Below are 72089 nucleotides of genomic sequence, written 5' to 3' on the forward strand. Positions count from 1 at the left end.
AGCCTTTAATTACAACTAACACCTGGGAAGTACTAGATTAAGCTGTGAGAAGCCCTAATGTGAATATCTTCAGCTCAGGGACTGCTTGATTACAAAAGGGAAAAGTTCTTTATAGAATCATTCATCTTCTTTTTGGCCTACTGATGTTGTAATTGCCAGAGATGTTTTAGCCAAGTAGCCAGAAAGTTATGATATTGTCTGACAGGGTTTTACTACTAGAGCTAAGAAGCTTGATAAGGGGTAATTTGTTGTCATTTGGAAACTTAGTAGATTTGCATTCTGGTCAGAACATAATCTTAAATCTTGTATCTCTCAAGTAGATATTGCTGGGTATCCCTTACAAGCAGATTCCACTAAAGTCAGTCACAGAATCCTGCTAGACTGACTCTAACCTTAAACAACTACAACAGTGGCTAATACTGATGAGACATATCACAAGTCTGCATGCATGTGCCTAGCTACTATTAAAAGTATTGCTGTTCAGATGGACACTAACAGAAGTATGGGTAAATGATTACCTAATGACAACTGAATCTCTTCAGCCTGTTTTCTGCATAAGGAACAGAATGCAAATTATGTCAGAAAGTTTATTCCCCATCCTTACAGCATGAGCAAGGAACATAGTGTAGTGCAAATGACTTGCACATTTTTGTGCACTCTGTTGGAAGAATGAATGGGGCTTTCTATGGAAGAGGTTGAGTCGGAGCCAAATTTCTTACTGTTCTCCCCTCTAAAAACTATATACCAAAAGGAGCACAAAGAGCAAGTTAAACTTCCTGAGCCTGCTTCACCGTGGATCTTTTGTATTGTGCAGGTAGGATTGCAGGAAATAATGGTGTCTGTGGCGTAGTCATCTGCCACCCTTTTCAAGGCAAATGGCTTTAACTTGGAAGCGAAGGTGCGATTCACCTGATGACTTGGCTACCCACTTGTGGACCCAATTCACAACAGAATGCCTGAAAATCCAGACATCAACCTTCCTCCTGATGTCTCCTGCAGTCGTAAATGCCAAGGTTAGTGCAAACTCAGGCATGCCTAGTGATGGCAAAGGCTGGGAATGCCCACTAGCCTGCTACAGTTAAGCCTAAAGTTAAGCCTATGAGGCACCCCTGGATCATGGATGAAGCCAATACCTGGTGCATCAGGGACTCTGTATATAACACTCCTGATGCTCAGGGATGGACCACATGCACTGAAGTCCTTCTTGAACTCTAAATTCTGTACATTTTTACCACACCAGCTATTAAACCAGAAAGTCAGGGGACCCATGGATGGGGGGAGGGGGGAAGCTGGTTTGTTGCCAGTCCTAAAGTTGTCATAAGCTGAGGCTCCACAACTAGTGAGCCATTGCCTGTGGATCATGACTAGCAAACAGCACGAGCTCCCAGAATCTGTCCTCTTGAAATCAAGACAGAATCGGCAATGTTATTATCTATTCTTGGAATGTGAAATGCACAGAAAAGGATGTTAGATGAAAGGCAATGTGAAACAAATGCCCTCACCATCTTCATTACCCATGCTGTCTGATATGAATCACTGCCTGGTTGTCAGATCAGAAACAAAACCTGCTTATTTCTGAATTCCTCACCCTGATAATGGCTATCACCAATATAAGGGAAAAACCCCCCGATAAGTATTATCCTTTGTTGTACCACATGCTGTCCAATCTGCTGGCCACTTCTGCTCACCCCATTTCCCTTGGAAATATACTCCAAAACCAATTTCATGTGGAGGCATCAGGTTGTACCAGAACCTCTGTTCTCACTGTCCAATTGCTCGCCAGATAGATGCCCCATTAAATTGATTAAGGAATGTCTCCCATACTCTCAAATCAGCTTTCATTTCCCTTGTTCTTCTGATAAAGGATGCTCCCTGACCCTGGTGGTGGAGGATACATGCCAGGCACAAAAGGTTCTGCCTGGAGCAACCACCTACAAGCAAAATTCAGGCACCCTGAGATCACCTGAGACTGCTAGAGTGTGGTTTCCCTATGACCCTGAATTGCCTGTACCAATCCCCTTGGAAGATTATCCAGCTTCTCCTAGGATATCTCTGATAGACCCTGCATTGTGTATAACTCAATTGGCAAATATGTCAACTTCAGTGTTGGGCCTTCTGTCTTTCCAAAGGCCAACGAAACACCTAAGTGTGTGGCCAACCTCTGAAAAGCACTTAATAGGTGGGCACATTTAACTGTACCCTACTGTCCTTCAAAGAGGAGATCATGGAGTTAATGAACCACCTTTTCAAAGACAGTTTCCCTCACAGCCACCCATTCTAGTGTCATAATAAACTTTTCAAAAGATGAGCAGGAAATGGAACAGTCAACTGGCAAGATTGACATAGTACTAAATTTCAAATTGGAAACCCAACAACTTAATCTTTGTGATGGACAGCAACTGAAATGCAGACTTAATGTCACATTTTGCTAACTGCAATAGTTTAATTATGTATTATAGACTTATAGAAAGAGACCTAAAAACGTTAAAATGTATTACTGGCACGCAAAACCTTAAATTAGAGTGAATAAATGAAGACTTGGCACACCACTTCTGAAAGGTTGCTGACCCCTGGTATAGCAAATGGTGAATAATTCTGTACTCTTTTTCAACTTTTTTAGGAATCAAACCAGGGGTGAAAGCTACAGGTCCAGTACTGGTTAACTCCTCAAGGGACCAGCCACCCTTTTAGCTGCTACTTCTATCTCTCTCTCTCTCTTTGAACTATATGTTCAAAACCTTCAATGGATTTTAAATACTTTGCCTGTACATGAAATTTCTCTCCTTCATATCGGATCTGAAGAATTGGCTAAAAATCCATTTCAAATATAATCCTTATCTTTTTTGTTGAGAGAGTGCAACAACATGGCCCTTGATACTTCTAATTTAATTGCAATTAGTGCTTTTGTCTACATTTCCACTTCTACCTGCTGTTCCAGCTGAAGCCCTCGGCCCCTAGTAACCACCTCTCCTTCCTCTGGTTTATCCTTTGTTTTGTAACAAGTGGTGCTTTGTGTTGCCCGCCCCAAACATCCTATGTGCATGCTCATCTCTACAATAAGAGTGAAAACATTTTCCTTAACTAAAATCAAAACATATATTAGACTTAACGTCCCCTCATTAGCTGAAGTTTCAGGACTGGTTACACACCATCTATAAAAAAACCCTATGGGGTCAGACACGATGGGGTCTTAAATTCAAGCCACAAATCCTGGTCCTTTCTACCCCACAATTCAATCTCATCTGCTGCTCTTTTTACATTCCTTGTATCTCAACAATGCGATGCCCACATACAAGGCATATTCGTGTGCTATCAGGTCCATGTATTTGAGAAGGGGAATACATTGCTCTAGGCTTCATTTGCATATCACACTTGAGAATATGAGAAAAGCTAGGGTGTAATTATCTATAGACTAAAACAGCTTTCACTTTTTCTTTATTATTCTTTTTCTCATCATCATGCTTGTTGTCATCTCTAAATGGGAGGGTGAAAATGTTAATGTATCCTCCTTTCCAAATCTTTTCTTTAATCCCCTTTGACAAATGCACCCCCAGTGACTTGTCAAGTTCCACCTATGACTGGGCATTGCTATCTGGGGCTGGTGGTGTCACTATACTCTGGTCCACCTGGTGCTTCTGGGGCCTACTGTGGAATATTGTCTTTACCTCACAACCATGTTAAAAGTGCTCTTGCCTCTGATGGGGGAAATACGTGATCCATAGCCTTTCAGCCATGAGAAGAACCAGAGAGTCAGTTAACTCTGCCATGCCATCCCAGAACTGTATGGTAGCAGTTACAGATCCACTCAGAACAGCAGCACAGGAGCGGGAGGAGGAGTGGGAACACTGATGCTCCCAGGCATAGAGATGCCCTGTCTCCTTGTCCAGCCCCTGGCTCCAACCAGATCCTTAATGGTACACTGCAGTTTTATACCCTGCAGCCCGACTCAGCTGACACAGACCCGCTATTAATTTTTTTTGTACCTTAGAGGCTTCTGAGAAGCCCAGTCTTAGCTTAAATAGGGAAGGTGGGGCAAGGGGAGAGGGCACACAGCAGTCATTCACCTGGTAATATACTCCTTTGTCCATCCAATGGCTAATCAGAGAACCACAGGGGGCCGGGAGGTGGAGGGGGGATAGGGAGCAGCAGCCCCCTCCCCTTTCTGTCATACATGTGTTTGGGGTTCTCTTCTTCCCTGCTATACAAAGACCCTCCCCTGCTAAAGGCAGGGACAGGATAATATAACCACGTGCTACAGTGTGCACATGTGTTGCAATGAAAAATACATCCCAAAGCTGACAGGCATGTACTCCTGTAATAGAACTGATAGTGTAGGCACAGGCAAGTGTTTCTTATAATTTACCTCTGACGTATCTCAGTTGTTATGGGTTATTTCTCCTGGGATGATGGACTGCATTTCCATTCTTCACTTAGCTATACTTGCTTCAACTGATGCCATCAGTTCCCACTAACTCTATGCTATACATAGCACAGATTGCACACCTGAGGCTATTTCTATAGTTATGGTCAACATACAGGGATCATCAATGGGTATGCTTTTGTTACACAATGCCTCTACTTTATACAGTGGTACCAACTCACAATTTTATTTTGAGTATCCTAATACTTGGGGTGTGTTTGTTTTGTCTTGTTTTTTATTTAAAGTCCCAAGTCCTGAAGTCAAGGGTAAAATGAGAATCTCAACTTTCATTTTTTAAAAAAATAAGTTTATAGTGCTCATGATTGCAAAGAAAAATTTGAAGATGTGACCCAAAGGCTCAAACTAAAAGAATTAACCCCCTCCCACACACACACCCAATTTATTGTTTTGTTTTTTTTTTAAATCATGATTTCATAATTTGTAAGATGATCTCAAGATTTCTTGAAGGCCTGGGTAATACTGTTTATTGCTGGAACACAACTGTCTGCAGAACCAAATCCAATAGCTGCTGCTCATGTTGTAAATTTACATGGAGTTGATTAAATGAAAGAGCACAGTTAACACTTACTTTGGAGTAAATTTTGGAGCATCTTTTCCATGCATTTGTACTTCAAAGGGCATGAGTAGGCCCTCTGTTTGAAAACTACCAATTATAGACTACTGTGATTGTCTCCACCCACTGCTCAAATGTTACATAAAGATCTTTGCCTTTGTGTCTGATATTTAGCTCTGCATATGAGGAAGAGAGACAGAGAGAGGGAGAGACTTTACATTTCACAGTAAGAGGATTCATTTGGCCAGTCACGGAATGGCAAAATCAACATAATCTCTCTCAATAGGGGTTTGTACAGTATACAAAGCTTTCCAGTGTATCAGTACTACTTGTAATGTTATGGAAGTGAACAGTGGTTACCAGAGGAGGAGTAATGGAAATGCTATACCATCATGGGAATGAAGGGCTACAAAATCTATTGTGTTTACAATACACCACAGATTTCTGAAATGCTGGAATGACAGCTATAGTAGGAAGTAGCACTAAATGTAATGTCTTGTCAGCAAGATAGCCATAAAATACGAGATGCTGTGGCCTGTCTCATGCAGCACTAATCATACATTATCTTCAGGGAATTCAACACACACTTATATTTAACAAAAATCATAGGCTAGGTTTTATCTTTATAATCTGCTGCCCAAGGAGCAGCCTGAGGAGGGAATTTTTATTCTGAGAATCACAATTCTTTCCCTGGCAGTCCCTTTGCTCTGTAGGAGAAGTAATCTGCTACTTGTATAATGGTGACTTGTGTGTGTGTCTGTGGGGGGGGCGGGGGGCGGATGCTTCTCATTGATAGTTATTTTTTTTTAAGGCCATAGAACCTCATCCAGTATTTTCCAGGTTAAGCCCATAACTCCTGTTTGAGCTACAACGTATCTTTTAGAAAGACAGCTAGTCTTGTTTTAAAGATTTCAAATGATAGAGTAGCCACCATGTCCCTTCCAGTGGTTCATTAGCCTCACTAAACCTTGCATATTATTTCTAGTAAGAATTTGTTTAGCATCAGCTTCCAACCATTGGATTTCATTTTTTCCCCACACCTTTCAGTGGAAAAACACTGGTATTCCAAGATGGAGTCCAGTACCAGGTGATCTGGACACATGCCCCACTAAGGCCACAGCAGCCATGACTTTGAGGCTGTTTGTAGCATCCTCAGGAAGGCTCCCTGGTGGGAGATTAGCTTCTTCTAAGACCCATTGTTCTCCCTCATGGCCCTTCCCAGACAGCCATATAGACTGACAATTTTCTGTCCAGTGGTCATTCCCCAGATGTAAACACATTTGTAATAGATACATAGACAATATTTCTAACTTCAGATACCAAAGTGATACATGCATATAAGTAGGACAATCGTATTCAGTGAATCATAACCTTCTCAATGATCTCTTACATGACTTGTCTTGCATAAATACATCTTAATTATGCCATAATCATATCATAATCAATCTTGATGAAGAACATGGGGTGTGGTGTCATACATGCCATATAAGGTATCAGGTGAATGGTTATGATCTGCTGAAAGCCATTGTTCTATCTAAATATATATATCATTAGTGCACATGAAGTTATGAGCTTGTGTTGTATGGTTGTCACTAAAATATGCTGTGATTTGAGGAATCATCCAGATATTAGATCCCCAGAGACAAGAACAAGGGAGCTAACCAACGCGCACCTGGGTGTTGAACAACCATCAACAGCCATTGTCCATCAAGCATTGTACAATCCAATGACTCACTTGGACCAGGCCACATCAGGGGAATTGCTCAACCTTGACTGGTGACTCGTTGCCTGGACTTATGTTCTCCACGCACATGGACCAAGGGTATAAAACAAAACACACTGACCCCATGCTTCATTCTTTCTCTTCTCCCTCATTTACACTGAAGACAAAGAGAATGCTGGAACTGAACAGACTAGTCCCGAGGCTAAGAGGGAAAGCCTACATATGAAAGACTGTGACCAACCTCCAATATCCAACAGGGTGAGAAACATTGCTTAATCTAGATGTTGCCCAGTCTATAGGTTGAGAGTTTAGACTGTATGCTTATATTCTCTTTTCTTTTGGTAACCACTCTGACTTTTTGCCAATTACTTATAATCACTTAAAATCTATCTTTTGTAATCAATAAATTCATTTTACTGTTTATCTTTAGCAGCGAGTTTGCCTGAAGTGTTTGGTAAATCTGCTTAAGTCACAAAGGCTGGTGCATGTCCACTTTCCATTGATGAAGTGGTGAACCAATGAATAAACTTGCATTACTCAAGAAAGGGTCTTGAGCAGTGCAACAAGGCATATTTCTAAGGTACAAGGCTGGCAGTTGTGGGGATTTGGCTGGTGCTTTTCTCTGTCTGATTCATGGGAGCATTCATGCTCTCTAGCTGGGTGTGGGGCTCCACATGCAATTGTACTGAGTGGTAATGGCACTTGGAGGGGTTTGCTGCTTGCCACCAATAAGGCACTGTGAGAGACAACCCAGATTAGTGAGTTAAGGGGCACAGTGGTCCCACAGTTTCAGGTTGCACCCCAAGAATCCTGTCACACCCACCTATAAAACAAGGATAATAATACTTACCTACTACAGTGGATATTGTAAGGTTTTAATTAATTAATGTTTGCAAAGTGCTTTGTGACCTTTGCATTGAAAATGGTATAGAAATTGTAGCTAATAAGCAGTTAACAAATACCATGAAAACAGGAGTAATTCCGGTATTGACAAAATCAGAGTATTCACTGACCCATAAATAGTTTGTTTTGCATCCGTATCAGTCATTCCTTGCATTATAGAACTCAGTGTTTGCTTCCTTTTGCACTGTTTCTCAGAAAGCATGTTGTCATTGGCTAGTCATTATGAACAACTTGTTGTCTTCAGTAACAGAATGAAATTGCTCTGCACTATGGGAAGGCATGTGTAATCATTCAAGGGCAACTGTATGAGATATTACAAAAATGTTTCTACATATAGAAGAAATGTTTCTACATTTTTGTATGAGGAAAAGTGTACTAGCAAACTCTAATATCTTGTGAGATCTCATTTTTAGAATCACAAATGTTTAGTGCACTCAGAGGAGAGGCTGCTGGGAGCTACTACAGCTTGGCACTTCTCCAGCTTAGGGAGCCCCTGATGCACAAGATACTTGTCAGAGGCCGTTTCCACACACTTTACAGAGTTTTGTTGGTATAAAGACTGAGGAATATTGAAGTAAGTATTTCAGCACTGAACTGAATGGTGTTCTTCCCCCTGTTTTTGTGCTTTGCAATAAGGTGAATTTCATTCCAAATTAACTACAAAATATGTAAAAACCTTAAATATATAGATTAGATAATTGGAGAACAAAGACTACTGCTCAGTCATAGGCTATACAGTGTTTGGATATATGACATTAATGGATGTGGATGATTAAAGGTCTAAAAAACATGACCTGTGAGGGAAGATAGAAAAAAAATCAGTTTGTTTAGTCTGGAGAAGAGAAGACTGAGAGGAGACATGATAATAGTTTTCAAGTACATAAAGGTCATTACAAAAAGGAGGGAGAAAAATTGTTCTCTCTAACTTCTGAAGATGGGACAAAAAGCAATGGGCTTAAATTGCAGCAAGAGCAATTTAGGTAGGACATTAGAAAAAATGTTCCCCTTGTAACCTCAGATACATTTGCTTTCACTTCAGCAAGTTTATGTGACTGGAGATTCCTTACTGAGAAGTATTGACTGGCCTGTCACCAGAAAACTGAAGCGTGCATTGTCTGCTAGGAAGAAGGTTACAAGATGTGGACCTGAGGCTGAAAAGGATCCTGATGAGATTCGGGGGGAAAAATCCAGTGATTGTTCTTCACGTCAGGTCAAATAACATTGCTAGTTTCCTGCTGGAACAGTTCACAGATGATTGCACCAGGCTGGGGAAGATGCTTAAAGAAGTGGAGGCTCAAGTGGAATTCTTCCATTCCATAGAGAAGGAAATGAAAATCAACAGATTACTCAAGGATTGGTGCTACCAGGAAGGTTTTGGATGTTCAACCATTGGGAGGCATTCATGGAAAGAGGATTCTTCTCGACTGATGGACTCCACTAAGTACCTGGGGTTCTAAAACTTCTGGGATCAAGGCTGCCTGGAAAGACAAGCTTTAAACCAGGAAAAGTGCAGGGAGAAAGCTGGGGAAGACTTGTGTAAGGGTACGTATATCTTATGCAGTGTTAGAAAGAATAATGAATCTTCTTTGTTTACTGCTATGGTAAAGGAAATTATGCACATGCTTAACAATATATGGATTGTATAGCAATACAGATTCACAGAGTACCTAAACCAAGTAATTATTCAGAGTACTAGAAATTATTTCTAACCAATTTTAGAGTCCTAATCTCTGCTTTGAAATTGACATATCTGAGGTTGAAACGTTAAAATTGATTTTTAAAAAGCCCTTTTTGGACACTTTCCTTATAACCAGAAAGACATTCCATTGCTTCATGGACAGGATATCAATACAACATGATAATTCTCTTATGTCTCTGATATTACATCTTAAACAATGGTATTACATAGAACTGTATGAATGCCACTAACTTGAGCTGAAATAACAGTGAGTCACACTGCCAATTAATTAGAAGTTATATTCTAAGAATAACAGAATGATGTGACTCAGATCTAGTGAGCATTCTGAAATACTTGAAGTAAGTTTACAAAATAAATGTGCAGAAAATAACTGAAACACCTATTAGAAAGATGCAGAGATTAACACATTTCAAGTTTAGAACCCTGAAGATATATAAAAAGATCTCTAATGGGATTTGTTCAATTCCAGGCAGCTGTAGGTTACTTTATACCTTATTCTGCTTATTCTAACTGATGGAAATTAGTCAAAGTTTCACATTTACTCTTTGGGAAGTAGTACTTTTTCTATCATTTCAGTGAAGAAATTTCTTGTCATGACCCATATGGCTGGCTGTACATATTCCCTGCAGCTTTAATGACCAGAAAGTTATTTGCAAAGGAGTAGCTTGAAACTAAAAGCTTTTTCCCCTTGTAACCTCAGATACATTTGCTTTCACTTCAGCAATATGTTTCTTGAGTTTTTAGTTCAAGTATGTGTTACCAATTGCTACAAATCAAAGAGCAGCTTTTTCAATTCCTGTTCATACCTGTAAATCTCAGGGGATAAGAGCAACAATTTCTGGCTTTTTCTCTCCTCTGCCTCCTTGATTATACCATATAGTTGAGGAATAACATTTGGCAGGTGATGCAGTTGCTGAGAGAGAGCTGCATGTCTTTGGCATGCAGTCAGCTGTACAATGAGATCAAAGGTGCAGAGCCTCCAGGTGCCTAAAAGGCCTTATTGATAAGCTCACAACAATCACACACTCTAGGTTATTCTACCTATAAAATAAAAATTAAAAAAATGTCATAGGATCAGAAGCTTGCTAGATCAGCCCCTTGTCCATCAACCTTGCTATCCCATTTCTGTAGTCACTAATATCTGATTCTTCAAAAAGAGGTAATTTCTGTCACTCCAGTCCCCTTTCTGCAATATCATATGGATCTGGAGTCAATGGGAGGCTTTCTGTTCACTTCAATGGGTTTTGCATCAGGCAGTGAGTGGAAAGTATAGGGAGTCTTCTAGACTGATGCAGCAATCAGCTGATACCCAGTCTGAAGTCTGAGATGAAACTACCTTTACTTTAGCAGTGAAATGACTACATAAAAATCATACATTTTAGGATGTAGTTTAACCATTATTTTTAATCCTTGGTGTTTTCTAGAAGACATGGGATTGATGGAACAGGCAGAATTTAAACTCAGCATTGTTCAAGAAAATAAGTTTTTCTAATGACTGAAGACAATTATCTTAATCCTTAAATTTAAAAAACCTTCCATCTTTGCTTAACATTGCAGTTCCCATTTCAGCTTCTGCCTGACTATGGTGTGGGTATCTGAAGCCTTGGAAGTATCTGGGACTCAGGCTGAAGTTGCTCTCAACTAAGAGGAGAAATAACAAAACATATTTTCATTACTATTTTTGGAAAAAAATCCACTGGAAATAAGGGATCTAATTTTACTTCAGAGAATACATATAGCTCCCATTACTATCAATAATGTTAGCTTCTTCATGTCAAGAGGATAATACACCCTGCATTTTTTGTTTGTTGATCTTAAGAGGTGTATGTTCTATTTAAACAGTAGGCCAGGTTTCTCTGCTCTTTGGTTGGTATCCTTCCTCCTCAGCCATTGCCAGATCATGGTGAAGCTCACACATTCCAGTGTATAGACCCTACAGGTGGTAAATGCTGCTGTGATATACTTTACACTTCATTTGGACCAAAAATAGCATTATACTAAAGTTAAATAACTTGATTGTCCAGTTTTATACCAGCTTAATTCCATTAACATGTATGGTGCCATAAGGTGTAAAAATGCTTGACTGAGTGGAGAACAGGCTTTTTACTGTTTACTCTAATCCCTGCTGAGATCACCCAGACTCCTGACATGAAAGCTTTGGCCAAAAGCTTTCAGTCTAGCTGGCTCTGCTACCTCTCAAAGAAGAACGCTCTGAGGAACAGGTTTACTGCCACTGAGATGTTGAGGGGGTTTTATGTTGGGGAGATCACAAGCAGATTCAGATTGATTGGGTACAACATTTGAATATTAATTTTTCATAACAGCAGCTGTTCTTTTAAAATTCTTTTAAAAGGCTTTAACCCTAGTGTAACAGTCATAAGGTATTTTACACCTTCAGGACAGGCAAATTTTCAGAGACACCAGTGGGCAATAAAGGGTACAGTGAAGGAAAGGACAGATTTGTATTGCTAGATGGAGCAACTGATGTTTAAACCCCTGTCCTCTTTGCTAGCCCCCAACCCTTTCCCCCTGGCCTGCATGGGAAGCTTGCCCCGTCTCTTCTTGCTGTGGGATCCTGCCTTCTGCTGCAGAAGAGGCAGTAGGGCATGTCACCAGCAGGAGGCAGGACAATCAACATGGAACTCCAAAACAGCTCCCAGCATGAAGGACAGCTGGCAGGAAAAACATGGCAAACCGGAAGGCTCTTCAACAATTGTGGTGTGTTAGGGGGCTTATCAAAAGGGAAATATGGATGGACCATGCAGGTGCTCTCCTGTGACAATGGTGAAGATCACAGAAATGTGCTTTTCATCAAACAGTGAATAAAAGACTTTATTTGCTAAAGAAAACAGTATTACTAAAGTCATTCTCTATTTCTCTGAAGAGATTCTGCCTAGTAGATTCCCTATTCCCTTCTGCCTGACTTCCTGACATAGATTTAAAGATTAATACACATATCTGCCACATGGAACTATTTTTAATTAATTCACTTACTTTATGACTGCCATTGAAGAGAAAATGCATTAATATCCATAATACCAATATCTGTGGCAAAACAAAATCAAGTTGATGCAGAAAAAATAATCAATCTACATTAGGGTATGAATTCCTTGCCACACATTGGTTATGCTGCCCACAGTCGTCAACCACCCAAGATGTGCACCAGTGGTCCAAGAATGCTTACCCTGATGTAGATTATTGCTATTATAAAAATATCAGTGTGGTGATTTGAGATGGAGGCTGGTTATGCCATATGCATGCTCTATGGGGGATTTAACTTGGCTGTGATATCACCAGAAAGATTCAGCCTGCTACTGTATGGGGGAATGATGAGGAAATTGTGATGGGTTGGGTCACAGAAACTCCCTCAAGACTGTCACTAGATGTGCTGGGATACCACTGAGAGCAAACCCCCCCTGCCATAGAAGTCTTCTCTCTACTTCCGTCATGCTGAGTTAGACACTGCACAGACCAAGAGGTTGGGCCACACCCCCCTGCAGTGCACAGAAACTAAGATTTACTTAACCCAGGGGTTTCTCAGTTAACAGGTACTTTCCCAGCACCCAGTGTCCAGTCTTTCTGGGAGCCTAAACCCCAAATAAATCCATTTTACTCTGTAAAAAAAGCGTATACAGGGTAAACTCCGAAATTGTCCACCCTCTAGAACACTGATAGAGGGATATGCACAGTCTATTTGCTCCCCCAGGTATTAATTACTTACTCTGGGTTAATTAATAAGCAAAAGTGATTTTATTAAAAATAAAAAGTAGGATTTAAGTGGTTCCAAGTAATAACAGACAGAACAAAGTAAGTTACCAAGCAAAATAAAACAAGACACGTAAGTCTAAGCCTAATACAATAGGAAACTGAATACGGATGGAATCTCACCCTCAGAGATGTCCCAATATGCTTCTTTCACAGACTAGAGTCCTTCCTAGTCTGGGCCCAATCCTTTTCAGACCAACCTTGTGGCTTATGGCTTGGGTCCAGCAATCACTCACACCCCCGTAGTTACAGTCCTTTGTCCCAGTTTCTTCCAGGCATCTCTTTGGAGTGGAGAGGCAATCTCTTGAGCCAGCTGAAGACAAAATGGAGAGGCTTCCAGGGCCTTTTATATTCTATCTCTTGTGGGCAAAAACCACTTTGTTCTTCTGTGCAAAATCACAGCAACAAGATGGAGTTTGTAGCCACCTGGGCAAGTCACATGTCCATTAATGATTCAGCTTTTTGCAGGCTGACACCATTGTTCACGTTAGTTTGTACATTCCCAGGAAAGCTCAAATGTGGATTTGCGTCTCCCAAAGTCCATTGTTAGTTAAGTGTTTCTTGATTGGGCACTTACTCAAAATAGTCCTTTCTCAAGAAGCTGACCATATGTTTCACTGATGCTACTTAACATCAAACACATTGAGATACAAGTACATAACCAATATTCATAACTTCAAATACAAAAATGATACAAACATACAGACAGCATAATCATAACTAGCAAATTAAAACCTTTCCATAGACACCTTACTTGACTTCCTTTGTTCAAGATTTGGTGCAACTGTAGGACCTTGGTTGCAACAATGATCTATATGGTCACAGTTCGTGTCAGTAATGTCACAGCAATATTAAACTATATTACACTCCTGTCTTCCTGCACCTCAGATCAACTGTTTGCCAAAGCACAGGCCAGAGGTCTGTCTTTTCAGGACTTTTCAGAAAGCATTACACAGTGTTAAACCTCAGGGCTACTGTATGTCAAACCATCACTAGGTGCTAATAGTTCCCAGTCAACTTCAGAGAGAGAGAACCATACAGTTTAATAAACAAATATAGAAAGCACACAAAAGCTTTGTAAATAGTATATAACTTTTTAAATAGTATTTGTAACACTGTGAATAACTTTTAAACAAGAGCGATTGGGCAGAAAATCTGGTGTCCCTTGTAGAGCTGGCTGAAACTTTTCCAAAATTACCTGTAAACTTGGAATTCCAAAAAAATTCAATTTGGAAATACAATCACATAGTGTTTCTGAAATGAAATATGCTCCTGGGGACCTCAGCTGCCCCTGTCTGAAATTGACATGCTTCTTATCAGTTTCACCAGTGCTATTTAGCAATGAAACTGACAAGAACCATGTCAGTTTCAGTGAGCAGCTGCTCCAGCTTCTGCAGCTCTGAAGCAGGATAGCCATGAGGGCTGCTATGGGACTGGTGACCCCAGGGCTTCCAGACTCCTGGGCCAGCTATCTCTCTGTATTGCTTGTGGCAGGGAGCTGGCATCCATGGCAAAGTGGGGCTGTCCCACAGCTTTGGACACTGGCAGCCTGTTTTCCCCAATAGCCCACCAGAGCTGGTAGGAAGCCAGGCAGGTTTCCAATGGAAACATGAATATATTCATCTTCTTTCAGAGATGATTTCTTAGACCTGAGAGTTTGACTGTAATATGTATTGTGGGTCACTTAGCTTTTTCAGAGCTTGAAAAGAATGGCAGCGTCTCAGTTAGTTACAAAACACTTCAGCACATTGTTAACAAAACCTAAGTCTGAGGATCTTTACAGCTAGCAGCTTTCCAGCGCTTGGGTTCACAGTTGACTGGTCTCCTCAGTTGCCGGCGCAACAGAAAGCTGTAGCCTGTATCAAAAGTGATACAGGTACTAGGATCAACATATAAAAATATACATTCCATGGATTTCATAAGACTCTCATGCTACAGGCACTATATTTCCCCACAGCAGAACCCAGCTAAGTCAGTAAAGAATGTACAAACCCTGAACTTCATTCAGCTTGGCCCTTGGTCTCTCTTTAGCTTAAAGCAAATAGCTAAATGTAAATGTAAGTGTAGCCTCAAAGGGTGCCAGATGTTCCACTTCCGTATCTCCCTCTAGGTCCATAAAATGCACTGGGATGGACCTCCTGAGGTCTCCTCCAACCCTATGATTCTATGAAATGTTATTCTACAAGGAAAGGCTTCTCTAGTAAGTAAAGCTGGACTATCCCTTGCCTGTAGCCAAAGTGGTATAGGCATAGGGAACGACCCCTCATAGTAGCCACATCTCTTGGTCCTATGTCAATCAACCACTGAGACCACAGAGCTCTATTTAAGTCCTGTATTTATAAACTTCCTCACCAAACCCCCATGAATTCTGATTGGCTCAGTTCTTAACTGGGGGACACGTGCGGGACTTGCAAGCTTCCTTACCCACAATGAAAAATCCCTATTTTTTGAGCATGTCTAGAAACGACCACACTCTACTTTCTGGATGTTTGAGTTTTTCCAGTTGAGTTGCCCTGACCTGTACTCTGCAAATGTGCAGAGACAGTATTCCAAATTAAAATCCATATCTCTTACCCACTGCTGCTTTCCCCTTCCTGGGGCCAAACATGTGAAATGCTGAAGTAAAAAGCATGTGGACTGCTCTCACAGACTGACTGCACCACACCTTTGTGTGTGTGTGGAGGGGGGGGAGAAATTTGTCTTGCTGGTCAAATAATGGAAACAGTGCTTTATGCCTGGGGGCAAGGGGAGAGGAAAACTGCTGCAAGAGGGGACAAGGCGTCAGCCTGGCAGCGCTGACTCATCCCCTGGGAAGCGGATGGGCGGAAGGACTTAAAAGGGGCGCTCTGTGCATGAAGCCCTCTTTTACATAGACCAGGCTGAGGCAGCACCCACCCTCTCTCCCTTTTAGGTGGTGAAACACCAGGTTTGGTCAAGACCTGCTGTGGGCATTGCGCTAGCCACCACTTGTTTCAGGGGGGCTGGCTGAGCAGGAATTTTTGTCTTGCCAGCAGATTGGCCTACATGAAGTTGGGGTGGGATTTTTTTTTGCCTTCCCCACAGTTGGTTCAGCAAGGGCTCTGTTCATGAATGACATGAAGGGCGATAGGCTGTATGTCGCAACTCGTATGTGGTGGATGTCCAGTGCTGCTACTCCATAGGGAAGGTATACAGTGATGCTACTGTGGGAATTCTGCAAATTTTATTTGTCAACTAAATGTGGCTCCAGCATGGCAGTGGGGAGCACAGGCCACTGGTTGCATTGAGGTGGGAGATCACCTGAAGCCCCCACCTCCCCTGCTACAGGGACTCAGCAGTGAGGCTGTACCTGACACAGTGCAAGTGTGTGGGTGTGCTCTTCAGTCTCAGCCCAGCAGGATCCAAGTATGGAGGGGCTTAGTGTGTGGGGATCCAGGTGTGGGGTGAGAGGTTTCTGTGGGGGTCAATCTGGGTGCAGGCAGATCAGTGGGAGATCCGGATGCATAGGGACTTGTTAGAGGGGTCTGGGTGCAGGGGCAATGGGACTCTGCAAGGGGTCCAGATGCAGCTGGTTGGGGATCAGTGGGGTGGGGGTGGGTGCGGGGGACTCATCAGGAGGGTCCAGGTGTAGGGGGGGTAAGGCTTGTCAGGGTGAGGGTTCAATGAACCTGTTAATGAGGGAGCCCCAGCTGCTGCCGAGGGAATGCCGCATGCCAAGTTCCCACTTCCCACCACGATTCCTCTATCCCCTTTTCTTTTCCATCCCTCTCCCTCATCCTCACATTTTCCCTCCCTGCCCTATTCCACTGCCCCTTCGTTCCCCAATGCCTCTTTCCCCCCACTCCCCTTACTCAGCCCCACCACAGGCACTCACTGTTGCACAGAAAACAGGAAGACTCCCAACACACACTAGGGGAGCATTAGAGAGTGGCACTGGGACCCAGGAGGCGGCATTCAGCTGCAGAATCAGCAGAGCCCAGGTTCAGCCTCTTTCAGCTGGGCAGCTCTGCACTTGTAGAAATGAGGGGGACAGTGGCACGTAACCCCATGTGCCCCCCGTGCTTCACCTCTGTTTGGGGGCAAGCAATCCGCCCTTCAAAACTGCACCCATGGTCGTCCCTCCCACCAGCATGGCTTCCCTTTGCTTCCCTGCCATTTTCTGCATGGAAGTACAGGAATTCGGGGGGGGGATGTGTATATTTTCTGCAGGTGCAGAGTCACACAGAATCCCCCCAGGAGTAACAGTGACCAGATAAATGGAGAGGAAATGGACTTTAACAGGAAATGTTTGTTAAAGAAATGGAACAAGGGTGGGTGTGGGGGGAGGTTGAGGACTCCTGTGATTGTCAACCCCCCTTCCTTATAGCCCACCTTAACTCTCCAATGAGGGAAGGTGGATGGTAAGGTCCAGGTAATGGGTGGCTGGGGAGACCTGAATGGAAAAAGAGGGAGACCTGACAGAAATCCCACAGGTAATTATGGAATCAACATGGGGTTACCTGCGCTGTATATTTTTATCTGTTGAGTAGTCCCAGACATTTAATAATAAAGTTGTGGCCTGATTAAATCCATATCAAATGTCTCCAGTCCCTGTCCTTCTTTCAGTATAGCTGAACAATGTGAGTTTGGGGCTAATTTCTAACAGGCATCTAAACTTGTACAGTCAGAGTTAACATATCCAGCATTTTACAAAGGCTAACCTGCATTTAGGCATGCAATGCAGGTAATTACATATCTAAATATCCAAATGGTGCTTGTCATTGCAGGATTTAAGCATGTACCTATTTGAGTGAACCACCCTGAAGACCAGTTTGAAGATGTATCTGCTGTGACACACACGAGTGCTCAGAATAGAATGATCTATATTGCCTGGCCCCAGTCATATGACATGGATTAGGGTTACAAAAGGTTAATACCAGGGCATATGGCAAGGGTGAGGATCCACTGAGCTAAGTGGCCACAGTTGTAATATTTCCCTCTATTCTCAAAATGCTATGTGGAATTTTAGCTGTGGTCATTTTTTACTCTAATGGGAGACATTAAACCAGAACCTTGTAGAACACTTGGAAAATTAATGGACTCCAGTTTTGAATTTAAATCCCTTGAAATCAGGTTTGTGATTATTTAAAAAAATTTTAGGCGGAATAGATCTATTTTGGAGAGTTTAGTTTTTCATTTTTCACAGTTTTTCCAGATTCCAGTGACCCATTTACCAAGTGTAGAATAATTTGAGAACTGCAGGCAGTTTGAATCATTTTTCCAGAGAGCTTTTCATTTGTTTCAGTGAAAGTATAATTAAACAGATCCATATTTGTTTCTGATTTTGGCAGCAACAGTCAAAATAAACAGAACCATTTTGTTTCCTTTAAGGACTGTGGACTAGGAAGACTTTACATCCTTAAAGTTAAAATAATGCCTTATTTTTTATAATTTAAATTCTGCTTTTGCTACGATTTAAGTATATATTAAATATTTAAGAAAGCTGCTTGCATTTTGTTAGTAAAATTTCTCCATCAAATTAGTATTGATGTAACTAGCTGATCATTACAGTACCTTAGGCATGCAATGACATTGGATTCTGTGGTAGTCAAGTTACATCTCCGTTTATCAGACTCCAGGGGGCAATACCTAATCAGGTCAGATTTTGTAACCCATTCATCTTCACGTCAGTTAGTATTTGACACATTTTTACATTACTGGCTGGGCAAAGGTTGAAGTTGTTTAGCTGCCCTTTCCACATATATTTCCAACCACTTCAGAAACACTTGATAGGAATAAAGACAACCCTGTGGGTTGTTTGGTTTGTCGAAAGTAGCTCTCAGACATGCAGTGGCTGTACACACAATTTATTCGTAGTTCCTGGAAGAAGTTTGATATTTCCTCTTCTCCATACAGTTTACCTGTGGGATTCGGTTTGAGTTGGCTGGCGCACGCTGTTAAACAACTCAGTGCTGATTCCATTGTTATTTTAATCATTGACCCTTTTAATGATTCAAACTTTTGTTATTCCCCTCCGCCCCTCCAAGAGTTGTTGTTATTTCTAAACTTAAAATGTGAAAATGTTGGATGAGTCTTGTTTTATCAGCTCCCTGGGGAGAAGCTAGTGGAACCATTTGTGTGAGTGGGACAAGTAAAATTTGTCCTCATGAAACAATTTGGCATTCCTTTGTGGAGGGAAGCCAAGCTACAGCCTCCATGTTCATGGGCAGGCTGCTGATTTGCCTCCACTGTGTATAAATAGGTCTCTGGGGCCACTAAAATGAATTCTTAGATTGTTTAATCTGCACCTAGGATGAAATTCACCCCATATACAGAGCCAACTCAAGGACTGTCTAATACTTCACTGGGATTTAGAGTTTCTTCTGGCTCTCTGCACTGGGGTGAATTTTACACCCCTGAGATTAAATTCCATTCTACCTTTCTGTTCCCGAAGTGGCAATAAATATTAGCCTAGACATGTCAGGAGAGATTTCTTGTAAGATTTCCATTGCTCCCCAGTGCTGGCCAGCTGAGATATACATTATATTCCACTATTTCCTGTCTCAGGTGAAAAAAGCAAGTTAAAAAAAAAACATTCCTGTCTCTCAGAAATGTTATGGATTCAGTTAAGTTAAGAACATGGATTTTGTCATACCAGATCAAAGAAATGGTACTTCAGTACTATATTTTCTCAACTTCCTGTACTAGATTCTTCATGGGAAGGTGACTCTTATGCAAAAACACATCTAAGATGAAAGTTCTAAGGACGGTTTAAAGATGGATATCAGTTTAACTTTCCCTGTTTGAGTCTCCTATAAGATGTGCACTATATAATCGAGAGAGAATCTCCCTTATTATCTCTATTCATGCATGTCAGATATCTTTTAATTCGCTATTAAATAAAAAATAAACTATTTTCCAGTTTTAATTAAAATACTTTTAGAGATGGCTCCCTTCCACAACTATGAGACCTGCCAAAATGACAACAGATCAAGAATGGCAATGAATATTCATTACATTTACTTGTCTTTGATTCCGTCTCAAGTTTCTAATATATGCGGGTCCCTTTTCAGTGTTTTAAACGAACCATCCACCAAAGGCACTGCAGCAGTAGTAACAGCTGCCTCAAGCGTGTTTGTATGCTGAACATTCTATCTTCAACAGACAAATGAAAGGGCCGATCTGGTTGTGACCAACCTCAACTGCTTTTTTGGCCTCTGGCTAATGGATACATGTGCCATAAGATTCCACTGAGACAACATTAAATACAAAATCCTCTTCTTCCCTCATCATCCACAGCATTGTAAATTTGGTGGGGGCACTATATTGCTCATTCAGCCAAATACTCTACAATATAACATGGAATTTTACCAGACTGATGCCACTTATGTGAGCTGGTAAAAGAGAAAAGTGTTTTGCTTGTGTAGCTTAGAAAACCCAATGTAAATAATGTTTTATAAAAATGGGCTGTATAAACATTTCTGATAGCAGACTGCAGAAGTAACTAACGTGCACTTATATACATAGGAAAGCTGACTGGACTGACTGGCACTTCTATGCCTTGCAGCAGTATCTACCATCCAACACAGAGAGGCCAGGAGTTAGGTTAGGGGCTTAAACCAACACCATTATGTAAAACCAAGAGAAAAAGTCAACCCACGAAGTCCCACATGCAGTAATTTGCACTTGACCACACCAAATCAAAGCAAGGAGAATATATACTGAGAAGTAAAGGGGAAAGTGAAGAATCCAAAAGAGAATGAGTGAATCATAAGATTAAGGAAAGTTTCCAGTCCATAAAGTTCTAGTGACAGAAGCTACAGAAATGTTGCTGCCCAACAAACCAACACATTAACAGTCACTACCTAATGTGGTAACGCCTACTCACACTGTCACTTCTATAAGAGTAGAAACCAACTAAATAGTGAGTAAAAGTCATTGGGCTTTGTGTTTTGGGAGCACCAAATAGAGCAAATTGCAACCCGTGGACCAGAGGAGTAAATGTAGTGAGGCAAGAATTCAGCCAGATGCATAAAGGTAGCTGTATTGCCTTCTTCAAAACCAAGCATGAAAAATTGAAGTAAAAAAGATGATGGTTTTGGAAAAATTCTGAGCATGAGCTAGCAGAAGATGATCCAGCAACTTTATTGCAAATATAACCACAGTGAGCACAGCTGTGCACCCACCATCACGAAAAATGCTTTGGAGAATTAAAATGGAGACCTGAGGTTATCCTTCTTCTTGGCTTTTCTATATTTATTTCTCCACTTGAGCTAGTAGAAGTTCATTCATTGTGTGGTAGACTGAACTACAATAGCAAATTCTTGATTTTTCCTTTAGATCTAAGAGAATATGAAATAAAAGCAGTATGGAAAACCTGCTATGTGCACAAATTTTCAACCCTCTTGGGCACACATCACATGTTCCCCAATATTGGCTGTTCAAGCAGAGTTTGAGATGCTGATGTGTGCCATTAGACCACAAGTTGAAGTCAGGCTGCCAGTTGCCATGATATTTTTACAGCAACAATGCGCCTACTGAGCCACTATTCATACATACATTCTGATTCTTTTGCTCCCATTGAAATCAACAGCAAAACTGTCTTTAATAGAATAGGATTGAGCCTTATCACAATCGTTTTATCACCAGAACATGTGTCTTTTACACATGCTCCTTGCAATTTAGGGGGTTAGTACAACTTTGACACCTCCAAGGAATTTGTTCCATCCATTTCCCATATTTAAACCCTATGTTCATTCACTTCCCAGAAGCCTTCAACCACTAGAAATAAAATGAGATTCAAGTTCAAAGCCAGTACAAGGAATGCACAGCCCAACCCTGGGGCCAGTTTGGAGATGTACCATTCCAGGGAGAGCTCTGGAGACACAATGGGCTTGATTATCCTCTCCTTTACACCAGTGTAAATGTAAATAACTACACTGAAGTAAATGGAGTTACACTAATGTAAAAACATTGTAACAGAAGGAAGGATCAAGTCCATTTAACCTAATGAGGCATGGTTACCTCTGGAGCTTCCCAGCACACAAAAGGGGAATGTGCCCACAGTGTATGCTCCCCTCTTTTGGTTGCTGCTCCCTAGCTATGTGTCTTTCTGAGAAAGTTGTACTGCCACCTGTTATCATAGTATTTGAGCATATCTCAAATAAAAGATAAGGGAGCAGTATAGCTTAGTGGACAGAGTGCTGAACTGTAACTGAGGATCTAGTCCCAGCTCTGCTAATGGCGTTCTGGGTAACTGTGGGCAATTCCATTTCCCCTCTCTGTTCCTCAGCTTCCCCATCTGTAAAAATGGGATAAAGATAATGAGCACCTTTGTGAAATACTGGGCTCTACAGCTGAGAAGCAGACATGCCAAACCCGTGGGGGAAAAATGCAGAAATTGGGCTTGTTTTGGCTTAATTGGCTTGTGAGATGCTTGTTGGCTAGTTTTTGGCTTGTAGCTTGTTGCTTGTTGCTTCTTTTATTTTCTTAAGTAAGCAAGCAAGCAAGCAAGCAAGCAAGGGTGGGGGGGATGGGAGAGTCAGGGGTGCATAGCAGGCCCACCACAGTCCCAGACTGCACGTCGATGTGTGTGTGTGTGTGTGTGTGTGTGTCTAGTCACATAGTGTGTTGGGGTTCTTAGGGATTGGCTTGTTTTCACCTTCTTTTGAAATGGGATTTGCTTGATTTTTGGCTTATTGTGAAAGTCGGGGTGCTTATTTACGGCCTGAAAGTTGGCAACTGTGCTGAGAAGAGCTAGAATTATTTTTTATCTTCCTTGTCTCCTGTAAGAACAGGTTGCACCCCACTGAGTGCTAGCAGGGTGCGATCCCTATGCACAGGAAGACACAGAGCTTGATACTTACAAGGGGTGTGAGAGAAATTTCTTTGTACCTTCTCCTTTCCCAATGCAAGAAACAGGCACCATCTGGTCATTAATACTTCTGTGGTTTGTGACTATTTCAAATGTTTCCTTCTGACTAAATTTTACCATCTGATAAGATTTGTGTTGCTGTCATCTTATCTGTTGTGCTAACTTCCCGACAACAGATGAGGTGTGTGAGGCATGATATCCTTATTATAGAATAGATAGAGTCAACCTTTCTGAGTATTTTATGGGTATAAGTATTGTGACAGGGTCAGGCCAGATGGCTATAAAAGAGTGGTTGAAGGTAGATACATTAGTTCCAGGTTAAGCAGGTCCCTTTTCCCTGGGTAAAACAACAGGGACTATTCCAGAACACTCAGGAAATTTCTAGAACTAATTAAGGCAGGCAAACTAATTAGGACACCTGTAGCCAATTGGGAAGCTGCTAGAATTAATTAAGGCTAATCAGGACACCTGATTTAAAAAGGCTCTCACTCCAGTTAGTGAGGTGCGTGCAAGGAGCTGAGAGGGTGTGCTGCTGGAGGACTGAGGAGTACAAACCCTATCTGGCATCAGGAGGAAGGCTCTGTGGTGAGGTGTTGGGAGGAGGCCATGGGGAAGTAGTCCAGGGAGTTGTAGCTGTCACACAGGTGTTACACAAAACACTATAGACAGCTGTGATCCATAGGGCCCTGGCCTGGAACCCAGAGTAGAGGGCGGGCCCGGGTTCCCCCCAACTCCCTATTGGATACAGGAGGAGTTGACTTGGACTGTGGGCCCCACCAGAGGGGAAGGTCCCTGGCCTGTCCCCCGACCCACTAGGTGGACCAGCAGAGGCTGTGGGGATTGTTCTCCTTCCTTTTCTCCGTGCTGGCCAGGGATGAGGTTATCTGAGTGAATGGCAGATTTGAGCCATGAAAGCGGCCAAACTGAGGGCTACTGTGAATCTCTGAGGTGAGCAAAATTTGCCAATAAGCGCAGGACCCAGAAAGGTAGAGGAGGAACTTTGTCACAGTATATATAGATGTAGATATATCTTATGCAAAGATCTTTTTTCATGCCTGTGGATAACTAATTTAATTAGAATCTTGGCAAATTTCTTATTGTAGAGCCTGGGGTGCCTGGTTTAAAGTGCCTAATTCAGGATTTTGTGATATAGCTTCATGTACTCAGTTTATTGGATGATTAACTAGACTTACTGCTTGATTTATCCTGTAAAAAGCACATGTGATTAACAAAGCAGAGTGCTGGTCTCAACTACAACTGAACTGTTATTTTATTTCTGTTACTCGGTGAGATATTCATTTTGTTAGTAAAAGTATATGACATTATTTAAAACAATCACTGTGGGGTATTTTTTATCCGTTATGGACTATACTGAGCAATATCTTATAACTCATGACTATGAACAGTAAAAATCCACAGGGAATTTGCTCCCCCACAGATCTGCCAAAATCTCTGTAGCTTTTATTTATAATGAACCACATTCTACTCTCAGTGAAACTGGTATAATGCCACAGATTTCAGTTGGGTAGTTGAAGAAAGAATTTTTTTGATGTTATCTCTGCAAGGATTTTTCTATTGGTTTTCAGTTCTGGTTAGCACTACTGTTAATATATTTGTAAAACACTGAGGTACAGCCATCTAAAACACATTTATTAACTTAAGGCAACAGAAAAACATTCTAAATATAATGTGATTAAAAATAATAATAATAAAAAACTTCAGTAGAAAACACTGGAAAAACCTGTGGTGGTTTTCTTTCAACCTGCAGAGTTCTGAAAAGCAGTAATACCCCATTTTTAACAAGCTTTTCGGAGCCATGATTGTCTCTGACTATATGGATAGTTTGGCCCTAATTTTGGGGGCCCTTACTCAATACCTTAACACAAATATTAAATTAAAACAATAATATTACTAAATAAGCTCCCTTATAACTGTATTTAAAGGCATATTTGTGGAGAATGTGCACTAGGAAACAGCTGAAATATTTGACCAACCACTGTACATTACTTTAGTATCTACTAGTCACCTTTCCCAAATAATTCTGTGGCTAGATACCTCTTCGTAAACCACCAGTGAATGGACCACAGTTTGAGAACCAGCAGCCTAAATAACTTGTAATTAGTTTTCAAAGTGAAGACCCTAGGAAGGTGACTGGGGAAAGTTCACTCCTCTTTTTGTATTTCAGTCACAGCCCGTTTTCCTAAAGGCTCCATCAAAGCAGCAGTGTCTGTTTATACCCTGACAGCTCTCTTTGCCACCAAATATTATAGGGATAACAGAAACATGGTGGAATAGTAGTCATGACTGGACTACAGGTATTGAAGGGTATGTGCTGTTTAGGAAAGACAGAAATAAAGGTAAAGGTGGTGGAGTAGCATTGTATGTCAATGATGAGGTAGAATGTAAAGAAATAAGAAGCGATGGAATGGATAAGAGAGTCCGTCTGGGCAAAAATGACATTGGAGAAGAAAACTACTAGAGCCTCCCCTGGGAGAGTGCTTGGGGTGTGCTATAGACTGCCAGGATCTAATTTGGATATGGATAGAGCCCTCTTTAATGTTTTTAATGAAGTAAATACTAATGGAAACTGCGTGAACATGGGAGACTTTAACTTCCCAGATATAGACTGGAGGATGAGTGCTAGTAATAATAATAGGGCTCAGATTTTCCTAGATGCGATAGCTGATGGATTCCTTCATCAAGTAGTTGCTGAACTGACTAGAGGGGATGCCATTTTAGATTTGGTTTTGGTGAGTAGTGAGGACCTCATAGAAGAAATGGTTGTAGGGGACAATCTTGGTTCAAGTGATCATGAGCTAATTCAGTTCAAACTGAATGGAAGGATTAACAAAAATAAATCTGCAACTAGGGTTTTACATTTTAAAAGAGCTTACTTTCAAAAATTAAGGAAATTAGTTAGGGAAGTGGATTGGACCGAAGAATTTATGGCTCTAAAGACAGAGGAGGCCTGGGATTACCTCAAGTCAAGGTTGCAGAAACTATCAGAAGCCTGCATCCCAAGAAAGGGGGAAAAACTCATAGGCAGGAGTTGTAGACCAAGCTGGATGAACAAGCATCTTAGGGAGGTGATTAAGAAAAAGCACAAAGGCTACAAGGAGTGGAAAATGGGAGGAGTCAGCAAGGAAAGCTACCTTATTGAGGTCAGAACATGTAGGGATAAAGTGAGACAGGCCAAAGGCCATGTAGAGTTGAACCTTGCAAAGGGAATTAAAACCAATAGTAAAAGGTTCTACAGCCATATAAATAAGAAGAAAACAAAGAAAGAAGTGGGACTGCTAAACACTGAGGATGGAGTGAAGGTTAAGATAATTTAGGCATGGCCCAATATCTAAACAAATACTTTGCCTCAGTCTTTAATGATACTAATGAGGAGCTTAGGGATAATGGTAGGATGACAAACGGGAATGAGGATATGGAGGTAGATATTGCCACATCTGATGTAGAAGCGAAACTCGAACAGCTGAATTGGGACTAAATCGGGGGGCCCAGGTAATCTTCATCCAAGAATATTACTGAAACTGGCACATGAAATTGCAAGCCCATTAGCAAGAATTTTTAATGAATCTGTAAACTCAGGGGTTGTACCGTATGATTGGAGACTTGCTAACATAGTTCCTATTTTTAAGAAAGGAAAAAAAAGTGATCCTGGTAACTACAGGCCTGTTAGTTTGACATCTGTAGCATGCAAGGTCTTGGAAAAAATTTTGAAGAAGAAAGTAGTTAAGGACATTGAGGTGAATGGTAATTGGGACAAAATACAACATGGTTTTACAAAAGGTAGATCGTGCCAAACCAACCTGATCTCCTCCTTTGAGAAAGTAACAAATTTTTTAGACAAAGGAAACACAGTGGATCTAATTTACCTAGATTTCAGTAAGGCGTTTGATACCGTGCCACATGGGGAATTATTAGTTAAATTGGAAAAGATGGGGATCAATATGAAAACTGAAAGGTGGATAAGGAATTGGTTAACAGGGAGACTACAGTGGGTCCTACTGAAAGGTGAACTGTCAGGATGGAGGGAGGTTACCAGTGGAGTTCCGCAGGGATCAGTTTTGGGACCAATCTTATTTAATCGTTTATTACTGACCTCGGCACAAAAAGTGGGAGTGTGCTAATAAAGTTTGCGGATGATGCAAAGCTGGGAGGTATTGCCAATTTAGAGAGAGACCGGGATATCATACAGGAAGATTTGGATGACCTTGTAAACTGGAGTAATAGTAATATGATGAAATTTAATAGTGAGAAGTGTAAGGTTATGCATTTAGGGCTTAATAACAAGAATTTTAGTTATAAGCTGGGGACGCATCAATTAGAAGTAACGGAGGAGGAGAAGGACCTTGGAGTATTGGTTGATCATAGGATGACTATGAGCCGCCAATGTGATGTGGCTGTGAAAAAAGCTAATACGGTCTTGGGATGCATCAGGCGAGGTATTTCCAGTAGAGAGAAGGAGGTGTTAGTACCGTTATACAAGGCACTAGTGAGACCTCACCTGGAATACTGTGTGCAGTTCTGGTCTCCCATGTTTAAGAAGGATGAATTCAAACGGGAACAGGTACAGAGAAGGGCTACTAGGATGATCTGAGGAATGGAAAACCTGTCTTATGAAAGGAGATTCAAAGAGCTTGGCCTGTTTAGCCTAACCAAAAGAAGGCTGAGGGGAGATATGATTGCCCTCTATAAATATATCAGAGGGATAAATACTGGAGAGGGAGAGGAATTATTTAAGCTCAGTACCAATGTGGACAGAAGAACAAATGGATATAAACTGGTCATCGGGAAGTTTAGACTTGAAATTAGATGAAGGTTTCTAACCATCAGAGGAGTGAAGTTTTGGAATAGCCTTCTAAGGGAAGCAGTGGCAGCAAAAGACCTATCTGGCTTTAAGATTAGACTCGATAAGTTTATGGAGGAGATGGTATGATGGGATAACATGATTTTGGCAATTAATTGATCTTTAAATATTCATGGTAAATAGGTCCAATGGCCTGTGATGGGATGTTAGATGGGGTGGGATCTGAGTTACTACAGAAAATTCTTTCCTGGGTATCTACCCATATGCTCAGGTTTAGCTGATCACCATATCTGGGGTCGGGAAGGAATTTTCCTCCAGGGCAGATTGGAAAAGGTCCTGGAGGTTTTTCACCTTCCTCTGTAGCATGGAGCATGGGTCACTTGCTGGAGGATTCTCTGCTCCTTGAAGTCTTTAAACCACGATTTGAGGACTTCAATAGATCAGACATAGGTAAGAGGTTTATCGCAGGAGTGGGTGGGTGAGATTTTGTGGCCTGAATTGTGCAGGAGGTTGGACTAGATGATCATAATGGTCCCTTCTGACCTTAATATCTATGAATCTATGAAACATTTTATTTAGTGAAAAGTTGAGATTCCAGAAGTGCCCTGGACCCTAGCTCCATGCCCAACTACTTAAATGGCCTCTCGCTGTGCAGTAGACTTATTACCTTACAGTATCTAAACCCAATATCCATTTATGCCAAATGCCATATTGCTTCAGTGAAAAGGGATAAAAAGCTGAGGAAAGCTAGCAGACAAAAAGGCTGCCCAAATGCAGATGTTGTGTAATGCTTAAGTCAATCTCTCTTTAAGTCAAATTATTTCCATCCATAGTCACAAATATGTATATTCACAGAGGATGGATCTCACAGCTGCCAACCATTTACTGGAACTTTCTTCCTCTCTTATGAGAAGTAATCAAGTATCCCAAAAATGGTGGTAGAGAGAGAAATTGGCAAAAATGGCAGTACATTATGTGGACATTTGCTGATGGAACTGAGAATTTATTTCAGAGGAGCTGCTGCATTCATAGGGTCTAAAAATAGAATCCATTGAGATAAATTGCTTTTATCCGTTGAGATAAATTGTCTCATCACAATTTGCTATGGGAATTATTTTAACATTCTAATGTGACATTTTCTACTCACACACAGAGATCCTCCAAAACCAGGGCTAACACTGGCCTGAAGATATCTTATATTAGCCACAGTAACAAGGGAGATAGATCACAGTTTCAGCAAAGGGAGCTCATGATAACCATAAGAACAGATGTGTGAATGAGGTAGAACTTCATCTCCGGTTGGCAGTGCAAAACTCTCAGAAGGTTTGATTTTGGTAATTAGCTGAAATTAGACAAATTGATATGAATCTCTTCCAAAATATTTCAACCTCCTTGGTCAGCAAAATTTGATTCAGAAATAATGTCTGGTACACCTCTTGTCTGGTATTTCAGTACTTCTAGTTCTTGTTGGCAATCCAAGGTGTGGCTGGATTTAGCTGAAACCTAATTGAACCTAATGGAGATAAAGTGTTTTTTTGCCATGTATCACTAAAAAATGAGAATGTGGCATTAGGCCCACCCCTCAACAGTGAGTTTTACCATTTTCAAAGAGTAACACTATGGTACCTACCTCATTTGAGAACCTTCCATGGTTAACAGGTTCCCCCTAACAGAGATGGCTACACAGTGCCAAATTATTTCTGTTGTAAGAATGCAAAATATTTAATCTCAACCTGTCATTGTGAAAATCTGATACCAACAATAAAATCTGATAAATTTAGGAATGCAGATCTGCAAATCTTAATCAAACTCTTGCTGTGTGCTTTATCTTGAAATACCATGCAGAGTTGTGAAATCTCAGTTGAGAGACCCTTTCTTTTACCTATCACAATTGATGACTGAAATTAGGCTATGTCACAAGAGACTATCATGAGATCTAGATACTACCTAATTCCGCACATGTTAATTATGATACAAAAATAGCCTCTTCTCCTGCACTTCTGCTTCTGGTCAAAGAGGTGCACTCCCACCCACGCATCCACACAAACACCAAGAAAGTTAACTGGGACAAAAGGTTCTTATTTTATCTTATCTCAGTTAGTTTGCCCATTCCTAAAATTACATTTTTGAAAGTAGAAACCCTGAGAAACTCTTAAATACTAGTTCAAATGACACTACTCAGATATGCCTATGAACCTTTCCATGTACCAGCAAAATAATACATAACTCACAAAGCGAATCTCACAATAATCGAAACTCATAGAAATTGCATTTTACATAAGTAAAAATAGGTTTCAGAGTAACAGCCGTGTTAGTCTGTATTCGCAAAAAGAAAAGGAGTACTTGTGGCACCTTAGAGACTAACCAATTTATTTGAGCATAAGCTTTCATGAGCTACAGCTCACTTCATCAGATGCATATTGTGGAAAATACAGAAGATGTTTTTATACACACAAACCATGAAAAATGGGTGTTTATCACTACAAAAAGTTTTCTCCCCCCACCCTACTCTCCTGCTGGTAATAGCTTATCTAAAGTGATCACTCTCCTTACAATGTGTATGATAATCAAGGTGGGCCATTTCCAGCACAAATCCAGGTTTTCTCCCCACTCCCCCACACAAGGGGAAATAGGTTACTTTTTATAATGACTCAATCATTCCCAGTCTCTATTCAAGCCTAAGTTAATTGTATACAATTTGCAAATTAATTCCAATTCAGCAGTCTCCCGTTGGAGTCTGTTTTCGAAGTAATTTGTTGAAGGATAGTCACTTTGAGATCAGAACCTCAGCCGTGCAGAACACAATGCCATCCACAGCCTCAGAAACAACTCTGACATCATAATCAAAAAGGCTGACAAAGGAGGTGCTGTTGTCATCATGAATAAGTCGGAATATGAACAAGAGGCTGCTCGGCAGCTCTCCAACACCACTTTCTACAAGCCATTACCCTCTGATCCCACTGAGAGTTACCAAAAGAAACTACAGAATTTGCTCAAGGAACTCCCTGAAAAAGCACAAGATCAAATCCGCACAGACACACCCCTGGAACCCCAACCTGGGATATTCTATCTACTACCCAAGATCCATAAACCTGGAAATCCTGGGCGCCCCATCATCTCAGGCATTGGCACCCTGACAGCAGGATTGTCTGGCTATGTAGACTCCCTCCTCAGGCCCTACGCTACCAGCACTCCCAGCTACCTTCTAGACACCAATGACTTCCTGAGGAACCTACAATCCATCGGTGATCTTCCTGATAACACCATCCTGGCCACTATGGATGTAGAAGCCCTCTACACCAACATTCCACACAAAGATGGACCACAAGCCGTCAAGAACACTATCCCCGATAATGTCATGGCTAACCTGGTGGCTGAACTTTGTGACTTTGTCCTTATCCATAACTATTTTACATTTGGGGACAATGCATACCTTCAAATCAGCGGCACTGCTACGGGTACCCGCATGGCCCCACAGTATGCCAGCATTTTTATGGCTGACTTAGAACAACGCTTCCTCAGCTCTCGTCCCCTAATGCCCCTACTCTACTTGCGCTATATTGATGACATCTTCATCATCTGGACCCATGGAAAAGAAGCCCTTGAGGAATTCCACCATGATTTCAACAATTTCCATCCCACCATCAACCTCAGTCTGGTCCAGTCCACACAAGAGATCCACTTCCTGGACACTACAGTGCTAATAAACGATGGTCACATAAACACCACCCTATACCAGAAACCTACTGACCGCTATTCCTACCTACATGCCTCCAGCTTTCACCCTGACCACACCACACGATCCATTGTCTACAGCCAAGCTCTGCGATATAACCGCATCTGCTCCAACCCCTCAGACAGAGACAAACACCTACAAGATCTCTATCAAGCATTCTTATAACTACAATACCCACCTGCTGAAGTGAAGAAACAGATTGATAGAGCCAGAAGAGTACCCAGAAATCACCTACTACAGGACAGGCCCAACAAAGAAAATAACAGAACGCCACTAGCCGTCACCTTCAGCCCCCAACTAAAACCCCTCCAATGCATTATCAAGGATCTACAACCTATCCTGAAGGATGACCCAACACTCTCACAAATCTTTGGAGACAGGCCAGTCCTTGCCTACAGACAGCCCCCCAACCTGAAGCGAATATTCACCGACAACTCCATACCACACAACAGAACCACTAACCCAGGAACCTATCCTTGCAACAAAGCCCGTTGCCAACTGTGCCCACATATCTATTCAGGGGACACCATCACAGGGCCTAATAACATCAGCCACACTATCAAAGGCTCGTTCACCTGCACATCCACCAATGTGATATATGCCATCATGTGCCAGCAATACCCCTCTGCCATGTACATTGGGCAAACTGGACAGTCTCTACATAAAAGAATAAATGGACACAAATCAGATGTCAAGAATTATAACATTCATAAACCAGTTGGAGACCACTTCAAGCTCTCTGGTCACTCGATTTCTGATCTCAAAGTGACTATCCTTCAACAAAAAAACTTCGAAAACAGACTCCAACGAGAGACTGCTGAACTGGAATTAATTTGCAAATTGGACACAATTAACTTAGGCTTGAATAGAGACTGGGAATGGTTGAGTCATTATAAAAAGTAACCTATTTCTCCTTGTTTGTTATTTCCCCCACACACACACACACCGTTCCTCCGACCTTCTTGTTAAACCTTGGATTTGTGCTGGAAATGGCCCACCTTGATTATCATACACATTGTAAGGAGAGTGATCACTTTAGATAAGCTATTACCAGCAGGAGAGTAGGGTGGGGGCAGAGAAAACCTTCTGTAGTGATAAACACCCATTTTTTCATGGTTTGTGTGTATAAAAACATCTTTTGTATTTTCCACAATATGCATCCGATGAAGTGAGCTGTCGCTTACGAAAGCTTATGCTCAAATAAATTGGTTAGTCTCTAAGGTGCCCCAAGTACGCTTTTTCTTTTTATAAGTAAAAATAGAAACTCATCAATCAGAGTGAGAAAAATTATTTAAAACTATTACATTAATAGAAGATACTAACATTGAAAACATTAACAGTATAAATGACGATATTATCATGTTCCATGTCTCTGTAGCACAGGAGTAGCTCATAAAACACACTTTCCACCTATTATTTTCACAGTTGAGGTACAAAATGTTGAGATAAGGGTTGATGAGGCAGAAAATTACACAATAAAATAATCTGAGAACTGGTATATTTTTTTCACCTGTGCTTAAATTGGATGCCAAGTTTAGGTGTTTAAAAAATCAGGGCCATGATGCTTAGCAACATACATCACTCTTACCTATCATATTACAATGGTATTTAGTTTCTATTAATTACTTTTTAATTGCTTTATTCTCACTTTCATTCTGTTTGACACTTTTACAACATGGTTGTGCTATGGTTCGAGAGGTGTGTAGTACCTGGACCCCCTCTCAGTCCCTCCCATGGGCACCCTTTCTAAGCCACAGACCATGCATGTGCTTCTCTTAGGATGAAACCCAGTGGGATACCCCACTTTTAGACTGGACCACTGGGTTTACAGTACCCCGTTTTACCAACTGTATTACCTTTAGCAGGTTCCTGGGTTTGACCCCTACTCTAGAATTCACAGTGGGAACTTGTGACCAGTATGAAAGTATAATGACTTGGCAACATCTTTTGCAAAACAAGTATGATTTATTCATCCCCATGAACATCACAAGTAGCTCAATCTGTTTAGCTTAGCCAAGAGAAGGTTAAAGTCTATGAATATCTACGTGGGGAACAAAAATGTAGCAGACAAAAGGTATAACAAGATTCAATGGCTGGAAGTTGAAGCTAGATAAATTCAGACTGGAAATAAGGTATGCATTTTAACAGGAGGGTAATTAATCATTGGAACAAACTTACTAAGGGTCCTGGCAACATCACTGGCTATTTTTAAATCAAGATCCGATATTTTTCTCAAAGATATGACTTAGTTCAAAAGGAATTATTTTTGATAAGTTCTATGGCCTGTGTGGCAGAGGAGGTCAGACTGGATGATCACAGTGGTTCCCTTTGGCTTTGTAATGTAGGAATAGGAGAGTGACATGGGTTGAAATGAAAAAAAAAACCTTAATGCATATTATCTTACCTAAACCTTGGCCTTTCCTTGCATGTTTTAGGTAGGCTCACAACATTGGGATAGACAAGTCAGACTGCACTCCTGTAACCTTTACCCTTCAATTTGATTCCCTGTAACAGTGTCTGCCCCACTTAGCTCATAGGTTGCCTTTTGTCCATTCCAAAGACCCTTTAAGATTTCAAAATTCCTTTCTCTGATTTGGGGCTAGACCCAGAGTTTCCATCCTGCATGAAATTCTGTTGCTTCAAAATGTGCTTTCTGAAACATTTTGTTTTAGCTCAATTGAAACATTTTGTTTCAATTCAATTGAAATGTTTTGTGTTGATTTTGACTTTCATGTTACATTATATTATGTTGGTCACCCTTAGTGAGAAGTGGCACTACCATCCCAGTCTGTACTAATTTATATTATAATATAAAAGTCAAAACATAAAAGGCATTTTGAAATGAAGGAGTCTAAATGAAATATTGCAACCCTCTGAAAATTAATCATTTAAATTTTTTTGTTTTGGTAAACACAAGTTCATCAAAATCAACACATTTCTGTGGAATATTTTGATTGAGTAGAATCGTGTTTTCTGATGGAAAACTGTTCCCTTGGAAAATTTTTGACCAGCAATACTTGAGACTCTGTGCTTGATCCAAACTGGTGTGTACATTTCTCAGGGCAGGCGGTGGGGAAGAGGCAGCTATAGTATCTCAGTAGATGATTCACAATATTGACTGTTTGAGCACGAGGCAATTGAATTAAAGCCACTGCTGGGTTCCTGGAGAGCGGGAAGAGCTTAAACTGGATTTAGTTCCTAGGCCCACAGTAACCCTAACCGCCAGAGATCACACACACACAAGATTAAAATACAGATAATGCCCACATTCTTCACAAGTAATGAGGACATTCTTCCGAGGTATGTGAAGGCACTGTGGTTTACTGGCTCAGCAAAGGCATTCAGAATCTCTGTCACCGCATTACCGTTTTGTATGAATTTGGCTTATCGGCATACTGCAGAATTTCTAGCTACTTCTGTTGAAACATGTCAGTTACAAAATAGCAGACTAACATAAGAACATGAGAATGGCCATACTGGATCAGACTAATGGTCCATTTAGCCCAGAATCCTGTCTTCCAACAGTGGCCAACGCCAAATGTTTCAGAAGGAATGAACAAAACAGGGCAATTCTCAAGTGATTCAGCCTGTCATCCAGCTGCAGCATCTGCCAGTCAGAAGCTTGGGATACCCAGAGCATGAGGTTGCATATCTGACCATCTTGGCTAGTAACCATTGATAGACCTATCTTCCATGAACTATAATTCTCTTATTAATCCAGTTATAGTTTTGGCCTTTACAACATCTCCTGACAATGCATTCCACAGGTTGACTGAGTGTAGTGTCAAAACGTACTTTCTTATGCTGGTTTTAAATCTGATGCCTATTAATTTCATTGGGTGATCCCTGGTTCTTGTGTTATGTGAAGGGATAAATAACATTTCCTTATTCACAAAAAGAACAGGAGTACTTGTGGCACCTTAGAGACTAACAAATTTATTGGCGCATAAGCTTTCGTGGGCTACAGCTCACTTCATCGGATGCACAGAATGGAACATACAGTAAGAAGATATATACATACAGAGAACATGGAAAGGTGGAAGTAGCCATACCAACTGTAAGAGGCTAATTAAGATGAGCTATTATCAGAAAAAAACTTTTGCAGTGATAATCAGGATGGTCCATTTAGACAGTTGACAAGAAGGTGTGAGGATACTAAATGTGTTAGTCTCTAAGGTGCCACAAGTACTCCTGTTCTTTTTGTGGATACAGACTAACACGGCTGCTACTCTGAAACCTTTCCTTATTCACTTTCTCATCACCATTATGATTTTATGGATCTCTATCATATCTTCCCTCTTTCCCAAGCTGAATAGTCCCAGTATTTTTAATTTCTCCTCATATGGAAGCTAATACACCTAATAATTTGTGCTACTATTCTCTGTACCTTTTCCATTTCGAATATTTTTTTTTGAAATGTGGGTGTACCCCAGATTTATATAGTAGTGTTATGATCTTTACTCTCCTTTTAGCTATCCCTTTCCTAATGGTTCTTAATATTGTTAGCTTTTTGATTGCTGCTGCAGATTGAACAAATGTGTTCAGAGAACTTCCATGATGATTCCAAGACTTTTTTCTTGAGTAGTAAAATATTAACAGAGAATTTAGACCCCATCATTCTGTCTGAGTAGTTGGGATTAGGTTTTCCAGTGTGCATTACTTTGCATTTATCAACAGTGACTTTCATCTGCCATTTTGTTGTCCAGTCACTCAGTTTTGTGAGATCCCTTTGTAACTCTTTGCAGTCTATTTTGGACTTAACTATGTTGAGCAAGTTTATATCATCTGCAAGCTTTTCCATCTCACTGTTAACCCCCTTTTTCCACATCATTTATCAATACGTTTACCAGCATGGTGATTCATAGTTTCATACTGTTTAATGCTAAAGAAGACCACTAGATCATCTAGTCTGACCTACTGTATAGCATAGGCCATTACATTTCACTCAAATACCGCTGTGTTGAACCCAATGACTTCAGTTAAACTAAAGCATTTTAGTCCAAAGAAGAGTAAACTGTTGTGTGCCACAGGCAGAGAAAAAGAGAGACTGAGGCAATGGCAGGGAATTGTTCAGGTGAGACATGCCCAGATTTTAACAGGTGATCCTTGCTGAGTGCTGCAGAGGAAGGAAAAAAATAAAACCCAAGGTTTCTGCCAATCTGACCAGGGGAAAAAATTCTTTCCACCCCAAATCTAGTATTTAGTTAGACAATGAGCAGTTAAAGACCAACCCACCAAGGCATCTAAAACAAGGATTACCAATACCAACCTCAGAGCATCAGCCTTCCCAGACCAGTGTACTATATCCAGCTGTGACTGATCTGTGATGCTTCAGAGGAAGGCAAAAACAAAACAAAGCAAAAAAACAGATTACATTTTTACATCGGGGGGAACTTTTTCCTGCAGGTGACTGTCTGAAGCATGAGATTATAGTCATTATCATAAAACAGAGCTACAAGTATCATGAGTATGTTGGGGGCAATGAAGGCAGTCCTGCTCGCCCCAATGCCCATGAAAGAAGCGAATGAACAGGGAGATTCATAGATTCAGATTACAAAGCCAGTTGGGACCATGACCATCGAAGCCCTATCCACTCACACAGGCCACAGAACCTCTCCCAGAAACTGGATTACAGTTTATTTTAGAAAGATCTCTAATCTGTTTTAGAGACTCCTAGTGATACCTACTGGTTCCAATGTTTAATCATTCTCCCTTCCAGCCTTTGGATCTTATGCTTTTGGCAGAAAGATTGAAGAGCCAGCCACTATCAGATACCTTTGCCATGTGTAAGGCCTTTACACAGTAATCAAATCACTTCTCAACCTTTTATTCAGTAAGGTGAATAAATTGATCTCCTTAAGCCTGAGATCATAACACTTGTTTTTCAGCCCCTAAACAATTTTTGTGGTCCTTCTTTGAACTCCTTCAGATATTTCCACATCCTTCTTGAAGCCTGGACAACAGAGTTCTAATAGCAATTTTACCAATCCTGTAACAGAGGCAAGATTACTTTCCCACTTCCACTTGATATTCCTCCTTTCGTATGTCCAAGGATCACATTAGCAGATTTTGCTACATCTTTTTAGCCTATATACTCTCCCCATCCCTAACCCTTGTAGGGATAATCCCGGTAGCACCACATCCAGCCATGTGCTCTCTGGGGTAATATGCACAGGTAGCAACACAAGCTGTCCTGCCACACTGAATTCCCCACTTCTTACAAGCAAATAATACCTTTCTCTTGTGCAGTTTCACTGGTAGCAAGGGGCTCCTACACTTGTTAGCTCTCTAGCATACAGTGGAATAATTTAGCTTTTATTGTTCGTCATTTCTTTCTCTAAACAGCATTCAAATGTGGTTCAGTTTGGTATGCATAAAAGTGGATGAAGTTACTGTCAAAGTGTTATACTCCCTGGGAGAAAATGGCCACCATAAAATTGCTCTGCAGGCTAGTTTATTTGCAATATTTCTCCTTTGGAACATAGTGAACCAAGACACTGATGCAGCAGGAGGTAATGAAACATATTTTTCATATTCTCACTTTTCATTTCAATGTTTCAAATGGCTATTTAGACTGCTGGTCTAAAGTATGAAGTCTCACTTGTACAAAGCCCTTCAAATAAGTGAGAGTAATTAGAATCTGAATACATTGCTATTTGTAAATGAAAATAAACGTAGTCTTCCCCACAGAGGCCATTTAAAACATTTTATTTAAAGAAATAACCATCAATTTTATTTCATAGTAATAACTTATTTTAGTTTCACTTGGGATTGCTTGAAATAATACACATATTCCAGTTTATTGGTATATGCTCTATATATTGGTAAAATTGGTGTATTGGTAAAATGCTCTAAACTTACAAGTATAGTATATTTGGTGTCATGCAGAAATATTGAGAGTATACAAAAAAAAGGGGTGATATAATTTTTCATCTTCACATATGTATTTTCTTAAATTTAATTTCTTCTTGTTGATAGATGAGCAGGAAGAAGTAAATAATCTTGAGTGAGAATTTTATTCAATATTTTTACTGTACATCCCCCTACTCCTATGGTTACGTGGCTTTCTTTGGAAGAGGAGAGAGTTAAAGATCATACATAAAAGTACAAAAAATAGAGAGGGGGAAAAAACAAAAGCAAAAACACAACAGGATAAAAAAGGAGACTAATAAAAGCTAAGGAGATGGAAAACTCAATAGAGGAAAACTGTTTCTAGAAAAAAAATTAAAATCATTAAGGGAGGGAAAATATTCAGCACTAGCAAAAAAACCCAGCAAGTGTGTATAATCATGATATTGGCTTAACTTCTGAAATAAATGTAGCAGTCCACAATACTCAGTAAAAATGGACGTGATGCTGATATCACACAAATGGGGTGCAACTGCCGCTGATTTTATAATATTTTTAGGAACAAATATGTTAAACAAAAGACACATTCACATACGTCAGTCACCATTAAAATGCCAGCAGTTACCCACAGTTACTAATACAGTGATAGTGCCGAGATTACTGGAGGTGGACCTTGCACTACTTGGTACCCACAGGCTGAGTTCCATCAATGAAAGTCAGTCAAATCCCACCTGTTATTTTTCATTTATATAATATGAGCTTCTTTATTTAATTTAGGAATTAACTTTGGTACTATTTCTGTTAATGCCATCTGTGCAGAAAAATAGTGTGTATTGTCATATATACTGTAAAAAAAAGTCTATTATTTTTAGTACTTAAGGTGCACTGAGGCATTTCACCCATAGCAAAGATGCATGCTTTATAAAGATTTAGATCATCTTATACTCTAGTCTTTATTTTCCAATACATCTTTACCATCATATACTATCACAACCTTCCTTTGTAAGGAAACAACTCCTTCTGTCCCTCGCAGCCCTGAACACTGTAAATATCTATATGCCTAGGACCTAATTGTGAATCCTTTATACGATTTCTCAGAATATATATATTTTTGCATGACCATCTTTATTCATTTTTAATGTACATTTTTCCTCATTAGTTTTTCTAAAGGCTTAATTTTTAAATGGGTTTAATATACCTTAAACTGCCATGGCAGAATATTACTTGACTTACTTCCAAATTAAAGTGCTAAAAAAAAATGGACGCTCTAGTAATTTTAAATTGCTCTACCTTGAACATAGCAATTAAAAATAATTGCAGCATTTTCAGTGTTTTTTTTAAAGTTCTTCAGTCTAGAAGTGACTGAGCCTCTGGTCTATTACAATAGGGAAATGACTTCAACTTATTGCATTGTTTTATTCTGATATAAATGCCTTAATTTGGAACAGATCAGTTTTCTGGTTTATATGGTAATGCAATGTAAAGGTAGTGGAGTGCTTCAAATGTTTGTAAGCCCTGAATTTCAACTCCTTTAATTATGATTAGGATAATATTAAAGTAATATTTTATATCCCAAAAATCCAAGACATGTTTCATGGAGCTTTTGGTCTTCGCATTTCCAGCTATCCGTTATATATCACTTTAGCCAGTTTCACTCTGGCAGAGTGATATGGGGCTGACAGTTGTTTCATTACTAAAGAATGAAGCTGAATGCAGGTTATATAGAACAAGTGTAATTTTATTAAACACTGTGCATGGCTCTGTCCATGTGGCTGTGTTGCTTCCACCCTTACTCCACCTACTCCCTGTTTCCAAGGTATCCCCTGAATAACAGCCCCTCCAGGAAACATGGGCCCTCTGACCCCAGTTCCACTGATCATGATACATTTTCCCTATATTAAGATGTTTGTAAAACTAACATTAAAAACAAATAATTGATGTCCAGCCCCATCCCACCCTGTGTCCCTTTGGCTAGAGGTTGCTAGAACATAGCTGAGTGGAAGTTTCATCTCTACCACAGACTCATCTGGTTATCTCGTCTTTAAGATAGTTTGATCCCTCAACAGGTGACTGCACTGGGACTAACCTGTCTCTGTCTCCCTGTCACTGAGCCTAGCAAACTATCTCTATGGAGTCTCCTCCCTCCTTCCTTGTGGGGCAGGCCTCTGGATGTTTCTCTCTCTCTGTTCTGATCTCTGTAGGCTCTCTCTATGGGAGTTGTCTGCTGGCTCATAAATCACTCCTGCTCCTTAGGATCACCTGTTCCTGTAATTACCTCCAGTGACCTGGGTACCACTGCACTCCTCAATGACTCTTTTAGTCCACTCCTTCTTGCTTCTTTCTAATGGTTGGATCCTCACAACTTTGTTTCCCGGGCCAGTAGGTCCTTGGCTGACCAGTCATACTCTCGTGCCTGCTTTCTCTGATTGTTGGCCATCTCCCCTTGGTGGTCTCCCCATCCAACTGGCTGTAACACATCTCTCCTCATTGGAAACAGGATGTTGGTCCTTCATAACGTCAGTGCCCTAGCTGGACTGTTTTGGCACCCCTATGATGGAGTACTCCTGGGTGCCAAAAATGCTAACAAGGGGCCCAACCCACAAGAAACAGCTTTGTGTAACAGTCTCTTAGGTTTTTCATAGCTGATTCTACCTTACCATTACTCTGTGGATATGCTGGGGGAAGAGATGTGTTATGTGCAAATTCCTGGAATTCTTCAGAGGAAAACTGGCACCATTGTCAGTGAATACAGCATCCGTAATTCCATATGTTACAAAGTGGGTCTTCGGTTTCCCAATCACTGACTTGCTTCTTGTACCAGGGAGATTGTCAGCCTCCAAAAAATTCAAATAGTAGTCCACTGTAATCAAGTATTCTTTTCCTTGATGGTAAATAAGTTCATTTCCCCCCCTTTTTCAATGGTCGGGTGAGCAGCTAATATGGTAACAGTGTCTTTCTGCTGGTGGTTATCCCACAACTGGCAGATGTCACGCCCTTCTATCAAAGGCTGGATTTGTGTATCATTCCTCACCAAGAAACCCACGCTTGAGCCTGTCTAAGATAGCTGTCATTACCCATGTGTGAGGCATGTATTTTTTGCCTGGCATCTTTACATAACGAATCAAGGACAACAGCTCTCTCTCCTCGAAATATATTCCATCCTGCATGCTCAGCCCATCTTCATTTTGAAAATACAGTTATGCTCCTATTGGTGCTCGGCTTTTTTCTTATGGCCACACTGCTATCTTCACTGACTGTAGTTGGATGCCCTTTTAGAAAAAGAAGCAATTCAGCAAGGGTGGTTTAGGTTGGACATTAGGAAAAACTTCCTGTCAGGGTAGTTAAGCACTGGAATAAATTGCCTAGGGAAGTTGTGGAATCTCCATCACTGGAGGCTTTTATGAATAGGTTAAACAAACATCTGTTAGGGATGATCTAGATAATATTTTGTTCTGCCATTAGTGTAGGGGACTCGACTAGATGACCTCCCGAGGTCCCTTCCAGTCCTACGATTCTATGATTCTGTAGCCTCTTTGATTTCCATCACCTTTGCTGTTGAACTTGGGAGACTGACTCCATTAACATGCTGCACTATTTCCTGATCCCCATCCTCCAACTCACCGATGTTGGATATTTATGCCCTCCTCCAGGTATCCGCCATCCTGTACACTATCTGATCTCTACCTGATAGCAGTCAAGGCACATTAGCATAGAGTGCAATCTTGGAGGACTAAGAAGGGGCTTTGCCATGATTGTCTTTCAGGGACTGGGGTCTCGTTGCACTGTTACTAGGTGGCCATAGTTGTAGCGATGGAATTGTTCCACTCCACATACTGCAGGCAGAAGCTATTTTTCCCACTCTGAACTGGTTAGCAACTGATCGGTAGCAGTCTGGAGTAGCCGGCTTCCACAGTGCAATCGCCAAGCACTTCTCCAACGGCACGGCAGCCCTGATTCTCGTGTCCTTGTGCCGCAGGGCTGGGGTGAGTTCATCACATCAGTCCCATGAATGTGGCTTTCCTCATCCGAAAGTTCTGCAGTCGCTGTTCATCATCCCAGACGTGCATCACAATGTGATCCCACCACTCAGTGCTTGTTTCCCGAGCCCCAGAGCGGCATTCCACTGTGGTAGCACCTCCGTGAATGCCACAGGCAATCTCACGTTGTAGCTAGTAAGCATGGCAAGATCAATGTCACACTCCTTTTGCCTTTGTATTTTAAGGAATAACTCCACTGCCACTTGTGATGTGTTTGTCAGGGTCTCAAACTCAAATGACCACGAGGGCCACATGAGGACTAGTACATTGGCCCGAGGGCCGCACCACTGACCGCTCCCCACCCCCGATGCCCTGACCCCACCCCCACTCCACCCCTTCTGTGAGGCCCCGCCCCGCCCCGCATCTTCCAATCCCTTCCCTGCCCCCATTTCAACCCCTTCCCTGAAACGGGGAACCATGGCCAATGAGAGCTTCAGGGGAGGTAACTGGAGGAGTGGCCAGGGCAACACACAGACCCCTGTGCCCCCAGGTCCCAGCCACTTCCCAGAGCGTGCTGGGCCGGAGCCTCTCTAGGTAAATCTTGAGGGAGAGGGGGGGCTGCGGGGAGCTGGCGGGCAGCAGAAAATAACCCCACGGGCCGTGTGTTTGAGACCCCTGGCCTAAGTAGACCTATTCAGATGTTCACGCATCAAACCCAGACCTGGCTACTTGCCACGCATACTAGTCCTTTGGTTGCATATTCTGCATCTCTAGCAAGCGTCTTTGGAAAGAAGATAACCCCTTTGAGTTTAGGTAACAAGTAGCACAAGATTTAAAAGGTTAATTGAGTCACACATAATATTTAATAAAATAATGCAGAAATTTTCCATGTTCTCCACATTTATATAGAAATCTATTAGTTTCATTCCTATTAAATTATATTGGGTGTTTCCATAAAGGGTGCCACTCCACAAAACCTGGTGCGAGCATTGTTAAGCTGTAGCCTCCTTTATATAGGAAGAAAACAACATAAAGAAACACTGGACTCTACCTATGCTTCATTGTAAATATATTACAGCAGAATGGGCATGATCCAAAATACTAGAGGTCAGTGGAATCAGGCCCTAAGTCATTGCTAGAGAAAATACATATTTATAGCAAATTTGTCTTCAATAGCAGTGTTCCAATACTTGTGATTTTTTTTCCCATGAGATATATGATTTTGCCAGAGGCTGAATCCCATTTCGCTGTCAAACAAAGTCTAAATCATACAAGAAGCTACAGCCCTCTAGTATATCTGAACCCTCTGATGGGCTGTCTGCCCCTCTTGCCCATCTCCTGGGGAAGAATAACCAATCAGAGCTGCTGTAGGCAGAACTTTCGCACACTCCCCCTGGCAATCCAAAGCCATTCCTATGGTGGGGGGAGTGGAGGGATCTAAAGATCAGTGAGGGACATCTGCTTCTACCCCATCTCCACCCCTCCTTGCATCACCCATCCTGGAATGGGGGCAGAAGGGGTGAAGGGCATCTGCTGCTACACCTCTGAGACAGGAAGGCAGAGAGGGGACCCTGCTGCATACCCCCAGCCTGGGGAGAGAGAGTGAGGTGTATCATCTTATAATTACTTTTGTCATTTACTTCACAATTTTAAAGTATTTTTTAGATTTAATATTGACATTTTTACTTCATTCAATTAACTCTTGGTTTAAGACATTGCCTAATACTTTTTGCTAAAGGATCATAGTAATTGATATTTCAAAACTGTGTTCAAAAAGAAAAGGAGACTCGTGGCACCTTAGACTAACAAATTTATTTGAGCATAAGCTTTCATGAGCTACAGCTCACTTCATCAGATGCAAAACTATGTTGTGAACTTATTTTGTATGAATTATCATTACCATTTTACTTTAGTGTTCTTCTATAAAATGAATATGATTTAATTCAGTTCCATACCGAGAAATCTAATAATCATGGCTAACTGAAGTCTGTATAATGATTATACAGTAAATTACGTTCTCTAAGATTGAAGATAGTTAAAGTTCTAAAGATGCTAGGTTCAAATTAAGAAGTGTTACAGCTTTCTGATCTTTCTTTATTTAGCACTCTGATTTATTTACGCAATGCAGAACTGGTGTCTTCATCTTAATGTTTTGCAGATAGATATTCTACAGATTCTGAAAATAAGAGTAAAAAGCTTACAAATTGCATAGGAAGTCACTTTAAAAGACACGATACAGCCCTATAATACAAAAACTAGAGGGATTGGTGTCCTATAATACAAAAACGAGAGGTCTGTTCTTCAGAAAGCAGTAATTATAAGAATAATATAGCATCATCCAATTAAGGACTTCTGAAACAGCGATGTCATTCTTGTTGGGTCAGGAAGGAATTTTCCCCCAGGTCAGATTGGCAGTGATCTTGGGAGGTTTTTTCCATCTTCCTCTGCAGGGTGTGGATCACTTGCCAGGATTATCTGGGTATATTACACATACTCATTTCCCTGTCATTGTGGGGGCCATGGCCCAGGGTGCACCTCAATTCCTCCTGTTCTCTGCCTGTGGCACATAATGGTCTAGTCTCCTGTGGGCTGTAATACTTTGGTCTCATTTTGGTTGTTGGGTGTAGTGTGCAGGAACTGGGTGGTGTTGGTGGCCTGTGGTATACAGGACATCAGACTAGAAGATCTAGTGGTCCCTTCTGGCCTTAAACTCTATGTCTCTCTATTTCCTGAAATACCACTTTAAAAACTATCCTATTGGAAAGAACTATAGTAATGCTCTAAGATATCAAAAATCCCAATTTAACAACAGGTGTCCAAATATGTCTATGATTATCATATTCCGTTTGCTAGACTCTGGCTGTATGATTAACAGTCTTCTGCTTACCGGTCAGATTCCATGAGAGTTTAAAGACACTCCCTTTCTTTACCATAAAAGCCTTTTAGAAACTCTCTCTCTGAACTGATTTCCCCATTTAGGTGAGTTTATCCAATGTTGCTCTGCTTTTCTCAGCAGACCTAAATGTGGCTACACATTGGCACTGCTATATTTTTAATTATCACTCATGGAAGTTCTGTTTGTGGAAGTGCTAATTCTATACATATTATTTAATAACAGAAAACAAAGACTACCTGCTACTGAGACATTTTTCATATAAGCACTTCTGTGCCATCCACTGGCGGTACAGGAATGATGGATGTCAAACGGATGCTTATTTGAAATACTTAGGTTGTCATTTTTTCTATCCCATGGTACTATCAGATAGTATTAACTACAGCATATCCACTTGTCCCTACTGCACTACTGAGCAAACCTAGGTTAGGAGGTCATTAACCCATCTCTTTCTTACAGAACCTTATCATGGTGATTACCTCTTCAGTGCTTTTCTTTTCAGGTTCAAAAGCTGAATGAAACAGTAATGAAATATCTCTGGTGACCTTTTAAATTTTCATTTCTTCACACATTTTCATGTGTGTCTTTGGGGCCTGATCCTGACCCACTAGCCCATGGAAATTTTTTTATTGGTTTCAGTGGGAGCAGGTTGGGAGCATAAATGAGTATTTTAGCTGGAAATGGACCCTGTCTATAGCTCTGGATCTGAACACCCCTGAATGAAGTCTATAATCTCAATTTTGAAAAATGACCGTATATTTATAATTAATTGAATTATGGAGAATGGGTATCAAAATGCTGATCTGAATTTTATGGTTTGAGCCCATCTCCACTTTTAAAATAGCATTTTCCTTTATTTTCCTTTTTTAATCAATTACAGTTCCAGTTATTAATTTATCTGAGGCTTAAGGAAGAAAATATGCACACAGTACATTCTTTGCAGGATTATTAACAATTTTCACCTCTGCAGTACCATGTCCTAGAATGAAGTCCTAAATTCCTACAACTTAAAGAGTTAATTGTTGTTGCATAAATCTTGCTGTTTTGCTTATTATATCTTGTTTATGATTTATCTAAAGTTTAACATGTCAATATACTTTGGTGTAATTAATACATTTTCATATACTCAAATAGCTACAAATTTAGCTGATCAGAAGCTCATATATGCCAATATATAGAAAACAAGGGTCGGGCTCCATGTAGTAGTTAAAGGTCTCAATGCTGCTTTCATTGAAGTTAAGGGCAAAACTTGCTTTGATTTTAATGAGAATAGGTTTTAGTTCAAAATTAGGGGCAGAATGCTACAGCATTTCTAGTGCTGCTAGAGCAGCTTTGTAATCATTCAAGATATCAACAAAATTCAGAAATATGCAGTTTGATTCTCCATCATGAACCATTTGACTCCACTGATTTTCATGCAGTTATTCCAGATTTATGCTGGGCTAAAATAAAAGGAGAATCAGGATCATGATTTGGATTATTTATAAGAGACTTGTTGTTCAAACCAGGTACAGTAAAATGCAATGGGCTGGGCATATAGCTAGGCTCACTGACATTTGATGGACTACATCTGTCTCTGAATGGTACCCACGGGAACTGAAATGACCACTCAGCCAATCTCCGAAGAGATGGGAAGATTTTACTGTGAAAAGGCATGGCCGCACATGAAGGAAGGAAGGCCAGGATAAGAGAAGAATGGAAGATGTGTTGTGACCAGCGCAATCTACATGAGGGCTTAAGGACTGATCAATCAAGGTGAATCAAGGTGACAAGAGACACTCAAGATTAAAGTTTTTTATTGTTTTACAATTTTTTGTATCTTTTATTTTTTTGACACTGCATGATCAGCATTTAGTATGAGGACACATTGCTTTGTTTCACCACAAGTATCTATGTTAAATTATATTCTATTAACAATCTACTGTTTAGCAATTCTTCCTGGTGTGGTGTTTTTTGGTTGTTTTTTTTTTTTTTTTTTGCGGGAGGGGGTTGGTTTTTGTAGTATAGTATAAGAATGCGTACAGTCCTTAACTATGTATGGAAAGAGAATAATTTGCTCTTGAATTATTTCAAGCTGTGATTTTATATGTAGATTGCCTTTGATAGAATGGAGAAAATAGTTTATTTCCAAAAGAATTTACTGGTAGGTTTGATGGAGGGAAAAAAAAAATAAAAGCTCTAAAGCACAGTAAATTGGTAGTTGAATCTTTACCCTTGAGATGACAGTCTTCTGTTAGAGACAAATAAAACTACTTTTTTTTCCAGATGTACCTTACTAAATGGAGCTCTGAGGTAAAGAGACTTGCTTTTATGGGGTGGTGAAGATGCATTCTCACTTCACTAATGGCCTGACATTATTTTAACTAGACATTAAAAGCATAGCTGTAGTAAGAAAATGTGCAGCCTTTTATCATCCTAGCTATTTCATTTTTAAGGCATGCTGTAGTTCAGCTTTGATAGTCCCCATTTTAAAAAATGTCTGTGTGTGTTGGGGGCGGGAATTATACCTCTGTGAAAATACACAACAAAGACAAAAATCTTTTATATTGCACTAGTAATCAGCACTGAAAACTAAGCTACTGTATCTGAAAAAACTTCCAATGCAAATCACTTCAGTGTGAAAAATTTAAGTGCATATATAACCATTTTTCATCTCTCTAATGGCTTTGCATTAAAGAAAGCCCAGTGTAATATAGCACATTTCTACATTATGCTTCATAACTGGGCTATTACAGTGCATAAATGTTATTTTGAAAACATTCTCTGACAATGGAAATTTTAAGGGGTTTGCATGATGTTTACGGTTACGGGTGTACTCATGCTTACAAAAACTGTCCTTTTGGAAGTAGTTTGTCAATGTTCTTAAAGTAGTTTTAATGTTAAGATTTGGTTTTGGTCCACCTGATTTGAAATGGAAAATATCTGATGGGTCATCTAGTCCATTTACCTGCCAGTACAGTATTGTTCTTTATAATAGTTTTTAATCTAATCTATCTATCTCAAATGCAAAACTGTATGCAACATTAAGTTTCTAAATTTAAATTCTCAAAAAAATGAGAGAATAATAAAACTTAATGTAGACCTACAGTACAGTGACTTTATGATATACAGCATATATCAGCTGGTCTATATTGACTACATTTACACTACGAGCTGATTTCTCCACTCACGTACACATACAGCAAAATTCTCCGAAAACCTCAGGTCACATCAGGAATTGGAGGAAACTGTTTTGCTGTGTGTGTTTCAGTGAAGCATACCATAATCTATAATAAGGACAAAGCAGCTAAACAGCTTCTTTATTTCAAGAATTTCTAACCAATACCTAACTTATACTAAAAAAAAACCCCACACAATAATATAGCAAAACGTAAGTATTTTCTAGCATAATTTAGCTAACTCACATGATCGGATCACACCACCATGTATTTCTCCCCTCTACGGACATATGGGCCAGATAAACTTACAAATCAGTGGTGGTTTAAGTTAATAAGGTCTGCAGGACTGAGCCCATTACTGTTGTTAATAAAGGAAATGTCTCATGCCTTTGCAGTGACATTATAATGACTTTGAAGCAACTATATATCAGGACCAGTACAACCATTACACAAGAAGAAACTTTTTTAGGTTCCTGTTTCTTATATATCATTTGATTTTTCATGTGTCTTATGTCAGTGGAGGTAACCTTCTGAAGCTGTACTATAGTAAAAAAAAAAAGAATATTAAATATAATGTTCAAGTGGTATAATCTACCTACAAAGAAGAAAATTCAGAATTAATACTGCCAATCCATCCATATTTCTGGGAACATACATGTTATGATAAATTCATGAGATTCCTCAAATATCTGCTCATGAAAGACAGGTACTTTTTTTTTAATTTCTGAGTGTAATGTGCATGCATGTGAAATACAAAATTTTAATATTTTAACTTTTTGTTTTTAAGTGCATTATTGACAAACAATTACAGGATTTTTCTTCTTTTAAAATAATAGGATGAATTTAGTTCTTATAAAACATCCAAAATGACCCAAGTTCTCTATTCATCCAAAGAATGAGACAGTCCTTCAAAAAGAAACTGAATTTCATGTAAAAATGAGGGCTGAAGTAGCTTGTGTATCATAGTGTATCTTATCTCCAGCAAATAGAGCAGTATTGATTAATTACCTGCTTTACATCTAGAAGAATGAAATAAGACTCTGTGCTTCTTGTTTGCTTTCAGTTTGATAAGCACATTATTCTAATAAGAGAAATTGCTTTATGAAAGGTATTCCACAATGGCAGCATAATCATTTTACTAATGTTCCATTTTAATATTGAAGATATACAACAAAACCTAATGTTTATTTTATTAACCATCATTCATGACTAGAGCTAGGAGAACTATTCCTAAAGAATAAATTCAATGATTTTTGCTCTTTCTGCTGTTTACAGCTGAGTGGACAGACTTTGATTTATTAAAATATGTTCACTAGTCATAATTGCCTCGATGAATGTTTCATGCAGACAAATTTCTGACAAGCTTGTTTCCACATTCTGTTCATCAAATGTATACACAATTTGCTAATACTTCTCTGTGACTAGCCAGTTTACCTTAGAGATATGGTATTGTTTCAGGTCACTGATTGGACGATATTAAGAAATGTTTAAGCCAATGCAGATGCCAGCAGGTACCATCCAAATAGCTTTAGACATAGCTCACAAAATTGTAATTCTTCTGTTAGTGGCAGAAAACAAACGTTGCACAGAATTATTATTCTAATTTGCACAATTTGATGGGGCGGGGGGAAGGAAGTTGGGACTGAGAGATCATTTTGCATAAACGAGATTTGATGAATGCTTTTGCTGATCATAGGAGGAGAATGCAGAAGAGAGCAGTTTATCTAGAGGAGAACAGGGTTCAAATCTGTGTGGGATTTTCTTCTGAAAGAGAAGATGATAGTGGTAGTGCTACCATGGTGCTAGTTGATCCTGACAAACAGAGGGAACACTTGAATGATGCTGTGGATTGGTGTAGGGCAAGGATTGGTCTAGGACAAGTGGAAGGTTCTCTCCATAGTAAAGTGTGGATATCTTACTGTAAGACCAAGACTACACTACACAAGGTTTGCTGGTATAGCTGCTTGCATAGCTATTCTGGCAAACCCTCCGAGTGTAGATACAGTTTATAATAGCAAAAAAAATGCTTTCCCAGTAGTTTACACCAGTTCCATGAGCAAAATAATTTGTATGAAGAGAAGTACTTTCATGCCAATATAAATTGCATCTACTCTAGGGCTTTGGTGGTATAGAAATGTCATTAAAAAACACACCCCTAACTGACATCATACAAGTTTTAGTGTAGACCTGGCCTAAGAGTGTACCAAGAGAAAGCGTGAATATATACAAGGGAAGGGCAAACTCCTCCTCTCTTTCTTTTTCAAACTGTCTCTTACCCTCTCCCTGTGGTTTCTTCAGATACACCTGTTTTATAAAGATAAACCATCCAATTAGGGAACATAAACAATATTATATGACTTAAGTGACCAATCACAGAATAAATTGTAAATAATGAATGTTTGACAGATACGTAGTTTCTCCGCACTCTGTCAGATGAAATGGATTTACACAAAACATCAGTTGAACGATTATGGAAAAGTGAACTGATTTATAAAAATAACAAGCTGTTAAATAATTTGCAGACAAACAAAAAAATGACTAACTTGGCTGAACAAATTAGTCGTTGCACACTGTTTGCCTAGCTCTTCTGTGGACCCAAAGATGTATCACAGATCAGTTTTTTTAATAATAGTGACACAGAGTAATAAGATTTTGCACATTCTGGTAAAGAACCCTCTGATCCTAAAAGAGGCCTCAATCTCCCTCTCTTATAGAAAGGCAGATAGGTTCCCTTACATTTTCAAAGAGGTACAGGACTTAGTCACACAGCTTTCATTGGTTTTTCAGTAAAAATGCCACTTTATCATACAGTTTTCAGTGGTATTGGGTCTTGCACTGGATTACACACCATAAAGGAACATAAAATTGCACTGAATTTAAAATGGCAGGTTTCAGAGTAGCAGCCGTGTTAGTCTTAAAAGACTAGTGTTAGTTCGCAAAAAGAAAAGGAGTACTTGTGGCACCTTAGAGACTAACCAATTTATTGGAGCATAAGCTTTCGTGAGCTACAGCTCACTTCATCGGAATTTATCATGAATTTAAAATGTTATTTTTACCTTGATGGTTCCATCTATTTTCTCTCGACAATTTTTGCCCTTCCCAGAAAGAAAAATGAGGAAAAAGAGGGTATTGGGCAAGTGAGTGGAAATAACAGTAATAACCTTAATTTCTTGAAGGCTTTTTGAAGTGGTTTTGCTACAGTGTGCTGTTTGTTACTAGGTGAAGAAAGATTGAGTTTAACACTTCAAATGTTGGGCAACCTAAAAGGAAAAAATTGTCAGAACATATATACAATAAAAAAAGAGATGAAGAAATAACTGATTGTTCTTGTAGTAGCGTCACCCAAAGTGGTAATATTGAACCGTATTAAGGCAAATCACGCATTACATTTCAAAGAAGGATTAAACATTGTGACTCTGATTTAATTACCTAATTTGTGGATTAACTAAGCCATTTATTTGTGTGCACACAAAATTAGAGGTCACTTCTTAAAAATCAGGCTACTTGGCCTAGACCAGTGGTTTTCAAACTGTGGTCCAGTGACCACTAGTAGCTTATGAAGCAGTTCCTGGTAATCCATGGACAGCTAGTTACCTGCTGCTAACTTTTCTCTTTGTTCCCAAATTACATTAAAATTAATTTTCTCTTTGTTCCCAAATTACATTAAAAGAAGCTAAAATTATATTTAATACTTTTATTTCATTCTTAAGTAAACAATCGTCTGGCTGCCATAGAGATTTTATGTGATCATGAATAGGAGGTGAGCTGTCTATGAAACAATGTCTATTAAGTTGTGGTCCAAACTGTGGAAACTTTAAGATACAAGCTTCACAACTAACACGGTATTTACTGCTTTTGCAGCTGCTGAATTATTGGCTGTAAGTAATACAATACTGAATGAATGTGTAATGGAGACTTAGGACTAAATTCACAAAGGGGACTTAGTCATGGCAATGCTAAGCATTGCAACACTTGGCTCCTAGGTGCCCTGCTGCCTAGTTGACTTCACAATCCCAAGTTTAGTGTTCAGACTTCTTATACAATACATGGGGAGAGACAGGTACCTAAGAAAGCTGAGTGGGGAACCACCTAAATTAGTCAAGAGTGAAATACAGAGGAAAGGGGTGGGACTTAGGGCCCAGATTCACAAAGATACTTACACACCTGACAGGCATGCCAGAGGGAGATGCCTAACTCAACTTGTGATTCTCAGCCATGAACCCTCTCTTGAAGGAGTTAAGTGCCTAAACCAGGTCAGCCCCTTCTTGTGAAAAAAGCAAGACATCCCTTTCCCCCCCATTAAAGCTGATAGCAGAGTGATTAGGGCACTCACATGGGAGGTGGGAAACTTGTTTTCAAATTCTTACTCTGCCTGATTTGGCCCGGGGTCTTGAACCTAGGTCTCTCATATTCCAGATGAGTGCCATAACCCCCAGGTTATAGAGCAATTTTCTCTTATGCCCAATGACTATTTAAGTATCTATCCAAGTGGAACAACTTCAGCAGGAAAGCTTGAGTGAGACCTATATCAGAATACGTTATAGCCTGTTGGTTAGGGCACCTACCTGGGAGAGCTGGGTTCAAGTCCCTGTTCCAGATGAGACAAAGTGGGGATTCACACTTTGTTCTCCCACGTGTGTTGAGGCTGCGTACAGACTAATCTCTGGGGACATTCATGTCAGTCAGCCCCCAAAATTCCTGGTTCACCCCCTGCTGTCTTTTGTGGGGTTAGGTGCTCAGAGCACACGTACTGAGTCAAGTCCTGCAGGCAAGATAGGCAGAGGAACACCTAGTTTGAGAATCTCACCTGGTCTTTAGGTATCAGCTAGGGCTCCAAGTCACTCCTTAGCTGTGAAGTAGCATCAGGACATAGTTGAGTACATGCCCACTAGCAGGAATTTAGGTGCTTATGGTGATTTAGGAGCCTACAGAGTTAGGCAGCAGCTAAGTAGTGGCTTTGTGAAGGTCAGTGGTGCCTGAATATTGGATTTAGGTGCCTAGAGAGGCCGTTAGGTGCCTAAGTCGCTTTGTGAATCAAGCCCTTAGTGCAATCTCTAAACTGGCTGCTCCACAATACAGTGATCCACAGCAGTGTGAAGTCACAGCTCAAACAGATGCTTTTTTATTTCCCAATCAAATTAGTCACAACCTAAGTGAATGATCCCAGAGTTACTATTTATGTGATTTCATATTGAATATCCAAAAATTAATCTTTATAATAAGGGGCAGTGTTAAAGATATATGTCCCATGGAACCCCAGCTTACTCTGCCTTCAATAATGAGCTGCATCTGTTTACTTTTCTTTAGAGCCACATAACGATCATTACTCTGCACAATGATATGTCAGCACATAAATGTTTTGTTATTATTCAGTATCATATTAGACAATTTTCCTTATATGAAAGGCAAATATATAGACTATAAACAAAGGGCAGTTGAATAGTTTTCTCTTTACAAGAATTAAACTGGTATAAATGAGCCTAATAAATGAAAAATCTGCATTTAGACTATATCTCCAAATCATTTTAGTAGTTTTTGTGCACTGTCACTAAAATCACAGAGAATTGTCCTCTATATGCGCATTGAAGGATTTAACATCAAGCCTTCCTCTTTTAATATAATTGTTGTTTTTCACTTATACTAACTGATATAGCAATACTAATCCTCCAACAGCCCAAATAACCAGTTTAAATATATGAATACTAAATTGCCTTATCAACATTGTGGCTTCACAATGTGCTGTTTTCCATAGTGTTTCAAATTAAAGTTTCTCTATGGCTTGATTTACATATTTTTCTAACTAAACATTTACATAGCAAATCCTGCTGGTCAGCAAGTCAGTAGGCCAAATGGCACAATAGGTAGCCATATTTTCAATGAAAGTAACCAGGGCACAGGTCTACCCAACCCAAGAGTCACTACTTCAACCCACTAGCCTCATGTGGTGGGGCCACTGGATCAGTATAAATGTGGAACTCTTGGCCATTTCCCTAATCTATCATATCAGCATCCACCATTCCAGCCGCTGCATGACTGGTGCATTGATCTTTTCCATGGGGTGTGTAGGGGTGGGTGGCAGCGGATACAGACAAACACAATACTGCATGGCCATTTTGCCCACAGCTCCACCATGCAACTTCAACACAGGCGTTCCCACATCTGATTGAACTTCACTCTTCTCACAGCATCACTTCAGAATGAGCCCTCCATTGTACTTGCTTCTGTTTGACTCTGACAGGTGCAAAAGAAATGTAAATTCTATTTTGTATTTGCCCTGGTGATTTTTTTTCAGGAATTACCTACCATCTTTGAAAAATAACGCTGATAAAGCTTAATGACCTTTAGACAAAGTTTAAAGTATTTGCATGGCCTAGTAACTATGCTTTCTGTCATCATTGTTAACATTGGTAGAAAGCCAGGCACCAGGATGATTTTGCTGCAATACATTTGCTTTGATTAAACATCATCCTAACAAAGAAAAAATTAAAAAGAGGAGGGATGGAGCCACACATGTTCTAAGCAAACAGTTTAATAGCTGCTGAAATGTGATAGAGCAAAAGCACCTGATCTTTTTATTCTGGAACAAACAAAAATACGCATACCTAGATTGTCCACTTATGTATTTAGAATGGAAAGCACACAGGACACTCATGGACAAGGCAGTAATCTTGAATTCCTTGAATGATGACTTAAGTGCCCAGCAGGCTAGAAAATTTATGTTTCTTCAATTCTAATGTACACTCATAAAGGAAAATATATTTATTCTCCTCAATGAGTGCGGCTCAATTTGGATATTCTGCATTAGAAATATTCTCCCAGGAACTGCTACTACTTTTGGACTTGATCTCCAGGTTTACATTATTAAGTGATGTAAATAGGATTTAGCTGAGAGTGTCTCCATAGTTTTACAAAAGGAAACTCACAAAGTAATGTTATCATGTTACTTTCTAAAACATGACAGTATTTTTTGGTTATCCATCCCAATCTGGGGGCTGGATTCACCTTGTGTATGCTAGGACCAGCATCCTTGTAACCTCTGTCCAAATGAGCAGCAGCTGCACCAAGGTTCTTTCATCTAGATGTTGCTTTTTGCATCTCATAATAATTAAAGAATATTTTATTGTCATTGTATCTAGGAGACATCCCTGTAAGTACTACTAGAAAGCCTCTTCAGCAGTTGAGAACTATTGGTAACGTTGCAGAATTTGGAGGTAACAGTGTTTTATATGCCACCAATACTACAGTCACATTATGTTAGTGGATGCAATAATGCTATTAAGTTTTTAGTAAACATGAAGGACTTGAACCTGTAAGGGACTGAGTGCCCTCAATTCTCTGCTGAAGGCGCTCACATCATAGGATCAGGTCCTATGTGGCCCTAACATTGTGATTTACATCTTATAACTTCTTATATGTACTTATATGTAAAATCTGAATGGACTTTACATAATTTAAATTGGGATTCTTTTCCTAAAACAATAGATTTTAAGGCCAAAAGGGAGCATTAGATCCTCTTGTCTGAACTCCTGTATATCACAGGCCATACAATTTCACCTAGTCACCCCTAAAGCATATCTCCCAGAAATACGTTTTGTTCAATCCTTGAACATTTCCAGATTAAAAGGAGCAAATATACCATACCTCCTTGCAAGCCCCACAGCTTTAAAGAACAACAGAGACAAACCTAGCTATTTAGCAATATGCCCTGCATTCTACATCCTGCACTCAGTAGAAAACCTGAACAGAGAGACAGATCTTGCAGCACGCTCCACATATTCCTGGGCAGGGGAAGGGGGAGAGGCAGGATAGAGGGACTGTACTGGGCTAAGGAGTTTGCAGGGGAGGAACAGGAACTGGGAGTTGGGTGGGGGGAGTCCAGGCTGGGGAAGGACCCTGGGAGTGGGTTCTGTTGGATTTTCTTTGTTGGGTCTGTCCTGTAGTAGGTAACTTCTGGGTACCCTTCTGGCTCTGTCAATCTGTTTCTTCACTTCAGCAGGTGGGTATTGTAGTTGTAAGAACGCTTGATAGAGATCTTGTAGGTGTTTGTCTCTGAGGGGTTGGAGCAAATCTGGTTGTATCGTAGAGCTTGGCTGTAGACAGTGGATCGTGTGGTGTGGTCTGGATGGCATGTAGGTAAGCATTGAGCTCAGTAGGTTTCCGGTATAGGGTGGTGTTTATGTGATCATCACTAATTAGCACCGTAGTGTCCAGGAAGTGGATCTCTTGTGTGGACTGGTCCAGGCTGAGGTTGATGGTGGGATGGAAATTGTTGAAATCATGGTGGAATTCCTCAAGGGCTTCTTTTCCATGGGTCCAGATGATGATGTCATCAATGTAGCACAAGTAGAGTAGGGGCATTAGGAGACGAGAGCTGAAGAAGCCTTGTTCTAAGCCAGCCATAAAAATGTTGGCATATTACATACCCCAGGTTTCCTATTCTGGGCCATTATCTTTCCTCTGATATCATATGATTGCAATATCTGGTCCATACTGTCCACTACTCCCATGTGTTGTGCCATGTGGGAACCTGCCCACTTCAAAACACTTTAACAATGTTCCCTGTATGGATTGTGGCGAGGACGTACACATCTTTTTGGTGAATGTATTTTACAGCCTACATTTCCTCAATATCAGAGCACTTACCACCCCAAACTCATGATTGGTTTGCAATGACATTTTTGTGGTTAGTCTTTATTGTTTTACCCAACAGTGCCATAATACTGGCTCTTTAGTAATCCATGAATAATTCTTATGCACACTTACTGTTGCACAGAACTGAGCTGGGAGAGAATGAATTCCTAAAGTATTCCCTTGCTAATGTATTTACTGAGCAAGAGCACTGGGACTGGTCTAGGCAGCTTCAGTATATGGGAAAATAAATAATCACTAGATAAATACTGGGTAAATGTGAAAATCTAAGGCATCCAACTTGGCGCCAGGTGTCCATTTACGTAATTTAAGCATGACTGCACACAGCAAGCTCTTAGACAAGCAGACAAGCTCAGCCTCCATGGGTACCACATCACCACCACTCACGCTTTCATCAGAGGGCTTATTACTGGAATTAAAATCACTGCTATCAGCCACAAAATTATGGTTATAGCTGCAGCAACTTCAGCTGCCAATCATATGACCTGGTATTCATCTCAAATGTAGAACTGTATGTGACAAAGACTCAAAAATGAGGGACAGAAATTATTCATGCAGGAACTCAGAATGCTGTGGGATTCATTCCGCTAGTTTAAATAATTCTTTAAGATCAAATTAATGATTCTTTGTTTCTCATGTAAATAACCATTAACAATAAAAGTGAGAGGACATCAAATTTGTGGGGAACATAACGTTGGAACTAATACAAATGACAGCCCTCGAAATTAGGGTCAGTTGAGCCATTATATAAATTAAGGGAGATATTTTCAGAGACACAAATGGCAGGTAGGTACTAAAATCCCATTGACTTTCAATGAAAAGTCGGTGTCTTTCTGTCATTTGCGCCTTTGAAAATCTCCTCCTGAGCCTAAGAAACATGCATATCATTGAAACTTTTCCATATTGTCCTCTATATTAAGGATAGCGAACTGCATGTGACACAATTATTAAATTATAGTTGTTCCCTCCACTACTACATGGATTCAGATCTGTCACTACATGGGTCAATTCACAATTCAACATGAAAGGAAAAAAATTACAATAAGAGTCATATAATTCTGCCTTCCCAGGGCCCATCTGTCCCTGCACCTGGTGGTAGTCATCAGGATTTTTCTTCAGCATGAATTCCATGTGTTGTTTGTTTGAGGGTAAAATGAAGTATTTGTGCAGCAAATAGTGAATGCTGTTTGCTGGAGATGTCCTCTGATTAATGTAAAATTCACTTCGGCTCCAAAATTTCATGGCTGTCGTTCTAGGATCAAATGCCATATCATCTGCAAAAGCAGTACATTATGCTTTACTGAAAAAAGAAAGAGACCCTAGAATGTCATTATTTACAATCATTAACAGAATAATTAAATCTGTAAACTGAAATCCCATTTCCACTGAAGTCAATGGTGTAAAGATTACTCTTATCTGGAAGTGGGGTTATATATAATAAATATATAATAGATGTTGGGATTTTCAAAAGAGCCTGAGGGAGTTAGACACCCAATTCCCACTCAAACTCAAATGAAGTTTGATGTCTAATTGACTTAGGCTGCTTTGAACACACCAGTTAGAATTCATAGTTAATTTTATATTGGAAGGTACTGCAAATAACCAAAGGAGATAGAAAAAGAATACCGTGGGACAGAGAGAGGTTAGAAACATAGATGGAAAATAACATGGATCTACAGTGATATTCAACTTGAACAAATACAAACTTGCCTAGTACATCTGGAAGAAAAATCGTTGAAATCCAGATATTCAGTGGGAATGAGAAAATTAGGAAAAAATATACTGAAGACAACATAGGAGTGATACACATCTGATTTGCTCTGCATTATGTGCAATGTGACATGGCCACTAAAAAGGCATTGTATCACAGAGAAGATATCTCCTTTCTATATAGCACAGGTGCAATTGCACCTGGGAATATTGCATTTAGTTCTTAGCACCTTTGTTTTAATGGAAAAGTATTAGCACATTGCAGGGAGTTCTGAGAAAAGGACTAAAAATGGCTGTCTGTGTTAACAAGCCAGTAATGATTCAAATGGCAGGCATGATGCCTTGATAAAGGCTGCAGATGAGAACTTCATTAACCTTTCTGATTGCTTTGCTCAAACTACCAGCATCATTTCAGTCTCATCCGGATTGTGCTCAAGCCAGATATCCCTCATTCACATTACTATGATTATCTAATTATCTAATTAGCTAATTATCTATTTCAAGAGCATAAATGCAAAGGGCAGAAGTACAACTAGAAGTAACTGAGTAGTAGTTATGAAAGGGAAAATCTTTCCAGGCAGTGCTATTAGGCTGCAGAATAGTCTCCTAAAGACATAGAAGACATGCCATCACTTGAGACACTAAAAACTATACTGGACAAAGAAAAGAACATGTGTGCTCAACCTGGGCACTGTGAATAGGTCCAGGGCTGACAAAACTACCCATGCTTTTATTTAAGGCACTAGATGGAAAGTGGGTCCCAAAACTCTTCTGTTATAACAAGGGTGCATGGCACATAAAATGTTGAGAAATACTTGTACTAAGACATGTACTTCAGGGAGTAATCCTATTTTGGGAAGGTGATTAAATAGAAGACCTGAAAGATTTTTCAATTTCTGATTTGTGATTTTAGAAAAAGGTGATTTCATATCAAGGTGAGAGAAAGTCTTTTTTCCTTTCAATAAAAAGATGACAATTTAGGGAAAATCCTTTCCTGCTGATATGAAATACATTTTGACACCAATAAATCCTAGTAGACATGAAAGAAATGAAAATAGAATTAAAATTACTGTAACATGTCACCTGCCTTTATGCCAGTCCAGAGGACTCCATCATACTGTAATGAAATAAGAGGCCAGAATAAATTGTAATCTTCCCTACTAGTGACAGATGTTTAAACTGCATTATTAGTTCCATTTTTTTATTCCAAATTGTGAGAAACTGCTGTGTTAGAAGGTTTACAATACAGGTTTTTCAGTATAGGTGTTGGCAAAAAGAGATTGTCTATAGAAAAAGCAAATGGTTTGGGAACTTGCTACCTGGCAGTAAGGATTCTAATCAGGATAACATGCTTCTGTCTCTTACTGGGAATGGTTCAAAGAAAAGGTCTCGGATATACCCAAGAGGTTTGTTCTTTTTCATCTTCACTCTCCTACTAAACCTATCCAGCAGTGAAGAGGTTGGCATAACAGTTCACAATGGTGATTAGTTAATAAATATTTTTCAACCACATGTAAAAAAGAAATCCCATCACATTTCCTCTGTATTTGGCACAAAAGTAATAATCTCTGCTGTCAATATGTCCTTTTTACCAGCAGGAGTATTAGAATAGTAAGCAGGTTCTGTTCTTTTGTTTTTGTTGGAGAGAATCTTCTTTCAGACCCTAATAGTTTAGGACCAACCCTTAAGTAGTAAAAGCCTATTTATAAAGGTATATGGTAGGTAAGTAACTAGTTCACAAATGTAACAGAATCATTAATGTGTGAATTAAAATAAGTACATAAGTACACAAAATGTATTGCCTTTTTTTACTGGTAGCATATCACATATAATTTTAGTGCATTTTAATGCAAAAGTACTACTGCTTTTAAATAAGTAGGCAATCATTATTAATTAATTAGGACAAATTCATTTAGTGGTTATGTGGATGCAACACCTAATTTGAAAACTATCTAGAATAGAAGAATACATTTTAAGTTTTAATGAATGGTCTGTTTTAATGGATGTTGCAAACTATGACCATGGAAGTTAATCCCACAAAGTACATATTGTTATCTTTTACACTGAAATAGAAAAGTGGCTGACTTGCAAAGATACATTAATAAATATGTTCTCTCTTGCTTTTACTGAAGATAGTTCAAGGCAAGTTACAGCGGAGCATGATACTGATTTTAAGTAGTTTTTTTTAAAATAAAGAAACAAATTAAAATGATTAAAACAGTTTAACAAAATCCCCAAAGGACTAGAAGAAATGTCTCTAATAGCTATTGATCCAGGTTTTTTGTTTTTTTTTTAAAAAAAAGCTAAACAGAGGTCTGCAAGAAGTGTTCCATGCCACAGATTAGGAATATACTGGAGGGTTGTGGATTAATTCTTGTCTTCTAGTGAGAAGAAAATAATATCTCATTGTTTTGCTTAAGGATCTTTTGAATGTTGCTATATCCATCAGCTGTAGAAACCCATCTATAAAATATCATTTGGCTAACCTGTGTATTCTGAGCACATGCATACACACACAAAATAGAATTGGGTTTTTAATACTTTTTCTGTTAAAGTGAATCTCATCATTCAGATAAGATTAGCCTCTGAACAAACTGTATTTTTTAACATCCTATCTTAAAGAGATACCATCAACTTGAAAATCACATTTTCATCAAAAAATGTTGTATCTACTATAGTTACAAATAAAACCTAAATTTACTATAACTGAAAGAGATTACAGAATTTTTTTTCAGTTTACACACTCTGTGAATTTGATCACACACTCTATATAGTCAGTTTCATGGTTTAGTTGATGATCAGTTGGATTTACTGTCTCGTGCCCTATCATGATGACATCATTCCTATATACTCTAGAGGAAGCTCACATGCATGCTCTTCCCTAAGAGCTAGAGGAGATGCTGACCAGTGTTGACAAATTAGAGACTCGGACATCACTATATTACCCATGATTTAGACCTACAAATATGGAGACCAGTGTGTGAAAACCTGTCCTAGGTTTCAACACCCACAATATAAACTTAAAAAGCTGCTTTTCATCACCAACTGCCGCCTTATCTACCTTAAAGCAACAAGAAGACAATAAGTCATTCAGAGGCCAAAGAGGAACAACAATTCATGATTCTTATAATAGAATTCCCATTTTTTTCAACATAATAGGGACAGAAGATGAAGGTATTTAGTCTTGTCCTTTTTTCTGCCAGTGATTTTTTTAGGAGCTGACCCATGACCCTACTCTGTTCTTAGAGGAAGGCATGTCACCATCAGCCCCAAGTATGTCACTAGACACCACTGATGTCTAGTGAGCCCTTGAAATCATTCAAGACAGGTAGTAAATCACAGACTTTCCAGAGAGCATCTGCTAGCAAATGGTAGGCAAGGTTGCAAGCTATTCAAAATCTTCTGTCTCTACAAGTCAGTCTCGTTGTTACTTATAGCCAGAGCCCCACATTTTCTGTGGCACAACAGGTGGAAATTCTGCAATGAACCCCGCCCCGCTCATTCCTGCCATAAGCCAACTATAGATTCTACAGCTGACCCAAAATGTTGGAAAAAACTTTCCTAAGCAGACAATTTCATTCAATAAAACATCAACACAAATAACACAACAAAGTTGATTTACCAGTTACCTTACAGTAACACATTAGTCTTTGCAGAAGTCATTGAAAGGAAGAGGAACTGGAACTGGAGTATTTGGCAATTAGCAGCAGAATAGAAGGGCTTTTGCCACTGAAGACTATTTAACAGCTGGGAAAGAAATGGATGGCTAGGTGCCACCTTTGGGGATGGACCTTCTTTCTGTTACAGTGGGGGGGGGGGGGGATCATCTATTCTTTCCTTCCCTCTTCCTCCCTAGGTGGAAGCTCTCATATCTGTTAAGATTCTTCTCTCATTCCTGTTCCTCAGAGAGGAGAGAGATTATATATCTTCATCCCTTATACATAGGTAATTTCTGGCAAATCTTATTCACTCCTTCACTTTACAGTGAAGTCATCTCTTTGTGAATAAATGACTCTTTGATGTAGTCAAATTAGACATACATAGTACTGGCTACCAGTTTTCACTTTCAACAAAAAAACTTTAATTTAAGATTGAAATCTGACTTTTGATATGAAATAGGCATTATCTTAAATTTTGGCATGTTACATATGAATGTCTGAGCACCATTGCTGATTTCCCAAGATATAAAGTGATGCACAGTGAGTATCAGAGAATAGGTTGAGCCCATAACTAAATTGCCCATATGGAGTAAAATAAGGCATAGCTAGAGGAAAGACATGCCTTCCCTCCAAGCTCCCCCTCCAAGACTCTGTCTATATGAGTATTTTAATGAGCTTTTAGTACCAATTACATTTCATGAGCCAAAAACTTTGTCACACCCTCTTTAAAAAAAAGAACCACTTCACCATTTTTTCTGACATAAGAGATATGTCTAAGTATCTCCAGCCCAAACAGAAAAAACAATGTCATGGGCTTTTTAACTATCTAGAAAAGTTCCATTTTAACCATGTTACTTAGTGCTTATATTTCTATTACAGCATTGTGCTTAAATTAACTAATTAATCCTGACACTACCAGGAAAGCATTTTATCCCACATTTTACAGCTTGGGTGTTAAGGCAACTCGGCTGCAAACAGATCCATAAGGGCAGGCTGCTACACCAGTATGAAACCCCACTGACTTCAATTTCAAGACCCAGATGATGCAGCCCTTGTGGCTCACAGTATTGATACCCTACAACATCTTATTACCAAGTTCTCTGAGTCATGCAAAATCTTTGGGCTATCAATAAGAAGACTGTTATAATGCACCAAGGTTCTTCAGAATCAGTTTCAGATATCACCTTAGAGGGTATTTGTTTCCAGCAATGTAGATCTTGATGCTGAGCTCACTAGTAGAATCGGCAAAGCAGCCAGGAACTGTGGTCCTTTGCAAGACAGAGCCAGGAATGGTAATGAATTGTCAACTAAAGTGAAAATCCATATTTATGAGACATGTTTTATCCACTCTTCTATATGGCTCAGAAACATGGATGACTTATGCCAAACATATCAAAAGACTAGACAGCTTTCATAACAGATGCTTGCGTAAAATTCTTTGAATAAGATGACAAGACAGAGTGACAAAGGTAGAAGTGTTAATCTGTGTAGGTGTGTCATTCATGGGAATGTTGATTAGAAAGAAAAGACTCAGGTGGCTTGGACATGTTGAGCAAATGGCAGATTACAGGATCCCAAAGAGTGTGCTGTTATCTGAAGCTCACAAAGGGCCTAGAAAGAGAGCCAGACCACTTGCAGATTTCCTCTTGCAGAGATGACTTAGTAGCATTTGTAACTCTGTGGATGATTGGGAAAGGAGCACAGAATGCCATTCTGTTTGGCAGAATCAGCTTGTAGATGAAGCGAGGCGGACTGGATCAAGGTTTTTGATGACTGGCATCTGAGGAGGAAAGAATCAGAGCATTGCTAGTATGGAGGTGTGCCTGACCTGTGGACAGGACTGTCACTCATGCATTGGACTCAGCAGCCATCAGAGAACTCATTGGTGCATACACCATGCTCTGTAAGAGAGACGGTGCCATTGATTGGTTGAGGAGAAAAATAGAATAGGGTGGCACTGGGATAATCAAGAAAACTGTGTCAACACATGGCCAGAAGACATACTGCTGTAGCTTCACGAGTCAGATACCCACTGTGATCATATTGTTACTCCTTTTTTGACCCAAGAAGTTAGCCAATATTCTGGGTCCTGACAGTTGTTTTGTAAGGAGAAGAAATTGATGAGGGAGTCAGGTATCTTTGATGCAATTCAGTTTATTTACAAAGAATGCACAAAGTCCCATTTTCCCTGAACATAGTAGGAATCAAACAACATGATTCTTTGCTCAGTGCTCCAAGCCCTTTCTAGCCAGCACACAGCCCAAAACCTCTCTCAACTTTTTCTCAGGGCCATGCTACCAGTGTTTCTGTGGCCGTGTCTGCTGCTTCCTTGTTGCCTTTTCTCGTCTTTCTTCTTCTCTTTTACAGACACCCAACACTTCACAAAATCATACTTAGCAAAACCTCTCCACCCATACATGCCTGGCATGTGCATTTGTTTTGGGTGAAAACTGTTATTTTTCCATCTATCTGATTCCACAATAGAGTTTAACTGTTTCTTATATTTATCCCAAATGAATGGTGGCTGATGAACCCATCAATTTCAATGAGGTTTAACCCAAACCATAATGATCTATAAAGATAGAAGAAACCTGAGATATAAAGATACAATTCAAATTCTGTTAGACATAATGTTCTGGAAAAATGAGACCTTGTAGCCCCCAAGCCAGAACACTCTGAGCAAAGACAGAAAAGAATATTTTAAAATATGAACACATTGTTAATAAAAACAAACATACTGAAAAAGGCCACTGCATAATAGTATGCTCCCTGTACTGAACACCCATAGTTCCCCAATGTTTTCTTGGAAGCCCACACTTACGTTGCAATAACTCTAATACTTCAGACAGCCCTGAACCATTAATGCTTTATATTATAGGAATTTATATTATATAGGAATGTTAATAATGAGAAGACAGTAAATATTATAGCATCGCCAAATCCTAGCTGGTCTGGGTCTTTCACAGCTAAAAATAAATGCTCACATTCATCAAAGGTAATAGTCACTGAGAAGCCACCCACAGGAGAGATACACTAATAAAAAGAGATCAAGTGCTGAATATAGCCATTCAAGAGGGAGACAGATAAACTAATTGAGTTAAAGAGATCTAGTCCCAAACACAGCCACTTAAGAGAGAGGCAGATATTAATGTATTTAAAGATCAAGTAATGAACATAGACACTGAACAGAGGGATATATGTATAGAGAGCTCAAGAACTGAAACATACACCTGAGAAAAAGACTCAGTGATGAAACCATGCAAAAACTGAACAACTGAATTCATATTGTATTAAATAGAAGAGATGCACACATTGTTACCTAACCTAATAGAACATGGGCCTTCGAGGGAAAATATAGCAGTGATATATAGCGTACAATTCTGACAGTTTTTAGAATCAGATGTAGTGAGGTTTGTCACTCTTCTGGCAATATAATGTATTCATGTTTCATGATTATATCCAGATTCACAGAAGTTAAGGCTAGAAGGGAGAATTAGATTATCTAGTCTAGCCTCTTCTTTAGCACAGATCATAGAATTACATCCAGTTACCCTGCTATTGAGGCCAAAAAATATTGTTTTACTAAAGCATATCTTCCAGAAAGGCATCCAGTCTTGAGCTGAAGACTTCTAGAGATGGAGAATCTACTACTTTCCTGGTGTTTTTTTCCAAAGGTTAATCACCTCCACTGTTAAAAATGTGTGCCTTATTTCTAATTTGAATTTTGTCTGGCAAACAATAATTTTCCAATAATTGTTGAAGTTTGCACCACTGTATCTTCACTGCTAATTGATACCCATGCTAGCTAGATTAAAGCTAGTGTGAGTAAACTGACCAGATCTGCAATCACACTTCTGATTGCAATTAGAGGCATACCCTGTCTCTAATTGTAAGGCAATCTTTCCAGTGCTCACATAATTTTGATGACTTTCTAGATATTGTCTCCTTCTATTTCCACAGATACTATGTACTAACACCAAAAAGAGAATGATAAGGTTTCATAGTTTAGCACTAGAAAGCCAAGAAATGCCAGAATTAAGGGGTTATCTGCACTTGAAATTATAGATGGTCAGAAATTTATTATACAAAAAATTTTGACACTGTTTTGTTTTCATCAAAAATTTTCTCTAAAATGTTTGAGGCTTTCAGCTTTTCATTGAAAAAATGCACACACAAAACTGAACAAACATGGACATTTGTCCTGGAGAAAAAAAAATGCTGATGGTAATTTTTGACCAGCGCCACCTGTAACTTCATCTCCGAATTAAAATACTAGTTTTTGTCTGCTTATTTTTAAACTGTTACCTTTAAAACATTTATGGCTTTAACACAGACATTTCCAGATATTTCTTATGAAAACATTCAAGCTGTATGTAATAATGCACGTATTTACTTTATGTTTTGGTGAATATCAAGTAAAGATTTTCCTCTTGTTAGTTTCATGACATCTTTTCTCTTCCCTGTTCCAGTTAACACTTTCACAAACCTTGTCTATGTTCCTTTTTATACAGTTGTGACTATGAAGATTTTTCATTGTCATTTCCAATCCATGATGCACATATTTTCAGGCAGTTAAAACATTCAGCTAACAGATTATTACAAGGCTCTTTATTTTCATCTGCTTGATGCCCTCATCACATCTGATGTACGAAAGTAGTCCTGTTCAGTCACTCAAGGTTAAGATCATGTAGCATTAATCAGTATACAAAACAGATATATCTATTTAGAAACTCAAGCTAAGCACTTTATTCCAGTTATACAAGAATGTTTGGTACAACACCCCTCAACACTAATATACATTTTCTCTTATGTGTTGAACAGTAACATGATTAGATATGAGGTAAAGCAATGCGGTTATCAGAATTCTGGGTGGGGGGTTGAAGCTATTCAGAACAAGCTTCATATCAAATAACATTGCTTTAATGCTTCATTCCTGGAAGAGATTTGTAGGCAAGAACCAAGCTGCATAGAAAAAAAAATCAGTTCCCATAATGCAATTACGCCTGCCTCTTATCTGAGGAGTAATGGAATGCATTATTTTTATGGTACTTCTTATTATCAGACAACCCACAATGCAAACCACAAGATAGAGAAAATAAGAACTAATAGGTGTACTCTATTTTCAAAGGAAAAATGTCTTTAAAGTTAATGTTGCTATAGCTATACATTTTAAAACAGAAAGAAAATTAACATTTAAGATCAACAACTATTTGAAATAACAAATCACATCATTAAACTAAAACATAGGTTTAATACCTGTCAATATACACACATAGATTACAGCTACAACTGACCGATAATTACATAATTTTGTGAAATTGAAGGGCCTTCTCTATCTACATTATGAACTTATCTAGTTCCCATTATTGTAATATCTGCAGGCCTCCAACATTGTTTAATATAGAAATAATAATATTGCTCTTTCTTCCACTTAATCTGTAGGGATTACAGTATGATTAGTTTATAGGAGATGTGGTGGTGGGCGGACTGGAAATATATTTTTAATATAAGAGTGAGTGCATTGTTCACCTTGGTTTGTGAGTGAAAGCTAAGCAAAAAAAAAGGAGGGGGAGGGGGGATAAGAATTTGTTCTGTGCCTATTAGAGGCCACTTTTGTGGTCGTCCTGATCCTGAGCTTCTTTGCAGTCGTCTTCTTCAATGCTTAGCTGAACTGTCAGCTATAGCGATCATTTGGTCCATTCCAAGGGCTTGACAGTCCGAGAGTCCAATGTTAGAACAGACTTGATGCACCTATGTAATAGGTGGTCTGCCTCTGAGCCACCTCCACCCCTTAGTTGGAATTTTATCCTAGATGTTTCAAGCCACCGGGAGAACAGCTTTCACTTAACGTCTTGTGGCATTCTGGCGACACATTCAAAAAGCATAAGATGGATCACAAGCTAAATATGAGTCAACAGTATAATACTGGTGCAAAAAAAAAGGCCAACATCATTCTGGGAATGTAGTAGCAGGAGTGTTGTAAACAAGACATGAGAAGTAATTCTTCCACTCTACACTGTCCTGATTAGGCCTCAACTTGAGAATGTCCAGAGAAGAGCAACAAAGTGATTCAAGGTCTAGAAAACATGACCCATGAGGGAAGACTGAAAAAATTATGTTTGTTTAGTCTGGAGAAGAGATGACTGGGGGGGACATGATAACAGTTTTCAAGTACATAAAAGGTTGTTACAAGGAGGAGGGAGAAAAATTGCACTCTTTAACCTCTGAGGATAGGACAAGAAGCAATTTAGATTAGACAGTAGGAAAAACTTCCTAAGTGTCAGGGTGGTTAAGCACTGGAATAAATTGCCTAGGGACATTGTGGAATCTCCTTCACTGGAGATTTTTTGAGAGCAGTTTGACAACATCTATCAGCGATGGTCTAGATAATACTTAGTCCTGCCTTGAATGCAGGGAACTGGACTAGAAGATCTCTCGACATCCCTTCCAGTCCTATCATTGTGTGTTTAGATCATTTGGAGTGTGAGCATGGGAAGGAGGAGGAAGAAGAAAAAGGATGAGGAAGTCAGAGGGGCATGAAAATATAATAATTAAAAAGAAAATTAAAACAAGTTATGTTTTTTTAACTACACATGCTACCTCGTTGTCTTCAGGGATCAAGGGAGGTAACTACACATAAGCAGGACTCTTTACTGTAGATAGGGTGCATTTTTATGAGATCTTAGATGAACACAGTAAAGATAGATAGATAGATGGATAAGTAGATGTGAAGCAGAGCAATACAGCAAAGTTATTGCCAACTTTTAATCTTGATAATATTTTTATATCAAATTTCCCAGATTTATGTTACTCTGTCTCATTTTCATAATGGCATAATGACAGAAAGAGCTCAGTTGAGTGCTAGTTATTTTGACTCTGAGCTATCCTCTCTAAGCAATATATACATTCCTATCAGTGCTGGCATCCTTTTTACCTTTGCAGAATAATCTATCTTCTCTATTTAATCTTTTTTTTTAAGATAAAGAGAATGTACATCGAGATTTCTGCTCCCCCAAGTGTTATGACTCATCTTCATAAGCTGTTAGCCCCTTTAGGGACCAGTGCTTCTGTCTCTTCCTCTTAATGCATTGATTTTACTTTCCTGTTGCACTACATAGCTGTTAAGATAAATAACTTTTCTCTTTGATATTCAGTCTCCTCTGTGCTCCTGCAAGTAAACTTCTTACTTCTGGATGTCAAAATACCCACCAATCACAGGGCACTGAGTATAATGGCTTCCCACTTATTGCCTATTCTTGAAATAGCCATCTTTTGCATAATGTAAATAACTGGTAGTATGCAGCAGTATCTAAATGGCAGCTTTCAACTAATTTACTTTAAATATTTATTTTAAATATTTCTTAATTTTCTAATCGCCCAGATGCCTGCTCCCATCTTCATTATTAAAATTTTCCAGAGACATAAATTGTGTTCTCAAGACAAACTGAGCTTGGTGAATTTTGGCTTTTTTTAAAAAAATCTTACTCCCCACAAAACTTTCCACAAGTTCTCTGTTCTAGATTAGAAGTGAAATAAAAATCATGAGCTTTTCTTTTCTCATATCTTCTCTCCCCACCACCCCAGTACTTCTGGGTTAATCTCATGCCTAATGATCCCATTTTGATTTTGCCAAGAAGACAGAAAATTGAAACTTCCACAAGAGCAAACTTTTAGCCACGACAAAATAGAAAATGTTATTTCACAAATGTATTGATAGCATCCCCCCCTTTTTTTTTGATGTTTACTATCAGTTTCTTCCTGTCCTCTGACACAGTTATTATAACGGGATCTTGTTCATATCATTAATTCTAGAGATTCTGATGAGGGATTCAACACATTAACAAGAGAAGACAATGGGTCAGATCCTTAGCTGGTTTCACTCTATTGCTTTCTATGGTACTATGCCAATTTACACTAGCTGAAGATCTGGCCCCAAATCTTTTCATTCTATGTGCATAATATCAACATTTATAGAGGAGATTAACAGAATAACCTACATATAAGGTGATTAGACAGTAAATGGAGCTTATCACCAATAATTGGTGACATGTATTGCAATAATTTCCTTAGCACTGCTAGCAATCTATCATGTTAGATACTAGTATGTTACACAAAAAATTACAGCAGCAATTGTAAGATAAATTAGAAACTCATATTCTCTTAATTCTATTAAGTGTCTGATCTGAAGGGCATTGAAATCAGTGGCAGGCCTCCCTTTCACTTCATTGGGCTTTGGATCCAAGTCGTAGATCACACAATATTTCTGTGTTGGCAGAGAGACAAACAAGACAATGTGAGGGTAAAATTGAAGTTCACATTTTAAGTATTTGATATCTGTTCAGTGCTTTTGACATGTAAAGAGCTATATAAATGCAAAGTGTTATTATTAATACTAATATTATAATTTTGGAGAGAATTAGATGTACTGCATTTTTCAAATATTACCCTACTTGCATTACGCTGGGGTAAGGGAAAGAATGCTGAGAGTGGAGAAGTGGCTTTTTTCTATTTAAAGCTATTTACAGATTTTCATAAATTCCAATTCATACGTTCCAAGGCCAAATGGACAATTGTGATCATCTAGTTTGACCTCCTCTATAACACAGACTATAGAACTCCCCCAAAATAATTCCTAGACCATATCTTTTAAAAAAAAATCCAATCTTGATATAAAAATTGTCAGTGATGGAGACTCCACCACAACCTGTAAACTGTTCCAATGGTTAATTGTAAAAAAAATGTACGCCTTATTTCCAGTCTGAATTTATCTAGCTTCAACTTCCAGCCATTGAATCATATGATACCTTTCTCTGCTAGATTGAAAAGCTCATTATTAAATATTTGTTCCCCATGTAGATACTTACAGACTTTAAAACGGCCCTTAACCTTGTTTTTATTAAGCTAAATAGATTGAGCTACTTGAGTCTAATGACAGGTTTCAGAGTAACAGCCGTGTTAGTCTGTATTCGCAAAAAGAAAAGGAGTACTTGTGGCACCTTAGAGACTAACCAATTTATTTGAGCATAAGCTTTCGTGAGCTACAGCTCACTTCATCGGATGCATACTGTGGAAAGTGTAGAAGATCTTATTATATACACACAAAGCATGAAAAAATACCTCCTCCCACCCCACTCTCCTGCTGGTAATAGCTTATCTAAAGTGATCACTCTCCTTACAATGTGTATGATAATCAAGTTGGGCCATTTCCAGCACAAATCCAGGTTTTCTCACCCCCCCCCCCCACACACACACACACAAGCTCACTCTCCTGCTGGAGAGTGAGTTTGGGGGGTGGGGGGTGAGAAAACCTGGATTCGTGCTGGAAATGGCCCAACTTGATTATCATACACATTGTAAGGAGAGTGATCACTTGAGATAAGCTATTACCAGCAGGAGAGTGGGGTGGGAGGAGGTATTTTTTCATGCTTTGTGTGTATATAATAAGATCTTCTGTATTTTCCACAGTATGCATCCGATGAAGTGAGCTGTAGCTCACGAAAGCTTATGCTCAAATAAATTGGTTAGTCTCTAAGGTGCCACAAGTACTCCTTTTCTTTCTACTTGAGTCTATCACTGTAAGACATGTTTTTTAATCCTTTAATACTTTTAATGACTCTTCTCTAAACCCTCTCTAATTTATCAATATCCTTCTTGAATTGTGGGCACCAGAACTGGACATAGTATTTCAGCAACAGTTGTACCAGCGCCAAATACAGAGGTAAA

This window comes from Chelonia mydas, chromosome 4 (genome assembly GCF_015237465.2).
Source record: "Chelonia mydas isolate rCheMyd1 chromosome 4, rCheMyd1.pri.v2, whole genome shotgun sequence".
Taxonomy (NCBI): Eukaryota; Metazoa; Chordata; order Testudines; family Cheloniidae; genus Chelonia; species Chelonia mydas.